The sequence below is a fragment of the Triticum dicoccoides genome, chromosome 2B (genome assembly GCF_002162155.2).
Source record: "Triticum dicoccoides isolate Atlit2015 ecotype Zavitan chromosome 2B, WEW_v2.0, whole genome shotgun sequence".
NCBI lineage: Eukaryota > Viridiplantae > Streptophyta > Magnoliopsida > Poales > Poaceae > Triticum > Triticum dicoccoides.
In genome coordinates this window covers 190381696-190453784 of record NC_041383.1, presented here as the reverse complement: position 1 = coordinate 190453784, position 72089 = coordinate 190381696, and the positions used below count along the sequence as shown (strand labels likewise).

General features: G+C 42.6%; 1 protein-coding gene across 1 annotated transcript; it reads left to right on the top strand.

The window, feature by feature from the left end:
* Positions 1-36901: 36901 nt before the first annotated feature.
* Positions 36902-41608, top strand: LOC119362988 (oligouridylate-binding protein 1-like). Its single transcript, XM_037628277.1, has 12 exons — positions 36902-37131; positions 38317-38378; positions 38698-38800; positions 38926-39002; positions 39108-39169; positions 39259-39349; positions 39556-39631; positions 39717-39747; positions 39937-40056; positions 40544-40629; positions 40802-40975; positions 41113-41608. Exons 1-12 carry the CDS (start codon positions 37009-37011, stop codon positions 41395-41397), a joined length of 1290 nt encoding a protein of 429 aa, XP_037484174.1. The 5' UTR covers positions 36902-37008; the 3' UTR covers positions 41398-41608.
* The last annotated feature ends 30481 nt before the right edge of the window (positions 41609-72089 follow it).

Below are 72089 nucleotides of genomic sequence, written 5' to 3'. Positions count from 1 at the left end.
GTATGAAAGAATTATGAACGGTGGCTTTGCCACAAATACAATGTCAACTACATGTTCATGCAAAAAGCAATATGACAAAAGTAATGTGTGTCATATGCATGGAACGGTGGAAAGTTGCATGGCAATATATCTCGGAATGGCTATGGAAATGCCATAATAGGTAGGTATGGTGGTTGTATTGAGGAAGGAGTATGGTGGGTGTATGGTACCGGCGAAAGTTGCACGATACAAGAGAAGCTAGCAATGATGGAGGGGTGAAAGGAGTGCGTATAATCCATGGACTCAACATTAATCAAAAGAACTCATATACTTGTTGTAAAAATTTAGAACTCATCAAAAACCAAAGCACTACACGCATGCTCCTAGGGGGATAGATTGGTAGGAAAAGACCATCGCTCGTCCCCGACTGCCACTCATAAGCAAGACAATCAATAAACAAAATTGTGCTCCAACTTCATCACAAAGCGGTTCACCATACGTGCATGCTACGGGAATCAAAAACTTCAACTCAAGCATTCTTTAAATCCATAATCACCCAACTAGCATGACTTTAATATTACTACCTCCATATCTCAAAACAATTATCAAGCATCAAATTGATCATAGCATCCAATTCACTTTCTATGATAGTTTTTATTATACCCAACTTGGATGCTCATCATTCTAGGACCAAATTAAAACCATAGCAAATACCATGCTGTTCTAAGAGACTCTCAAAATAATATAAGTGAAGCATGAGAGACTAGCAATTTCTATAAAATTAATCCACCACCATGCTCTAAAAGATATAAGTGAAGCACTAGAGCAAAAACTATCAAGCTCAAAAGATATAAGTGAAGCACATAGAGTATTCTAGAAAATTCTAATCAAATAGGCTTCTCCAGAAAAGGTGTGTTACAGCAAGGATGATTGTGGTAAACTAACAAGCAAAGACCAATATAATACGCGACGCTCCAAGCAAAACACATATCATGTAGCGAATAAAAATATAGCTCCAAGTAAAGTTACCAATGAACGAAGATGAAAGAGGGGATGCCTTCCCGGGGCATCACCAAGCTTAGGCTTTTGGCTATTCTTGAATATCTTGGGGTGCCATAAGCATCCCCAAGCTTAGGCTCTTGCCACTCTTTATTCCATAGTCCATAAAAGCTTTACCCCAAAACTTGAAAACTTCACAACACAAAACTCAACAGGAAATCTTATAAGCTCCGTTAGTGAAAAAAAAAACACAACATGAGGTACTGCAATGAACTCATTATTTATTTATTTTGGTGTTAAACCTACTGTATTCCAACTTCCTTATGGTTTATAAACTAATTTATTAGCCATAGATGCATTGAAATAAGCAAACAACACACGAAAAACAGAATCTGTCAAAAACAGAACGATCTGTAGCAATCTGTAACTAACGCAAACTTATGGAACTCTAAAAATCCTACCAAAATAGGAAGTACTAGAAAAATTGTTTATTGATCAGCAGCAAAAATAATCAACACAAAAGCTCATTTCTGTGATTTATTGATTTTTTTCTCGTGAGCGCAAAGTTTCTGTTTTTCAGCAGAATCAAATCAACCATCATCATAGTTTATCCTATAGGTTCTACTTGGCACAAACACTAAACAAAAGATTAAAACACATCTAAACAGAAAGTAGAAACAAAATTTAACACTAAACAGGAACAGAAACAAAGAACATAAAGAAAATTGGGTTGCCTCCCAACTAGCGCTATCGTTTAACGCCCCTGGCTAGGCATAAAAGCAAGGATAGATCTAACGAGTGCCATCTTTGGCACTTGATTCATAAGTAGCACGCATGATAGATTCATAAGGTAATTTAACTTTCTTTCTTGGAAAGTGCTCCATGCCTTTCTTTAAAGGAAATTGGAATCTAATGTTCCCTTCCTTCATATCAATAATCGCACCAATCGTTCTAAGGAAAGGTCTACCAAGAATAATAGGGCAAGAAAGATTGCAATCTATATCAAGAACGATAAAATCTACGGGCACCAAATTTCTATTAGCAACAGTAAGAACATCATTGATCCTTCCCATAGGCTTTTTAATGGTGGAATCTGCAAGGTGCAAATTTAAAGAGTAATCATCAAGATCATGGAAGTCTAGAATATCGCATAAAGTTTTCAGAATTGTGGAAACACTAGCACCCAAATCACACAAAGCAAAACACTCAAAATATTTAATTCTAACCTTTATAGTAGGTTCCCACTCATCATTAAGTTTTCTAGGTATAGAAACTTCCAAATTAAGCTTTTCATCATAAGATTGCATCAAGGCATCAACAATATGTTTGGTAAAAGCTTTGTTTTGACTATAAGCATGAGGAGAATTAACAGCGGATTGCAATAAGGAAATACAACCTTTTAAAGAGCAATTATCATAATCAAATTCCTTGAAATACGAGATAGTAGGTTCAATATTATTAGAAGTTTAGGATTCTTCAATCTCTCTTTTACCAAATTTAGCATTAAGATCTAAAGATTCCGAATTTTTGGGACGCCTTCTAGGCAAAGTTGATTCGTCATCACTCTCATAATCATCAAAATTCATATTGCAAAACATAGATCTAATAGGAGACGCATCAATAACTTTAAGATCCTCATCATTATTTTCGTGTAATTTTTCTGGTTTAGCGGCCATCTTATTGACTAACGTGGCTTGCTTGTTAGAAATTTTGGCTATAGCATTCTCAAGCCGGGTAATTTGAGCGTTAACACCATAGAATTCTTTATTCATATCATCAAGCTCTTTGTTAATAAATCCCAAAAAACTTTTTTGTTCCTTAAGCTCTTTTCTAAAAAAATATTATGCTCAAATCACAAATTCATAAAGCTTCTAATATTCGATTCAATATCATCCATCCTTCTGAGAAGGTGTTCAGGCCCCTTAGGCGTAGCCATAAGGTCAAACAGCAAAAAAAACACAAAAGGAGGCAAGTGAAAAAGAGAGGAGGAGATAGGGAAAGAGAGGGCGAATAAAACAGCAAGGGTGAAGTGGGGGAGAGGAAAACGAGAGGCAAATGGCAAATAATGTAAATGCGAGGGAGATGAGTTTGTGATGGGTACTTCGTATGTCTTGACTTGAGCGAAGACCTCCCCGGCAACGGCACCAGAAATCCTTCTTGCTACGTCTTGAGCTAGCATTGGTTTTCCCCGAAGAGGAGAGGGTGATGCAGCAAGTGTAGCGTAAGTATTTCCCTTGGTTTTTGAGAACCAAGGTATCAATCCAGTAGGAGGCTCCTCAAAAGTCCCACGCACCTACACAAACAAACTGATAACTCGCAACCAACGCAATAAAGGGGTTGTCAATCGCTTCACGGCCACTTGCGAAAGTGAGATCTAATAGAGATAGTATGATAAGATAAATATATTTTTGGTATTTCATGATATAGATGCAAGAAAAGTAAAGATGCAAATAAAAGTAGATTGAAAGCAAATATGATAAGAGGATAGACCCGGGGGCCATAGGTTTCACTAGAGGCTTCTCTCAAGAGCATAAGTATTACGGTGGGTGAACAAATTACTGTCAAGCAATTGATAGAAAAGCGAGTAATTATGACGTTATCTAGGCATGAGCATGTATATAGGCATCACATCCAAAACAAGTAGACCGACTCCTTCCTGCATCTACTACTATTACTCCACACATCGACCGCTATCCAGCATGCATCTAGAGTATTAAGTTCATAAGAACGGAGTAATGCATTAAGCAAGATGATATGATGTAGAGGGATAAACTCATGCAATATGATATAAACCCCATCTTGTTATCCTCGATGGCAACAATACAATACGTGTCTTGCAACCCTTTCTATCACTGGGTAAGAACACCGCAAGATTGAACCCAAAGCTAAGCACTTCTCCCATGGCAAGAAAGATCAATCTAGTAGGCCAAACTAAACCGATAATTCGAACAGACTTGCAAAGATAACTCAATCATACATAAAAGAATTTAGAGAAGATTCAATTAATAACCATAGATAAATCTGAACATAAACTCACAATTCATCGGATCTTGACAAACACACCACAAAAAGAGATTACATCAAATAGATCTCCACAAGAGAGGGGGAGATCATTGTATTGAGATCCAAAAAGAGAGAAGAAGCCATCTAGCTAATAACTATGGACCCGTGGGTTTGAGGTAAACTACTCAAAACTCATAGGAGGGGCAAGGATGTTGATGTAGAGGCCCTCCATGGTCGATTCCCCCTCCAGCAGAGTGTCGGCGAAGGCTCCAAGATGGGATCTCGTGGATACAGAAGGTTACGATGGTGGAAATTGTGTTTCGTGGTGCCCCTGGATGTTTTCGGGGTCCATAGGTATATATAGGAGGAAGAAGTACGTCGGTGGACGCCCGAGGGGCCCATGAGACAGGGGGCGCGCCCTATAGGGGGGGCGCCCTCCTATCTCGTGGGGCCCTCGGAGCTTTCTTGACTTGCACCCCAAGCTCCCCGGATCAGATTTGTTCCAAAAATAACGCTCCTAAAGGTTTCATTCCGTTTGGACTCCGTTTGATATTCCTTTTCTTCCAAATAAAGAAATAGGCAAAAAACAGCAATATGGGCTGGGCCTCCGGTTAGTAGGTTAGTCCCAAAAATGATATAAATATGTAGAATAAAGCCCATAAGCATCCAAAACAGGTAATATAATAGCATGGAACAATCAAAAATTATAGATACGTTGGAGACGTATCAAGAGCCATCAGAACGTGCCTACACTTCCAACATACATTTTCTGAGAGAGAACCACCTACACTTGTGTTGAGGCCAAGATATTCCATTCCTACCATATGAATCTTGATCTCTAGCCTTCCCCAAGTTCCTTTCCACTCAAATCTTATTTCCACCAAATCCAAATCCTGTGAGAGAGAGTTGAGTGTTGGGGAGACTATCATTTGAAGCACAAGAGCAAGGAGTTCATCATCAACACACCATTTGTTACTTCTTGGAGAGTGGTGTCTTCTAGATTGGCGAGGTGTCACTTGGGAGCCTCCGACAAGATTGTGGAGTTGAACCAATGAGTTTGTAAGGGCAAGGAGATCGCCTACTTCGTGAAGATCTACCCTAGTGAGGCAAGTCCTTCGTGGGCGACGGCCATGGAGGGATAGACAAGGTTGCTTCTTCGTGGACCCTTCGTGGGTGGAGCCCTCCATGGACTCGTGCAGTCGTTACCCTTCGTGGGTTGAAGTCTCCATCAACGTGGATGTACGATAGCACCACCTATCGGAACCACGACAAAAACATTTATGTCTCCTATTGCATTTGCACTCTCCAAACCCTTCACTTTACATTCTTGCAGGTTGCATGCTTTACTTTCCGCTGCTCATATACTCTTTGCATGCTTGCTTGAATCATGTTAAGATTGCTTGACTTGTGCTAAGTTGCTAAAATCTGCCAAGAACTAAAATTGGGAAAAGGCTAGATTTTTATTTGGTCAAGTAGCCTAATCACCCCCCCCTCTAGACATACTTTCGATCCTACACTCCCCCCCCTTCCTTGTCCTATTCGGACTCAAAAGGGAGGGGGCGCGTGGCCTGCCCTGGCCGCCCCTGTCTCTCTCTCCACTAAGGCCCATCGAGGCCCATTAGTTCCCCCGGGGGTTCCGATAACCCTCCGGCACTCCGGTTTTATCTGACACTTCTCCGAAACACTTCCGGTGTCAAAATACAGTCGTCCAATATATCAATCTTTATGTATCAGCCATTTAGAGACTCCTCGTCATGTCCGTGATCACATCTGGGACTCCGAACAACCTTCGGTACATCATATCACATAAACTCATAATACCAATCATCATCGAACGTTAAGCGTGCGGACCCTACGGGTTCAAGAACTATGTAGACATGACCGAGACAAGTCTCTAGTCAATAACCAATAGCAGAACCTGGATGCTCATATTGGTTCCTACATATTCTACGAAGATCTTTATCGGTCAAACCGCATAACAACATACGTTGTTCCTTTTTTCATCGGTATGTTACTTGCCGGAGATTTGATCGTTGGTATCATCATACCTAGTTCAATCTCGTTATCGGCAAGTCTCTTTACTCATTCCATAATACTTCATCCCGTAACTAACTCATTAGTAACAATGTTTGCAAGGCTTATAGTGATGAGTATTACCGAGAGGGCCCAGAGATACCTCTCCGAAACACGGAGTGACAAATCCTAATCTCGATCTATGCCAACCCAACAAACACCTTCGGAGACACCTGTAGAGCGCCTTTATAATCACCCATTTATGTTGTGATGTTTGGTAGCACACAAAGTGTTCCTCCGGTATTTAGGAGTTGCATAATCTCATAGTCTGAGGAACTTGTATAAGTCATGAAGAAAGCGGTAGCAATGAAACTGACACGGTCATAATGCTAAGCTAACGGATGGGTCATGTCCATCACATCACTCTCCTAATGATGTGATCCCATTCATCAAATGACAGCACATGTCTATGGTTAGGAAACATAACCATCTTTGATTAACGAGCTAGTCAAGTAGAGGCATACTAGGGACTATATGTTTTGTCTATGTATTCGCACATGTACTAAGTTTCTGGTTAATACAATTCTAGCATGAATAATAAACATTTATCATGAATTAAGGAAATAAATAATAACTTTATTATTGCATCTAGGGCATAATTCCTTCATCGGGGTCCCGTTCATCCAGCGGCAACGGCCTCTACACCCCCACGGGGTCCTGTTCATCCAACCCCCACTGGGAATTGTTCATCCAACCCCCAACAATGCTCACTGTTCATCAAGAGGCAGCAGGTTCGATCGGCTTCAGTTAGCAGCAGTAGCGAAGGAATCGCTCGATCGGGTTTAGTTAACAGCAAGGGATCGATCGAGGTTCAGTAATGTAGCAAGTGCAGATCGCTCGGGTTCAGTAGGCGAACGCCTCGCCCGAGTTCAGTTAGAGCCCAACACCTTGCACCCACGCGCGTACGTGTATGAGAGAAATGTGCAATCCCTCCGTGCATCGCTCGGCCCCGACCACCCATCGTAACCAGGAACTCCCCGGAATTTTCCTCCCCCTTGCTTCTACCATGATTTTTTCCATCATGGACAGCCCAAAGAATGTCATACATGTGCGTCTCCGGCCCGCCCAGGACGAAAAGCCCATTTTCTGTCATGATTTTTTGCCATAGAAGTAGGAGCCCACCACATCTATGATGATACCGGGTTTTTGTCATAATTATCGTGATAGAAGTGTCATACGTATGGCAGGAAAAAAATTCGTTCATCCGAAAATGTCATGGATGTGTCTTTTTTGTAGTGAAATAACCTCAAAGAGTGCCCCAAGATTTCTACCGGAGAAACAAAAGACGAGAATGTGCATCAACCCCTATGCATAGATTACCCCAATGTCACCGCGGGAATCTACGAGTTGAATGCCAAAACACATATCAAGTGAATCAATATGATACCCCATTGTCACCGGGATCATATGCAAGACATATATCAAGTGCTCTCTAATCCATAAAAGTATTCAATGCTATAACAACAAAATCTCAAAGGGAAAAACTCAATTCATCACAACAAGATAGAGAGGGGGAAACACCATATGATCCAACAACATTAACAAAGCCCGTGATACATCAAGATCGTGCCATCTCAAGAACACGAGAGAGAGATTAAACACATACCTACTGGTACAAACCCTCATCCCTGAGGGTGGACTACTCCCTCCTCATCGTGGTGGCCGCCGGGATGATGAAGATGGCCACCGGTGATGATCTCCCCCTCTGGTGGAGTGCCGAGATGGGGTCTAGATTGGTTTCTCGTGGCTACAGAGCCTTGCGGCGGCGGAACTTCTGATCTAGGGTTACCCCCAGGTTTTTTGGAATATTTGGGAATTTATAGGGTAAAGGAGGGTGCGGGAGGCCACCGAGGTGGGTACAACCCACCTGAGCACGCCTGGGCCCCCAGGTGCGCCCTGGTGGGTTGTGCCCCCTCGGGGCACCCCCCCCCCCCAGGTGCTTCTCTGGCCCACTAGTGGTCTTTTGGTCCATAAAAAATCGACAAAAAGTTTCATGGTGTTTAGACTCCGTTTGATATTGATTTCCTGCGATGTAAAAAACAAGCAAAAAACAACAACTGGCACTGGGCACTCGGTCAATAGGTTAGTCCCAAAAAATGATATAAATTTGCGATAAAATGATTGTAAAACATCCAAGAATGATAATATAACAACATGGAACAATCTAAAATTATATATATATTTGATACGTATCATACGGCGCCCCGTCTCCCTCTAGTTCTAGTTCCTCCTCCGTGCACATTCGTTGTGCTTGGCGAAGCACTGCGGATAGCTTCACCACCACTGTCACCACGCCGTCGTGTCGCCAGAACTCATCTACTACTTAGCCTTGATACGTCTCCAACGTATCTATAATTTTTGATTGTTCCATGATGTTATATTATCATTCTTGGATGTTCTACAATCATTTTATAGTCATTTTATATCATTTTTTGGTACTAACCTATTGACATAGTGCCCAGTGCCAGTTGTTGTTTTCTACATGTTTTTTACATTGCTGGAAATCAATATCAAATGGAGTCCAAATGCAATGCAACTCCTGGAGGATTTTTTTTTGGGCCAGAAGAAAGCCAATGGGCCAAGGAAGCACCTGGGGGGCGGCTCGAGGGGAGCAGCACCCACCAGGGCGCGCCATGAGGCCCAGGCATGCCCTGGGGGGTTGAGGCCACCTCGGGTGCCCCATGAACCGCCTCTTTGCTCTATAAATACCCAAATATTCCAGAAACCCTAGGGGAGTCGACAAAATATTGATCTAGCAGCCACAGAGTCCAGAACCTCCAAGATCCAATCTAGACACCGTCATGGAGGGGTTAACCACTTCCATTGGTGCCTCTCCTATAGTTCTTTGTATACCTACGGGTCCGTAGTTATTATCTAGATGGCTTCCTATCTCTCTCTCTTGATTCTCAATACAATGGTCTCTTGGAGGTCCATATGATGTAAGTCTTTTGGCGGTGTGTTTGTTGGGATCCGATGAACTTTGAGTTTATGATCAGATCTATGTTTTTATCTATGAAAGTTATTTGACACTTCTTTGATCTCTTATATGCATGATTGCTTATAGCCTCATATTTCTTCTCCAATATTTGGGTTTTGTTTGGCCAACTTGATCTATTTATCTTGCAATGGGAAGAGGTGCTTTGTAGTGGGTTCGATCTTACAGTGCTTGATCCCGGTGACAGAAAGGGAACTGACACGTATGTATCATTGCTACTAAGGATAACAAGATGAGATCTATATCTACCGCAATAGATAAACAGATCTCGTCTACATCATGTCATCGTTCTTGTTGCATTAGTCCGTTTTCTCATGAACTTAATACACTAGATGCATGCTGGATAGCGGTCGATGTGTGGAGTAATAGTAGTAGATGCAAGCAGGAGTCGGTCTACTAATCTTGGGCGTGATGCCTATATAATGATCATTGCCTGGATATCATCATGATTGTTTGAAGTTCTATCAGTTGCCCAATAGTAATTGTTTTCCCACCATTTGCTATTTTTCTCGAGAGAAGCCACTAGCGAAACCTACGGCCCCCGGGTCTCTTTTCATCATATTTGCCTTTGCGATCTATTTTTCCTTGCATTTATTTTCAGATCTATTAAACCAAAAACACAAAAATATCTTGCTGCAATTTATTTGTTCCGCGATCTATTTATCCTATCTACCACTTTTTACCTCACGTTTTTTCCTATCTTGAGGCACCGTACCCGAAAGGGATTGACAACCCCTTTAACACGTCGGGTTGCGAGTATTTGTTATTTGTGTGCAGGTGCTGTTTACATGGTGTGAGGAGGTTCTCGTACTGGTTCGATAACCTTGGTCTCATCACTGAGGGAAATACCTACCATCGCTATACTGCATCATCCCTTCCTCTTTGGGGAAATATCGACGTAGTTCTAGAAGACATCAAAAGGAATTTCTGGCGCCATTGCCGGGGAGGATCTTCAACATCAACCAGGTTCCTAATCACAAATCTCATCTCCTTGCAATTTACATCATTTTCCATTTTCCTCTTGTTTTCCTCTCCCCCACTTCACAAAAAAATTCCGTTTTATTCGCCCTCTTTTTCGTTCGTCGTTTTCTCGTCAGATCTGTTTTTGAGTGCAATATTGTTGCATGGTCATCATGACTCAAGAGAACACCAAGTTGTGATTTCTCAAACACCAACAACAATGATTTTATTAGCACTCCGATTGCTCCTCCCGCCGCTAGTGCGGAGTCTTGTGATATTAATACTGCTTTGTTAAATCTTGTCATGAAAGATCAATTTTCCGGTACTCCTAATGAGGATGTCACGTCCCATCTTAACACATTCGTGGAATTATGCGATATGCAAAAGAAAAAAGATGTGGACAATGATGTTGTGAAGTTGAAATTATTTCCGTTTTCTTTGTGAGATCGTGCAAAAATTTGGTTTTCTTCCTTGCCTCGCAATAGTATCGATTCTTGGAACAAGTGCAAAGATGCTTTTATCACTAAGTATTTTCCGCCCGTAAAAATTATTTCCCTTAGAAACCAAATCATGAATTTCAAGCAAATTGAACATGAGCATGTTGCACAATCTTGGGAAAGGATGAAATTGATGCTAAGGAATTGCCCAACTCATGGGTTAAATCTTTGGATGATCATACACAAATTTTGTGCGAGATTGAATTTTGTTTCTTGTAATCTTTTAGATTCCGCCACGGGGGGTACCTTTATGGAAATTACTTTGGGTGAAGCTACTAAATTGCTAGACAATATTATGGCAAATTACTCGCAATGGCATACCAAAAGAGCTCCTACTAGTAAAAAGGTCAATTCGGTACAAGAAATAATTTCTTTAAGTGAAAAAGTTGATGCTCTTATGAAGTTGGTTGCTAATAAAAGTGCTCCAATTGATTTTAATGATGTGCCTTTGTCTACTTTGATTGAGCAAAATAGTGATTCCATAGATGTGAATTTTGTCTCGCCAAATAATTTCAACAGCAATACTTATAGAGGTAATTTTAATCCTAGGCCTTTTCCTAGTAATTCCTCTAATAATTATGGTAATTCCTATGGTAATCCCACCTACAATAATAATAGAAACACCTCTGATCTTGAGAGAAATATTAAAGAATTTATCAATATGCAAAAAGCTTTCAACACTTCGATAGAAGAAAAGTTGAATAAAATTGATGATTTGTCTAGAAGTGTTGATAGAATTTCTCATGATGTAGAAACTCTGAAGATGAAAAAATTTGTGCCTAAAGTTGAAGAATCAATTAAATATCTTTATTTTTCTATGGATGAAAGTAAGAAAAGAACCGCTATGCTTAGAGATAAAAGAGATTTTTTAGGAAAAGCGTTTTCTAGTGATTACTGTCATAAAAGTGATGAAGATCTTAAAGTGATTGGTGTTTCTTCTATTGATTCTTTGTTTAGTAAATTTAAGATTGATGAAAAAGGGACTGGAGAAGAGTTAACTTTAGTTAGAAGGCGTCCCTATGATTCGGAGGGTGAAAATCTTGTTGAAAAAATTGATAAAGTGGGTTTGAAGAGGTCAAGACTTTATCTAGTGATGTGCCCACTATTTTGGATTACAAAGACTTTAATTATGATAGTTGATATTTGGTTGATTTTATTTCTTTGTTGCAATCCATTTTTATCACCCCATGCTTATGAACAAAATAAATCTTTTACTAAACATATTGTTGATGCCATGATGAAAGCTTTTGAAGAAAAGTTGGAATTAGAAGTTTCTATTCCTAGAAAATTCCATGATGAGTGGGAACCTACTATCAAAGTCAAGATTAAAAATTATGAGTGTTTTGCTTTATGTGACTTGGGTGCTAGTGTTTCTACAATTCCAAAATCTTTATGTGATGTGCTTGGTCTTACCAATATTGAAGAATGCCCTTTAAATTTGCACTTGGCGGATTCTACTATTAAAAAGCCTATGAGAAGAATTAATGTTGTTCTTATTCTTGCAAATAGGAATTATGTGCCCATAGATTTTATTGTTCTTGATATTGGTTGCAATCCGTCTTGTCCAATTACTCTTGGTAGACCGTTTTTACGTACTATTAGTGTCGTGATTGATATGAAAGAAGGCAATATTAAATTTCAATTTCCACTAAGGAAGGGAATGGAACACTTCCCTAGAACAATAATTAGGCCACCGTATGAATTAATCATGAGGGCATCTTATGGATCTAGAACCAAATATGACAAAACTTAGATCCTACGCGTTATGCCTAGCTAGGGGCGTAAAACAATAGCGCTTGTTGGGAGGCAACCCAATGAATAAAATTTATTGTTGCTTTTTGCTTTCTATGCTTGAGTGTTAGCACAATTATTCTACTGTTATGATTGCGTTTTTTGTGTTTTAGCTAGTGTGTGTGCCAAGCAATGCCTTTGGGAAGACTTGGGTGAAAGTTTATTTGATCTTGCTGAAAAAATAGAAACTTTTGCGATCACGAGATTCGTTGTCATTTTTTACAGAAGAGTTCTTTTAAGTTGGTTATTTTTGAAGAGGATTAATAGACAAATTCCTCACGTCCACCAATTTATTTCATAATTTTTGTAGTTATAGAAGTATTCGAAATTTTCAGATTGCTACAGGCGTTTCTGTTTTTGACAGATTCTGTTTTCTTTGTGTTGTGTGATTGTTTTGATGATTATATGGTTTTCTTTGATGAGTTTTTGCCATATAAAAGTTGGAATACAGTAGATATAATGAAAAAACAAAATAAGAATAGGTTTTATACAGTACTTATAGTAGTGGTTTGGTTTTTTATACTAACGGATCTCATGAAAGTTTTGTTTGAGTTTTGTGTGATTGAAGTTTTCAAGTTTTGGGTTATCTTACGATGAATGAAGGAATAAGGATAAGCAAAAGGCTAAGCTTGGGGATGCCCGAGGCACCCCAATATAATATTCAAAGAAATAGCAAGAAACTAAGCTTGGGGATGCCCCCGAGTGGCATCCACGCTTTCTTGTAACAACCATCGGTATTTTACTTGAAACTATATTTTTATTCGTCACATGATATGAGTTTTTCTTGGAGTGTCTTGTATGATATGAGTCTTTGCTTGTTTTTCTTTGTGTTTTAAGTGTTGAATCCTTGCTGGACACACCCTTTTAAGAGAGCCAAAAAGTATGCTATGCTTGCTCCTATGCTTCATTTAAATGTTTAGAGCCATGGACTTGCTCATTTATATCTTTTTGAGCATGGTGTGCTTTGTTATTTTTGAAGAAATGCTCTCATGCTTCACTTAGATTTATTTTGGAGTTAGTAAAATTTTAAGAAATTCTCTCTTGCTTCACTTAGATTATTTTGAGAGAAATAAAAAAATTATGCTCATGATCTTCACTTATATTTGTTTGAGCCTATCAAAAGCAACAAATGAAAATAGTCCCAAAGTGATAGATATCCAAGGAGGATATAATAAAAACTTTCATGAAGATCATTGGACAAAATAAACTTGTTTCTTAGTGATGGTTTTGAGATATGACAATATGATATGTGAGTCATGTTGTCGAGTAATTGTGCTTTAGTAAGAATATTGATGTTAAGGTTTGTGATTCCCTATGCAAGCACGAAAGTCAATAGTTATGCAATGAAATTTATATCCTACTTATGGTGCATTATTCGGTGTTACTTATTCTTAATGCTTGGGTACAAGATTTTTCACTTTTTGGTTGGTCGCTTCTCAATCTTTTTGCTAGCCTTCATTTTGCACTAAGTATGATCACTACTTGTGCATCCAAAACCCTTTAAACCAGTTTTGCCTTATGAGTCCACTATACCTACCTATATGCGGTATTTCCATGCCGTTCTAAGCAAATTTGCATGTGCCATCTCTAGTGTTCAAAATAAATTTCTCTTTTGTGTGCTCTACTACTCATGAGGCGGTAAAGGGTAGCCAATATTTTCCATGCTAGATGTGTTATTCTCGCGATGAGTGTTTATTCACTTGTCATTGCACGAGAGTACGCCAAAGGTACTAGGGATGCCCAGTCTCAAAATGAATAAATGAATTTACTTTATGTTGTTAAATAATAAATTCCTTGGAAAGTGTTGGTATGGAAGGCACCCGTGGATACGGCTAGCCATGGAAAGTGAAAGTTATGGTGGAAAAAGGAATAAACTTTATTTTCTGTTTGGGAACCGCCTATGATGTATCTAGCATGGAAAGTGTTGGGATGCTCCAAGTCATTTTCGTTGGTAGGAAAAGTATGCCTCTCAAAAATAATTTTATCTCTCAATTTAAGCTATGAGCTCTGGCACCTCTACAAACCCCTACTTTCCTCCGCGAAGGGCCTTTCTTTTACTTATGAAATTTTTATTTTGAATTTGAGTCTCCATCCTCTCTTATAAAGCATCAACTAAGGGGCACTATGATCGTATTTGAGCATTGGGTGTAGCTAATATTCGAGTCTGTTTCATGAATGGATCAATGATTGAGCATGATGGGCTAGGGATAACTTGCTTTTGTGTTGATATTTTGAAAGACATGGTTGCTTGTTGGTATGCTTGAGTATTAAAGTCTTCACGTCAAAACTAGATTATTGCTTTGAATCATATAAAAGTCCATATGTCCATGCTATAAATAAAAGAATGTGATGAACATGTTAGGCAGCATTCCACATCAAAAATTCTATTTTTATCATTTCCCTACTCGAGGACGAGCGGGAATTAAGCTTGGGGATGTTGATACGTCTCCAACGTATCTATAATTTTTTATTGTTTCATGCTATTATATTATCATTCTTGGATGTTTTACAATCATTTTATAGTCATTTTATATCATTTTTTGGTACTAACCTACTAACATAGTGCCCAATGTCAGTTGATGTTTTCTGCATGTTTTTTACATCGCGTGAAATCAATATCAAACGGAGTCCAAATGCAACGCAACTCCTGAAGGATTTTTTGGGCCAGAAGAAAGCCAATGGGCCAAGGAAGCACCTGAGGGGCTGCTCGAGGGGAGCAACACCCACCAGGGCGCGCCAGGAGGCCCAGGCGCGCCCTGGGGGGTTGTGCCAACCTCGGGTGCCCTCCGAACCGCCTCTTTGCTCTATAAATACCCAAATATTCCATAAACCCCTAGGGGAGTCGACGAAATATTGGTCTAGCAGCCGCAGAGTCCAGAACCACCAAGATCCAATCTAGACACCGTAATGGAGGGGTTCACCACTTTCATTGTTGCCTCTCCTATGATGCGTGAGTAGTTCTTTGTAGACCTATGGGTCCGTAGTTAGTATCTACATGGCTTCCTCTCTCTCTCTCTCTCTCTCTCTCTCTCTCTCTCTCTCTTGATTATCAATACAATGGTCCCTTGGAGATCCATATGATGTAAGTCTTTTGGCGGTGTGTTTGTTGGGATCCGATGAACTTTGAGTTTATGATCACATCTATGTTTTTATCCATGAAAGTTATTTGGGTCTTGTTTGATCTCTTATATGCATGATTGCTTATAGCCTCGTATTTCTTCTCCGATATTTGGGTTTTGTTTGGCCAACTTGATCTATTTATCTTGCAATGGGAAGAGGTGCTTTGTAGTGGGTTCGATCTTACGGTGCTTGATCCCAGTGACAGAAAGGGAACCAACACGTATGTATCGTTGCTACTAAGGATAACAAGATGAGATCTATACCTGCCGCAATAGATAAACGGATCTCGTCTACACCATGTCATCATTCTTATTGCATTAGTCCGTTTTCTCATGAACTTAATACACTAGATGCATGTTGGACAGCGGTCGATGTGTGGAGTAATAGTAGTAGATGCAGGCAGGAGTCGGTCTACTAATATTGGACGTGATGCCTATATATGATCATTGCCTGGATATTGTCATGATTATTTAAAGTTCTATCAATTGCCCAACAGTAATTGTTTTCCCACCATTTGCTATCTTTCTCGAGAGAAGCCACTAGTGAAATCTACGGCCCTCGGGTCTCTTTTCATCATATTTGCCTTTGCGATCTATTTTTTCTTGCATTTATTTTCAGATCTATTAAACCAAAAATACAAAAATAGCTTGCTGCAATTTATTTGTTCTGTGATCTATTTATCCTATCTACCACTTTTTACCTCACGTTTTTGCCTATCTTGAGGCGCCATACCCGAAAGGGATTGACAACCCCTTTAACACGTCGGGTTGCGAGTATTTGTTATTTATGTGCAGGTGTTGTTTACGTGGTGTGAGGAGGTTCTCCTACTGGTTCGATAACCTTGGTCTCATCACTGAGGGAAATACCTACCGTCGCTATACTGCATCATCCCTTCCTCTTTGGGGAAATATCGACGTAGTTCTAGCAGACATCACGCCTCTCTTGCTAGATCGAGAAGGCGAGAACGTCATCGAGCTGAACGTGTGCTAAACGCGGAGGTGCCTTACTTTCGGTACTTGATCGGGATGGATCGTGAATGTGTACAACTACATCAACCGTGTTGATAAACGCTTCCACTTAGCGATCTACAAGGTTATGTAGATGCTCTCCCCCTCTCATAGCTATGCATCTCCATGGATAGATCTTGCGTGTATGTAATTTATTTTTATTTTCCATGCAACGTTTCCCAACAAGGACCGCCTCCATTATCCAAGCAAAACCAGCAGGCCCCCACGCCACCGGTCAGAACAGCGGAGGAGAAGGCAGTCGTGTCCGCCTGCGCGGATGCGTCACTCACACCCGCCTCGCCGCTCCGGCTCGCGCCAGGCCATGGCCAGAAAAGCCACGACAACCAGCGCCCCGATCCCTTGGCGACAACCAAAGGGTAGCGATGATACCATGACCTAGGGATTCTCAAGATCCCCCAAATCCAGTCGCCTCCACCGCTAGATCGTCGCCATAAGGGATCTCCGCCGCCACACTGATGCAAGGGTGTCGCCCTGGTCGCCGTACGTCGACCACCGCCATCGCCGCCCCAGCAACTCATGTGAATGCCTCCAACGCACCAGCAACCCCAGCCACCTTCAGTGGCTGGGTCCACCGCCACCGCGGCGAGGACCAACGGTAGGAGTGGCGAAAGGGAATCGAGGAGGGGAGGACTTCTGGCGGCGCGAGGCTTCTGCCCCCGGTGTCGCCCTCGGGTGCGACACGGGGGTGCGAGAAGCCGACACTTGACTGTTTTTTCCTGAACATACAACCACTTAACCTTTTTAATTGTTGTTTTGCAGCCCGAAGGAGGGAACTTGGTGAATTTTTTATAGTCCCTCCGTTCCTAAATATAATCTCTATAAAGACTTATATTTAGAAACGGAGGGAGTATTCTTCACCGTGCAGTTAGTACGGCAGTAATGGCACACACATCATGCGTTGTACACGCATGTCTTCGCCGAAGAGTGAGGCAAGATGCTCCGGCCCATCTAACGCGTGCATGCGTTTTTCTTTTCCGGTTCTTTTTTCTATATGTTATTTGGTTTTGGTTTTCTGCTTCAGGTTTTTTTTCTTCCAGATTTTGGTTTTTCTTCTGTTTTTAATTTTCCTCATATTTTGTTAATTTTTATAGTTTCGTAATATATGATGAACAATTTTCTAATATATGCTGTTCATTTATTTCAAAGATGGTGAACATTTTTCTAATATATGATGGCGATTTTTTTGTTATATAAACTGATTTTTCTTAATATACGGTAAACTTTATTTCAGTTATATGAAGAGCATTTTATAACACACACACACACTTGCACATACTAAACAATTTTCTAAAGTAAATTTATCCACTTTTTATTGGATTTTAAAAATATCCAGCTCCTAAAAAACAACATCTGGTTTTTTGGGTGAAAAGACGACTGAAGAACTGAAAAAAAAATAGAAAACTTGTCACGGGCAGAGTGGACCTGTCCATTTGTGCTGGCCTGCAGTGAAGACTCCCTTGTTTTACGCCCACGGGCGTCATACAGGAGCTCCCTTAGCACGCCCGACCATACACAAGGTTTTCTGTATAATTGTGCTTATGCAGCTAGAAACCCATTTTATGTTTCTGTCATTTTCCCAAATGCTCGCAGCATGTAGTAACAACAACCAACTTGGTTGGTATTATATGCAGAGATTACCTCATCAGCTAGATGCCTCAGCTAGTGCTTATCAGCTAATAAGCTACTTCGAAAAGACCAGATACTGGAGAACATGCTGGAGGAAGCAGGAAGTGATTTCTTCAAGACGACGCTCTTCATTGTTGCAGCTGGATCCAATGACATATTTTGGAGTATCTTTCGCCTTCAGTACCGTTCTTTGGACGAGAGAAGCCTTATCCTTCAGACTTTCTGGACGTGTTGGTTTCCAATCTGTCATTTTATCATAAGGTTCCGCCAATTTATCACTACTGTAGTTTAGTGTCGCTTGCTCTTGTTTGCTGCAGACCTCTATTTTCTTTTCATTGATTAAGAGGCTAAATGAACAGGGTGCTCGAAAGTTTGTTGTGTCCGGCGTCGGGCAACTCGGTTGTATACCGTACGTTTGTGCTCTGGAGATACGTACGATATCGTGACGGAGATCATTCTGCACTACCGTCAATACAGTACGCTTTTCTTCCTCGCTGCTTCCCGTAAATGATGTGCTTCAGACTTCTGAACACGAAATGGCAATACTTAGAATCCAATTCTTGCTTTGTATTAACACCTCTGGACGTTACCTGAGCTGACTGTGCATATGAAGAACCCCAGTGGTAAACGAAACTTTTGTTCATTGACTACATTGCCTGGTTTTGATAATGCGCAGGACCCGTGCAGCGGCGGCTGCTTCCCTCCGTTCCTCTGCTTTGGCGCAGCCAAACTCCTGACTCTTCCTCGTCAATTTCATTGCCTTAATGGCAGTTATCCTTTCTTCGATAAATGGAGCCGTGTGACAGCGCAGGTAGTCGCATAATTTCATTCCCTAGATGGCTAATGCTTAACACTGGTCAGATACCATAAGTTATGGTAGTGCTCGCTCGGCAAATTCTATCGGTTCAGCAGCGTCCTTAGTAGGAGCGGAAGGGATGTAGCGAGGAGCCGAAACCTACCATTACGGAACCGTGGAAAAAGCCGAAACCTAGGGTATTCCCTGATCTGAACTTCAATAACAACCATTGCCTTACGTACCACTGGCTGGGAAAGGAAGGTGCCGTTTGCCGCAAGTAGATCTAGCTGATTGACTCGTTCATAGTCGGAAACTAATGCATCGAACCCTTTGCCGATCAAAAGATTAGGAACCGTCCTCCTTTTACCGGATACCCTTGCCGAAGAAGGGCCGTAAATATTTGACTGCACAGGAGCTCGTCTTAAGGAACCTCTGTTGTGGGCTGGCCCAGCAGCGGTCATTCCGTTCGGTTTTTCATTTGTTCTTTTTGCGCAACTTTTCAAAAATGTACATGACATTTAAAAATGTCACATGTTCAAAACATTCTTCATGACATTATTAAAAATGTAAAAAATGGTTTGTAAAAAGTTTTTATATCATTCAGAAAAACCTGATCAACTTTAAAAATGTTCAACCGTTATAAAAATATGCTTGTCACATTTAGAAAAAAGTTTATACCATGTAAAAGAATGCTATCAATATTAAAAGAAATAAATGTACCATTCACAAAAATGTTCATGCAATTAAAATTTTATCTACCACTTAACTAAATGTTTACACATTTTTAAAAGTATTTTTGGAATTTATGGAAAATGTTCATAATGTAATAATAAAGGTTCAATGTGCATTTCAATAATTTTCAATGTGTATTTCGGAAAAATTCTCCACATTTGTTTGAAAAATGTTCAACGTGTATCTAAAACATATTCAACCATTATAGAGAAATGTTCAACATGTATTTGAAAAAGTCCACATGTATTTATAAAATGAAGAAAAAGGATTTTTTTAAGAAATAGAAAACAAATCGATGAAAACCGATACAGAAAACACATGGAAAACAAATGAAACATGTTCAACGTGTATCTAAAAGTTGTTCAACATGTATCTGAAAAATGTTCAACACGTATACTAAAAATGTTCAATACGTATGTAAAAAAATTCTGCATGTATATAAAAAATGTGGGAATATATAAAAAAAATTAAATAAACATAAAAGAAAAATGAACAAAATGTTGAGAAAATAAACAAAAACTCACAGAAAAAATGAAGAAGAAAAACACGCAAAAAAAACAGTTCATATAAGCTTCCCAAAATTTTGAAGCCTAGAGTGTAGAACAATTTTTCTACGGTATATTATATTTAATTGTAAAAAAAACATACAAAAAGTTGTGCACAAAATAGAATATAAAACTTCTAGCCAATACCAGCTCGTGGAAACATGTAGTCAGTTACACATGGTTCTTAGGACTGAATCTTCTGTGCTTTGCTTGGCTTGGCTCTGTGTACAGCAGCAGCAAGCGTTTCTTTCATAAAATGGGACGTGTGTGGGGCAGCCTTCCTGGAGATCTTATCATTTCTAACAGACCAAATGCATCCAACAATTATAATGGCAAGTGCCATATCTTGGGGCAGGTCATTGTTCCTGAGGCATATTTCATCAAAGCTTGAGATTCCTCTCCTTCTATTAGGTAGAATCTGATTCCAACAATCTAGAGCAAAATTGCAAACCCAAAAAGGTGCATGAGTGTTTCTTCGGTTTTATCATGGCATATGGCACAGTTATAGTCCTCCAAGTACATGGATTTCTCCCTTCAAGAGATTTCTGGTGTTGATTCTGTCATGGAGTAGTAGCCAGAAAAAGAACTTATGACTCAATTGTGCAGCTGATTTCCATAGGAGCTTGGAGATCATGTGGCATGTACTAGGTGCCATTAGAGCTTTATACATCTTCATAACTGAGTAGTTATTGGAATTCCATGGATAGCCCCATTTATCTTTCTTTATCAAATGTCCTCTGCTCTGGAGTTGTGCCTGAAAGTGCTGAAATTGTTGATATGCTTGGGATGAGAGAGGGAGATGAAACATGTCCTCCATGTTGGGTAGTTCCAAGACATTCTGCAGAGTGATGTCATCATTGATGTAGAACAAAGAAAGTTGTGGATAACTGATCTGCAACACTTGATCCTTCCATTTGTCCCTCGTGAATGCAAATGCGTTGCCCAAACCAGTAACACACAGAGTCTGTTCTTTATAAAGTGGCAGTAATTTGAGCACTGCTTTCCACAGGAAAGAACCAAATGGTATGTCATTAGGGAAATGATGTTCATAATAAGTTTCCCAGATGATCTTGACCCAAGGTGTGTCCTCTTTATTCATAAACTTATGAAGGTATTTCAGCAAAAGATCTTGGTTGCGAATTTTGGCATTAATCACTCCCAATCCACCATGAGATTTAGGCATGCACGCTTTATCCCAAGAAATCATAGCCATCCCTTTATCTCGAGAGCCATATTTTCTCCATAGATAGTGCTTGAGATAAGAGTTAATTTGATTTAGCACAAATTTAAGAATCGTGAGTGATGACATATAGAAGGTAGGCATGCTAGAGAAGACAAATTTAACAAAAGTGAGCTTATCACCAGTGGATAGGAGGGTGTTAAAGGAAACATGCCCTAGAGGCAATAATAAAGTTGTTATTATATATGTCTAATTCATGATAAAGGTTTATTATTCATGCTAGAATTGTATTGATCGGAAACTTAGATGCATGTGTGAATACATAAACAAATATCGTGTCCCTAGTAAGCCTCTACTAGACTAGCTCATTGATCAAAGATGGTTAAGGTTTCCTAACCATGGACATGTGTTGTCATTTGATAACGAGATCACATCATTAGGAGAATGATGTGATGGACAAGACCCATCAGTTAGCTTAGCATATTGATCATTCATTTTATTGCTATTGCTTTCTTCATGTCAAATACATATTCCTTCGACTATGAGATTATGCAAATCCCGGATACCGGAGGAATACCTAGTGTGCTATCAAATGTCACAACGTAACTGGATGATCATAAAGATGCTCTACAGGTATCTCAGAAGGTGTTTGTTGAGTTGGCATAGATCAAGATTAGGATTTGTCATTCTGAGTATCGGAGAGGTATCTCTGGGCCCTCTCGGTAATACACATCATAAGCTTGCAAGCAAATGACTAAGGAGTTAGTAATGAGGTGATGTATTACAGAACAAGTAAAGGGACTTGCCGGTAACGAGATTGAACTTGGTATAGAGATACCGATGGTTGAATCTCGAGCAAGTAACATACCGATGGACAAAGGGAATTACGTATGTTGTCATAACGGTTCGACCGATATAGATCCTCATAGAATATGTAGGAGCCAATATGGGCATACAGGTTCCGCTATTGGTTATTGACTGGAGAGGTGTCTCGGTCATGTCTACATAGTTCTCAAACCCGTAGGGTCTGCACGCTTAACGTTCGTTGATGATATAGTGTTATATGATTTGGTGACAAAATGTTGTTCGGAGTCCCGGATGAGATCAAGGACATGACCAGGAGTCTCAAAATGGTCTAGAGGTAAAGATTGATAAATAGGACGATAGTATTCAGACACCGGAAGTGTTTCGGAGAAAATCGGATAGTCATCGGAGTACCGGAGGGGGTACAGGTCACCCCCGGGAGGGTGTTGGGCCTATTGGGCCATAAGAGGGGAGCACACCAACCCACAAGGGGTTGGCGTGCGCCCCATGGCAGCTTCCCAGGTGGGGAAAGGAAAGGGGGAGGATTCGGCCTCCCCTTCCTTCTCTCTCCCCCCTTTTCCTTTCTTCTCCGGCAAATAAGGAAAGGGGGGCGCCACTTGGGGAGGACCCCAAGTAGGATTCAACCTACTTGGGGCGCCCTCCCGGCTGCTCCCTCCTCCCCCCACCTATATATATGTGGGAGGGGCCACCTAGCACAAGCACAACAGTCTCTTAGCCGTGTGCGGCGCCCCCCTCCACCTTTTACACCTCCGGTCATATTTTCGTAGTGCTTAGGTGAAGCCCTGCGGATATAACTTCACCATCACCGTCACCATGCTGTTGTGCAGTCAGAACTCATCTGCTACCTCGCCGTCTTGATGGATCAAGAAGGCGCGGACGTCACCGAGCTGAATGTGTGCTGAACGCGGAGGTGCCATACGTTCAGTACTCGATCGGTTGGATCGCGAAGAAAGTTCGACTACATCAACCGCGTTGTGAAACGCTTCCCCTTATGGTCTACGAGGGTACATATATACACTCTTCCCCCTCATTGCTATGCATCTCCATGGATAGATCTTGCGTGTGCATAGATTCTTTTTTGTTTTCCATGCAACATTTCCCAACAGTGGCATCCGAGCAAGGTTTATGCGTAGATGATATACATGAGTAGAACACAAAGAGTCGTGGGTGGTGATAGTCATACTTCTTACCACCAACGTCTTATTTTGATTCTGAGGTATTGTGGGATGAAGCGGCCCAGACCAACCTTACATGTCCACGTACATGTGACCGGTTCCACCAATAAACATGCAACTAGTTTTGCATAAAGGTGGCTGGCGGGTGTCTGTTTCTCCTACTTTAGTTGAATCAAATTTGACTATGGTCGGTCCTTGAAGAAGGTTGAAACAGCAAACTTGATAAATCACCGTTGTGATTTTTGCCGTAGGTAAGGACGGTTCTTGCTAGAAGCCCATAAAAGCCACGTAAAACTTGCAACAACAAAGTAGAGGACGTCTAACTTGTTTTTGTAGGAAATTTTATGATGTGATATGTGAAGGAAATATGCCGTAGAGGCAATAATAAAGTTGTTATTTTATATTTCCTTATTCATGATAAAGGTTTATTATTCATGCTAGAATTATATTGATCAAAAACCTTAATACATGTGTAAATACATAAACAAACAACATGTCCCTAGTGAGCCTCTACTAGACTAGCTCGTTGATCAAAGATGGTTAAGGTTTCCCAACCATGGACATGAGTTATCATTTGATAACGGGATCACATCATTAGGAGAATGATGTGATGGACAATACCCATCCGTTAGCTTAGCATAATGATCGTTCATTTTTATTGCTATTGTTTTCTTCATGTCAAATACATATTCCTTCGACTATGAGATTGTGCAACTCCCAGATACCGGAGGAATGCCTTGTGTGCTATCAAATGTCACAACATAACTGGGTGATTATAAAGATTCTCTACAGGTATTTTTGTTGGTGTTTGTTGAGTTGGCATAGATAGATATTTGGATTTGTCACTCCGAGTATTGGAGAGGTATCTCTGGGCCCTCTCAATAATACACATCATAAGCTTGCAAGCAAACGACTAAGGAGTTAGTCATGAGGTGATGTATTACGGAACGAGTAAAGAGACTTGCCAGTATCAAGATTGAACTAGGTATGAAGATATCGACGATAGAATCTTGGGCAAGTAACATACCGATGGATAAAGGGAATTACGTATGTTGTCATAACAGTTCGACCGATAAAGATCTTCGTAGAATATGTAGGAGCCAATATGAGCATCCATGTTCCACTATTGGTTATTGACCGGAGAGGTGTCTCGGTCATGTCTACATAGTTTTCGAACCCGTATGGTCCGCACGCTTAACGTTCGATGACTATATTGTATTATATGAATTATGTGATTTGGTGACCGAATATTGTTTGGAGTGCCGGATGAGATCACAGACATGATGAGGAGTCTCCAAAATGGTCGAGAGGTAAACATTGATATATAGGATGATAGTATTCGAACATCGGAAGTGTTCCAGAGAAAACCGGATAGTCATCGGAGTACCGGAGGGGGTACCGGTCATCCCCGGGAGGGTATTGGGCCTATTGGGCCATAAGAGGGGAGCACACCAGACCACAAGAGGATGGCGCGCCTGAAGGAAATATGCCCTAGAGGAAATAATAAAGTTATTATTTATTTCCTTAATTCATGATAAATGTTTATTCTTCATGCTAGAATTGTATTAACCGGAAACTTAGTACATGTGTGAATACATAGACAAAACTTATAGTCCCTAGTATGCCTCTACTTGACTAACTCGTTAATCAAATATGGTTATGTTTCCTAACCATAGACATGTGTTGTCATTTGATGAACAAGATCACATCATTAGGAGAATGATGTGATGGACATGACCCATCTGTTAGCTTGGCATTATCATTGTGTCAGTTTCATTGCTACTGCTTTCTTCATGACTTATACAAGTTCCTCATACTATGAGATTATGCAACTCCCGAATACCAGAGGAACACTTTGTGTGCTACTAAACGTCACAACATAAAAGGGTGATTATAAAGGTGCTCTACAGGTGTCTCCGAAGGTGTTTGTTGGGTTGACATATATCGAGATTAGGATTTGTCACTCCGAGTTTCGGAGAGGTGTCTCTGGGCCCTCTCGGTAATACTCATCACTATAAGCCTTGCAAGCAAGGTTGTCAGAATCGCGATTTTGAATCGGATCGGAGCTTTGATGGTAGGATCGCAAATCGTAGAATCTTCACTATCAGGATCGTAAAGTCGTAGATTCTAAGAACTAAAATCGTAGAATCATAGGGGTTTGTTTGGATCGTAAAGTCGTAGAATCGTATAATAGAATCGCGATTCTGACAACCTTGCTTGCAAGCATTGTAACTAATGAGTTAGTTGCGGGATGAAGTATTAAGGAATGAGTAAAGAGACTTGCTGCTAACGAGATTGAGCTAGGTATAATAATACCGACGATCGAATCTCGGGCAAGTAACATACCGATGACAAAGGGAACAACGTATGTTGTTATGCAGTTTGACCGATAAAGATCTTCATAGAATATGTAGGAACCAATATGAGCATCCAGGTTGTGCTATTGGTTATTGACCGGAGACGTGTCTAGGTCATGTCTACATAGTTCTCGAACCCGTAGGGTCCGCACGCTTAACGTTCAATGACGATTGGTATTATGATTTTATGTGATATGATGTACCGAAGATTGTTTGGAGTCCCGGATGTGATCACAGACATGACGAGGAGTCTCTAAATGGTTGATACATAAAGAAGGATATATTGGACGACTATATTCGGACACCGGAAGTGTTCCGGAGAAGTTTCGGATAAAACAAGAGTGTCGGAAAGGTTATCGGAACCACCGGAGAAGTAATGGGCCTTATTGGGCCTAGGGGAGAGAGGGAGGGGCTGCCAAGGGCTGGACGCATGCCCCCCCATGGACCTAGTCCGAATTGGACTAGGGGGAGGGGCGACGCCCCCTCCTTCCTTCTCTTCCCCCTCCTTCCTTCTTCTCCTAGTAGGACTAGGAAAGGGGGAGTCCTACTACTACTAGGAGGAGGATTCCTCCCCCCTTGGTGCACCTACGAGGGTCGGCCGGCCTCCCCTCTCCTCCTTTATATATGGGGGAGGGGTAGCACCCCAAAGACACAAGTTGACAATTGGTTTAGCCATGTGCGGTGCCCCCCTCCACAGTTACACACCTCGGTCATATCGTCGTAGTGCTTAGGCAAAGCCCTGTGCCGGTAACTTCATCATCACCGTCACCATGCTGTCATGCTGGAGAAACTCTCCCTCGACCTTAGCTGGATCTAGAGTTCGTGGGACGTCACCGAGCTGAACGTGTGCAGATCGCGAGGTGTCGTACATTTGGTACTTGATTGGTTGGATCGTGAAGAAGTTCAACTACATCAACCGCTTTATTGAAACGCTTCAGCTTTCAGTCTACGAGGGTACATAGACAACACTCTCGCCTCTCGTTGCTATGCATCACCTAGTGATAGATCTTGCGTGATCGTAGGAATTTTTTGAAATTACTGTGTTCCCTAACAGTGGCATCCGAGCCAGGTCTATGCGTAGATGTTATATGCACGAGTAGAACACAAAGAGTTGTGGGCGATAATAGTCATAGTGCTTACCAAAATGTCATACTTTGATTCGGCGGTATTGTTGGATGAAGCGGCTTAGACCGACATTACGCGTACGCTTACGCGAGACTGGTTCTACCAACGTGCTTCACACATAGGTGGCTGGTGAGTGTCTGTTTCTCCAACTTTAGTTGAATCGAGTGTGGCTACGCCCGGTCCTTATTGAAGGTTAAAACGGTACACTTGACGAAAAATCATTGTGGTTTTGATGCGTAGGTAAGAACGGTTCTTGCTAGAAGCCCGTAGCAGCCACGTAAAACTTGCAACAATAAAGTAGAGGACGTCTAACTTGTTTTTGCAGGGCTTGGTATGATGTGATATGGTCAAGGCATGCTATGATATAAATTGTTGTATGAGATGATCATGTTTTGTAACAAAGTTATCAGCAACTGGCAGGAGCCATATGGTTGTCGCTTTATTGTATGCAATGCAGTCGCCATGTAATTGTTTTACTTTATCACTAAGCGGTAGCGATAGTCGTAGTAACAATAGTTGGCGAGACGACAACGATGCTACAATGGAGATCAAGGTGTCGCGCCGGTGACGATGGAGATCATGACAATGCTTCGGTGATGGAGATCATGAGCAGAAGATGATGATGGCCATATCATGTCACATATTTTGATTGCATGTGATGTTTATCTTTTATGCATCTTATTTTGCTTAGTATGGCAGTAGCATTATAAGATGATCCCTTACTAAATTTCAAGGTATAAGTGTTCTCCCTGAGTATGCACCATTGCTACAGTTCTTCGTGCCGAGACACCACGTGATGATCGGGTCTGATAAGCTCTACGTTCACATACAATGGGTGCAAGCCAGTTTTGCACACGCGGGATACTCGGGTTAAACTTGACGAGCCTAGCATATGCAGATATGGCCTCGAAACACTGAGACCGAAAGGTCGAGCGTGAATCATATAGTAGATATGATCAACATAGTGATGCTCACCATTGAAAACTACTCCATCTCACGTGATGATTGGACATGGTTTAGTTGATTTGGATCGCGTGATCATTTAGATGACTAGAGGGATGCCTATCTAAGTGGGAGTTCTTAAGTAATATGATTAATTGAACTTTAATTTATCATGAACTTAGTCCTGATAGTATTTTGCAAATTATGTTGTAGATCAATAGCTCGCGTTATAACTTCCATATGTTTTTTATATGTTCCTAGAGAAAACTAAGTTGAACGATGATAGTAGCAATGATGCGGACTAGGTCCGTGATCTGAGGTGTATCCTCATTGCTGCACAGAAGAATTATGTCCTTGATGCACCGCTAGGTGACAGACCTATTGCAGGAGCAGATGCAGACGTTATGAATGTTTGGCTAGCTCAATATGATGACTACTTGATAGTTTTGTGCACCATGCTTTACGGCTTAGAACCGGGACTTCAAAAACGTTTTTGAAATGTCACAGAGCATCTGAGATGTTCCAAGAGCTGATATTGGTATTTCAGACTCATGCCCATGTCAAGAGGTATGAGACCTCTGACAAGTACTTTGCCTAAAAGATTGAGGAGAATTGCTCAACTAGTGAGCATGTGCTCAAAATGTCTGGATACTACAATCGCTTGAATCAAGTGGGAGTTAATCTTCCAAATAAGATAGTGATTGACAAAGTTCTCTAGTCACCATCACCAACTTACTGGAACTTCGTGATGAACTATAGTATGCAAGGGATGGCGAAAATGATTCCAGAGCTCTTCGTGATGTTGAAATCGACGAAGGTAGGAACAAGAAAAAGCATCAAGTGTTGATGATTGACAAGACCACTAGTTTCAAGAAAAGGGCAAAGGAAAATAAAGGGAACTTCAAAAAGAATGGCAAGCAAGTTGTCACTCTCGTAAAGAAGCCCAAAGCTAGACATAAGCCTAAAACTGAGTGCTTCTACTACAAAGGAAATGGTCACTGGAAGCATAACAACCCCAAATATTTGGTGAAAAAGAGGGATGGCAAAGTGAACAAAGGTATATTTGATATATAGGTTATTGATGTGTACCTTGCTAGTGTTCATAGTAGCCCCTGGGTATTAGATACTTGCTCGGTTGCTAAGATTAGTAACTCGAAACAGGAGTTACGGAATAAATAAAGACTAGTTAAGGATGAAGTGACGATGTATGTTGGAAGTGGTTCCAAGATTGATATGATCAGCATCATACACTCCCTATACTTTCAGGATTAGTGTTGAACCTAAATAAATGTTATTTGGTGTTTGCGTTGAGCATGAATATGATTAGATCATGTTTATTGCAATACGACTATTCATTTAAGATAGAGAATAATTGTTATTCTGTTTAAATGAATAAAACCTTCTATGGTCATACACCCAGTGTTGATGGTTTATTGAATCTCGATCGTGGTAATACACATATTCATAATATTGATGCCAAAAGATGCAAAGTTGATAATGATAGTGCAACTTATTTGTGGCACTGTCGTTTGGGTCATATCGGTGTAAAGCGCATGAAGAAACTCCATAAAGATGGACTTTTGGAATCACTTGATTATGAATCATTTGATACTTGTGAACCGTGCCTTATGGGCAAGATGACTAAAACTCCATTCTCTGGAACAATGGAACGAGATAGTGACTTATTGGAAATAATACATACTGATGTATGTGGTCCAATGAGTGTTGATGCTCGTGGCAGGTACCGTTATTTTTTGACCTTCACAGATGATTTGAGCAAGATATGGGTATATCTTATTAATGAAACACAAGTCTGAAACATTTGAAAAGTTCAAAGAATTTCAGAGTGAAGTGGAGAATCATCGTAACAAGAAAATAAAGTTTCTACGATCTGATCATGGAGGAGAATATTTGAGTTACGAGTTTGGCCTTCATTTAAAACAATGTGGAATAGTCTCACAGCTCATGACACCTAGAACACCACAATGTAATGGTCTGTCTGAATGTTGTAAACCACACTTTATTGGATATGGTGCGATCTATGATGTCTCTTACCACTATCGTTTTGAGGTTATGCATTAGAGACAGTTGCATTCACTTTAAACAGGGCACCATCAAAATCCGTTGAGACGACGCCTTATGAACTATGGTTTGGCAAGAAACCAAAGTTGTCATTTCTTAAAGTTTGGGGCTGCGATGCTTATGTGAAAAAGCTTCAACCTGATAAGCTTGAACCCAAATTGGAGAAATGTGTCTTCATAGGATACCCACAGGAAACTGTTGGGTACACCTTCTATCATAGATCTGAAGGCAAGATATTCGTTGCTAAGAATGGATCCTTTCTAGAGAAGGAGTTTCTCTCGAAAGAAGTGAGTGGGAGGAAAGTAGAACTTGATGAGGTAATTGTACCTTCTCCCGAATTGGAAATTAGTTTTACAGAAACCAGTTCAAGTGATTCCTACGCCAATTAGTGAGGAAGCTAATGATGATGATCATGAAACTTCAGATCAAGTTACTACCGAACACCCTAGGTCTTCCAGAGTACGATCCGCATCAGAGTGGTACGGTAATCCTATTCTGGAAGTCATGTTACTAGACCATGATGAACTTACAGATTATGCGGAAGCGATGATGAGCCTAGATTCCGCGAAATGGCTTGAGGCCATGAAATCTCAGATGGGATCCATGTATGAGAACAAAGTATGGACTTTGGTGGACTTGCCCGGTGATCGGCAAGCCATATTAAATAAATGGATCTTCAAGAGGAAGACAGACACTGATAGTAGTGTTACTATCTACAAAGCTCGACTTGTCGTAAAAAGGTTTTTGACAAGTTCAAGGTGTTGACTACAATGAGATTTTCTCAACTGTAGCGATGCTTAAATCCGTCAGAATCATGTTAGCAGTTGCCATATTTTATGAAATCTGGCAAATGGATGTCAAAACTGCATTCCTTAAATGGGTATTCTTAAAGAAGAGTTGTATATGATGCAATCAGAAGGTTTTGTCAATCCTAAATGTACTAACAAGGTGTGCAAGCTCCAATGATCCATCTATGGACTGGTGCAAGCATCTCGAAGTTGGAATATACGCTTTGATGAGTTGATCAAAGCATATAGTTTTATACAGACTTGCGGTGAAGCCTGTATTTACAAGAAAGTGAGTGGGAGCTCTGTAGCATTTCTAATATTATATGTGGATGCCATATTGTTGATTGGAAATAATATAGAATTTTTGGATAGCATAAAGGGATACTTAAATAAGAGTTTTTCAATGAAAGACCTCGGTGAAGCTGCTTACATATTGGGCATCAAGATCTATAGAGATAGAGCAAGACGCTTAATTGGACTTTCACAAAGCACATACCTTGGTAAAGTTTTGAAGAAGTTCAAAATGGATCAGTCAAAGAAAGGGTTCTTGCCTATATTACAAGGTGTAAAGTTGAGTAAGACTCAAAGCCCGACCACGACAGAAAATAGAAAAAGAATGAAAGTCATTCCCTATGCCACAGTCATAGGTTCTATAAAGTATGTTGTGTTGTGTACTAGACCTATTGTGTACCCTGCCCTGAGTTTGGCAAGGGAGTACAATTTTGATCTAGGAGTAGATCACTGGACAACGGTCAAGATTATCCTTAGTGAGGACTAAGGAAATATTTCTTGATTATGGAGGTGATAAAAGAGCTCGTCGTAAAGAGTTACATCGATGCAAGCTTTTACACCGATCCAGATGACTCTAAGTCTCAATTTGGATACATATTGAAAGTGGGAGCAATTAGCTAGAGTAGCTCCGTGCAGAGCATTGTAGACATAGAATATTTGCAAAATAGAGACGACTCCGAATGTGACAGATCTGTTGACTAAACTTCTCTCACGAGAAAAACATGATCACACCTTAGTACTCTTTGGGTGTTAATCACATAGCGATGTGAACTAGATTATTGACTCTAGTAAACCCTTTGGGTGTTGTCACATGACGATGTGAACTATGGGTGTTAATCACATACATATGTGAATATTGGTGTTAAATCACATGGTGATGTGAACTAGATTATTGACTCTAGTGCAAGTGGGAGACTAAAGGAAATATGCCCTAGAGGCAATAATAAAGTTATTATTTATTTCCTTAATTCATGATAAATGTTTATTATTCATGCTAGAATTGTATTAACCGGAAACTTAATACATGTGTGAATACATATAGACAAAACTTATAGTCCCTAGTATGCCTCTACTTGACTAGCTCGTTAATCAAAGATGGTTATGTTTCCTAACCATAGACATGTGTTGTCATTTGATGAACGGGATCACATCATTAGGAGAATGACGTGATGGACATGATCCATCCGTTAGCTTAGCATTATGAGCATGTCAGTTTCATTGCTACTGCTTTCTTCATGACTTATACAAGTTCCTCATACTATGAGATTATGCAACTCCCGAATACCGGAGGAACACTTTGTGTGCTACCAAACGTCACAACATAAAAGTGTGATTATAAAGGTGCTCTACAGGTGTCTCCGAAGGTGTTTGTTGGGTTGACATATATCGAGATTAGGATTTGTCACTCCGTGTTTCGGAGAGGTATCTCTGGGCCCTCTTGGTAATACTCATCACTATAAGCCTTGCAAGAATTGTAACTAATGAGTTAGTTGCGGGATGAAGTATTACGGAATGAGTAAATAGACTTGCCGGTAACGAGATTGAACTAGGTATAATGATACCGACGATTGAATCTCGGGTAAGTAACATACCGATGATAAAGGGAACAACGTATGTTGTTATGCGGTTTAACCGATAAAGATCTTCGTAGGATATGTAGGAAGCAATATGAGCATTTAGGTTCCACTATTGGTTATTGACCGGAGACGTGTCTCAGTCATGTCTACATAGTTCTCGAACCCGTAGGGTCCGCACGCTTAACGTTTGATGATGATTGGTATTATGAGTTTATGTGATATGATGTACCGAAGATTGTTTGAGTCCCGGATGTGATCACGGACATGACAAGGAGTCTCGAAATGGTCGAGACATAAAGATTGATATATTGGACGACTATATTTGGACACCGGAAGTGTTCCGGAGAAGTTTCGGATAAAACTAGAGTGCCGGAAAGGTTATCGGAACCATCGGAGAAGTAATGGGCCTTATTGGGCCTAGGGGAGAGAGAGAGGGGCTGCCAAGGGCTGGCCGCACGCCCCATCATGGGCCTAGTTTGAATTGGACTAGGGGGAGGGGCGGCGCCCCCTCCTTCCTTCTCTTCCCCCCTCCTTCCTTCTTCTCCTAGTAGGATTAGGAAAGGGGGGAGTCCTACTCCTACTAGGAGGAGGATTCCTCCCCCTTGGCGCGCCTATGAGGGCAGGCCGGCCTCCCCTCTCCTCCTTTATATACGGGGGAGGGGGGCACCCCAAAGACACAAGTTGATAATTGTTTTAGCCGTGTGTGGTGCCCCCTACACACCTCGGTCATATCTCCGTAGTGCTTAGGCGAAGCCCTGCACCGATAACTTCATCATCGCCATCACCACGTCGTCGTGCTGGCGAAACTCTTCCTCAACCTCAGCTGGATCTAGAGTTCGTGGGACGTCACCGAGCTGAGCATGTGTAGATCGCGGAGGTGTCATATGTTCGGTACTTGATCAGTTGGATCGTGAAGAAGTTCGACTACATCAACTGCGTTATTGAAATGCTTCCGCTTTTGACCTACGAGGGTATGTAGGCAACACTCTCCCCTCTCCTTGCTATACATCACCTAGTGATAGATCTTGTGTGATCGTAAGATTTTTTTTGAAATTACTGCGTTCCCTAACAGCGCCCCCCATGGAAGCCGCCCAAGTGGGGAAAGGAAAGGGGGGGGGGGAGGATTTGGCCTCCCCTTCCTTCTCTCTTCCCCCCTTTCCTTTCTTCTCTGGCAAATAAGGAAGGGGGGCACCACTTGTGGAGGACCCCAAGTAGGATTCAGCCTACTTGGGGCGCCCTCCTGGCTGCTCCCTCCTCCCCACCTATATATATGTGGGAGGGGGGCGCCTAGCACAAGCACAAAATTTTCTTAGCCGTGTGCAGCGCACCCCTCCACCGTTTACACCCCCGGTCATATTTTCATAGTGCTTAGGTGAAGCCCTGCGGAGATCACTTCACCATCACCGTCACCATGTTGTCGTGCTATCAGAACTCATTCACTACCTCACCGTCTTGCTGGATCAAGAAGTTGTGGACGTCACCGAGCTGAACGTGTGCTGAACGCGGAGGTGTCGTACGTTTGATACTTGATCGGTTGGATTGCGAAAAAAGTTTGACTACATCAACCGCATTGTGAAACACTTCCGCTTACGGTCTACGAGGGTACGTAGATACACTCTCCCCCCTTGTTGATATGCATCTCCATGGATAGATCTTGCGTGTGCGTAGAATTTTTTGTTTTCCATGCAACGTTTCCTAACAGGTGTTGCAACCAGACAACCTAGAAGAGATTCCTTTGAGCATAGGGGAGAAATCCTCAACTTTGGGATTCAAATGGCACAATGGTAGACCCAGGTATGAGATGGGCAACTTGCCAATGTGACAACCAAGCATGGTAGACAAATCTTGCATCAATGGAGTATTGATGGATATTAGGGTGGGCTTGGAGTAGTTAACTTTAAGTCCAGTGTATGCATCATAATGAAGTAGAGGTTCTTGACATGCTCTAATTGGATAGGGGAAGCAGGTCTACTTCAATCTGCATATTGAATGACAGGAAATGCAGGACATGACTGGTGCTACAGAGGTGCTTCAATAATATGATTTGTCATTGCTTCATTCAACATGGATTGAAGTAGATCAGAAGCCAGTACAAAAATAAGTGGTGACAAAGGGTCACCCTGTCTCACCCCTTGTTTGCAAAGAAACTGCTTCCCTGGCACTCCATCGAGGAGGACTGCTGAAAAACTAGTGCTATAAATCTGTTTGATCCAACTGATCCATCTGTTACCAAAACCTCTAGCAGGTAATATATCAAGGATTGTATTATGATTAAGAAGATTAAAGGCCTTCTCAAAATCCAATTTTATGAGTACAATTTCTTTTTTGGATTGGTAACACTCGTGGATGTACTCATATGACCATGCCAAACAATCTTGGATACACCTGTTGTTCAGGAAGCCATACTGATTTTCATGAACAAGTTTTAAGATCAGCTTCTATAAATCCATTAGCTAGCAACTTGGTGATAATCTTCAAGCTACAATTGAGAAGGGATATTGCTCTAAAATCTCTTGGGGCCACAACAACCTCTTTCTTTGGGATTAGAGTGATGAAGGAGTAGTTTATACTCTGAATATTAGCTCTACCCTCAAAGAAGTCAAAAATCAACTTATAGAAATCAGGTGCAATAATATCCCAACAATGTTGTAAGAAAGCTGCATTGAAACCATCAGGCCCTAGTTATTTACCGGATGACAGGTTCTTGACAACATCATCAATTTATGGGAGTGAAAATGGGGTTCCCATTCCTGCAAATGTTCTGAATGTGGCAAAAGGTGGTGGAGTTGCAAATGGTTTTCAGATTTTGTGGTTTGTCCCAGTCTATTTTTAAAAGCTCTGTAGAGGATAGCAGCCTTGGCATGGTGATCTTGTACTTCAACTCCCGTCTCATCTTGGAGGACAGCAATAAAAATGTTTTTGTGTTTGATAGTTGCTTTTGCCTGAAATAATTTAGTGTTCGCTTCTCCAAACTTGGTATTCCTTATGGTACGCACATTGTGGACCAGCCCATTAGCGGAAGCGTTAGAGGCGAGACGAGCTTAGGTCTCACGGTTAGCGAGGCATAGTTCTCGTGGCATATAAAGACCCCACGTTTTCTCCATGCCTGGACGATTCGTTGGCCATTGCACATGGGCTGAGGCCGCTGATAACCAGGCTAGCTCAGCCATGGGAGTGCCATGTTATCGCCTATGTCTATAGGTGGGAGACGATTGAAGGAGACGAACTAGGCCTCCATGACCCTTAGTTGTTGCACCTATTTGTGCTCTATGGCGGATTCTTTAACTTTTCATGATCTGTTGACATGAACTTATCTATAGTAGGTACATGCAAGGAACATGACAAAAGAACAATGCTCCTTTGAACAAGGCTAATATGTTGTCTTTACGTACCAGCTCCAGACAACACACACACACTGTAAAAAAGAGTGAATCTAATATGTATCCTTTGCAGATTTTGACAACACGTGGTGAAAGAAGACATGGTAGCACTCAGAGTGTGCGAATTACAAATGAAGGTGTCATGGTGGATTAACAAAATAAGATGTTGAAAGGGTGAGGCATCATGCACAATAAAAAATACAAAGGACTAGCCGTTGCCTCGTTGATATTTTTAGGATTATCCAAATTTTTCTTACTATCATTGAAATGCAGTGATCAACAATGTGCATAGTCGAAACATGGTTTCCAACAATGCAGAAGGTTCACTGCAAAAGAGAACCATACGTCTTTAAAGTAAGTCTTATATATATATATATATATATATATATATATATATATATATATATATATGTATGTATGTATATATATAAATTAATACTCTCCGTCTTTAAATATAAGTTCTTTTAAATATTTCAATGCAGGCCCTCCGTTTTAAAATAGATGATTAAACTTTGTACTAATTTTAGTATAAAGTTTTTCTTTTGCGGAAAACTTTAGTACTCCCTCGGTCCGGAAATACTTGTCCAAGAAATGGATGTATCTAGATGTATTTTAGTTCTAGATACATCCATTTTTATTCATTTCTACGACAAGTATTTCCGGACAGAGGGAGTACAAAGTTGAGTCATCTATTTTGAAACAGAGGGAGTACATATGAATGTATATAAACACATTTTAGAGTATAGATTCACACATTATACTCCGTATGTAGTTCATATTAAAATCTTTTATATTTAGGAACGGAGGGAGTAAAAAGTAAAGAGTAGAGATCAACACTGGTTTTTTAGGCAGGATTAAACACTGGATAAAGATCCTAAGTTCGCGTAAAAAAGACAAATACAGGGGTCGCCGGTGGGTCGCCGGGACGATTCTCTCTGCAAACCGAAACAAGCGAGCGAGATTCCAGGCCCACGTATCCAGGGACTGACCCAAGGCACGAAGCAAAACAAACAAACTCTACCCTTTACTCCCCTTCATCTCTCTTTCTCTCTCTTCTCCACCCCGACCTTCTCGACCCTTCCATCCCCTCTCCCACCCCACCAATCTACCGTCGCCGGACCGGGCGCGGGCCGGGGCGCGCGATGCTGCCGCAGCAGAGCCAGGCCGCGGCGATGATGCAGCAGGCGGCCGCGATGCAGTCCATGTACGCGATGCCGCCGCCGCCTCACCACCACCACCTCCTCGGCGCCGCGCCGCCGCAGCAGGTCCGTACGTTACCACTCACCTACTCACCCACCCACCGCGCCCGCCCGCACGGCAGCGCCCCGCGAAAGTTTGGTCCGCCAGAAGGCTGATTGTGGGTGAGCTTAGTTTTCGAACATCGGGGAGGGCTGTAGGCGTGTTTGGGTTTGTCACTTTGTCCCCTGTTTTCGCTTTCTCTTAAGTTGTTTCGGAGGCGCTTCTAGCCCGCGGCGGTGTATGGTAAATTGAGCGGTTGTTTATCGAGCCCGAGGATTCGTGGAATTCTGCTGTCCTGTGTGTCTCCAGTGTCCGGGTGGACTGGATTCTGTCGGCGCCCAAGTAGAAACTGAGGACAGCAGTATTTCTGACTGACTGTGAATGATCAAGCTCACTCTGTTTGTTTCGGGTAAAAGGAGCAGGGCAAGTGACCTTAAGGCGCTTAGTGTTCAAATCGTGGCGATTTTAGATTTTGATGTTCAGCTAAGTGAGGGAACAGTCTCCAGGTTATATGGACATTTTTATATATTATGTTGTAGTGAACGATTAGCGAGTAATTGGTAAGTGTCCGGTGCTAGGAGTTCTCATTTGTTTTACTTTGTAAAACTAATAGGATGATTTCAGCTTGTTTGGTTAAATTTCTCAACGGGATTGAGGACTTATTGGTCTGGAGTGCTAGTATTCAAACTTTGATGTTTAGTTAGTGGTTTGCTTTTGATGCTTATTCGGTGGAAGACTGCTAATGCTTCAAATTATAGTGTTCTGGACATTTTGGTTGATTGATTAAATTTTATTCAGCCAAATCTAGCTGGGAATCGTGTTAACCTTGCCGTTCTGTTATATAATTTTTTACCCAGATGATTTGACATTGTGGGTTAGTTTTAAAGTCTCTTTCACTCAAATCATGAGTTTTTGCACTTGCCTTGTCATGCACCTGATGTAAAATGCTTACATTGTTATTACATGACAATTTCCAATATTTTGCATTTGCACATACATTTTTTCCTGACCGATTAGGTTTTGATCGCAAAGCATGTAGATTCTTTTATTCTTGATGTTGCACTTAACATATTGGAACGTCCTGGTGATATCTTATAGGGTGTGCTGTGCTGTATAGCTTGCACACATTTTACTTCTTCTCCTTAGGTTCTTGCTTATCAATAGATATTTCTTTTCTTTCTTTCATTATTTTTACATTTTTATTTTTGCAGATAGAGCCAATTCTCACTGGAAATCTGCCACCTGGTTTTGATACAAGTACATGCCGCAGTGTGTGAGTCCCATTAGTGATTTTTTCTTTATTTATTTTTGCATGCTTTGAATTGCATGTCACATTTTGAATTTTTACTTCCTTTTGCTTGCACACTTGTAGATTTATAATACTCCCTCTGATCCAAAATAATTGTCGCAGTTTTGAACTAATGTTGAACTAACTTTAGTTCAAAACTGCGACTCTTATTTTGGATCGGAGGGAGTACCTAGTTTCACTCTGATGCTCTTGCATGGATATCGTCTATTTTTGTCTGGCAAATACTTAATTACAAGCAATTTTCACACTGTTTTCTGATTTGCCAAGTTTCTATAAATTTTAGATATGTCGGCAATATTCATGTTCAAGTGACTGAGGCACTTCTCCGAGAGGTTTTTCAGAGTGCTGGTTCAGTTGACGGATGCAAGCTTATAAGAAAAGAGAAGGTAGTTCTCTTTTTCTGTTTTCCTTTTTTTGGGTGCAGTTATGTTTGCTTTAGAAGGTGAATACGAATATATGATTCAAGTTTAGAGGATGGCAAAATTGACCTTTAACTATATCTTTTGTGCAGTCCTCATATGGTTTTGTTGACTATTACGAACGCGGATCAGCTGCCCTAGCAATTTTGACACTTAACGGGAAGCAAATGTAAGAAAAAAGAATAGCCAGGAGCAGCTACTTGTTCTATTCTTCTGCAACTTAGTTTTGTCACTTGCTTCCAATACTATATCTTACTGAAGAACATTATTGCAGTTTTGGGCAGCCTATCAGAGTTAATTGGGCATACGCTAGCGGTCAGAGGGAGGATACAACAGGTTAGTACTACCGTTTCTTGTGAATCAGTATTCCAGCATCTTGTGCAGTAGCTTTTGACCAATTATCTTAATCCTTATTCATTTTACAGACCATTTCCATATTTTTGTTGGTGATCTTAGCCCTGAGGTCACGGATTCTGCATTATTTGCATTCTTCTCAGCATATTCCCCTAACTGCTCGTAAGTATTCGTGCTTCCTTGTATTCATTAGTTTCTTTTGCTATTGGGCTTAGTTAGCCTTTTGAGAATTTGTGCTTTCCTAAACTATAATCTTGTAATGGTGCTGTTATACCTAATATGTTATACCTAATATTCGTTGATTGGCAGTGGTGCTTGTGTTGCCTAGTGTTGAATCGTTTTAAAATGGTGTAATTTGTGTTATCTAGTGATGCTCGAGTAATGTGGGACCAAAAGACCGGAAGATCAAGAGGTTATGGCTTTGTTTCCTTCAGGAATCAACAGGTGTGCTGATTCTCAGTCCCAACCATCTGAATCTGTGCTTTATCCGTTCCTGGTTTTTGCTGAAATTAATTTATTTGATCTGCAGGATGCGCAGAGTGCCATAAATGACTTAAATGGTATGCCCTCAAAACTTTTCTTGTTCAGACCTGTTTTGTGTGTGGTGAGGATTTTGATTTGCTTTGCCTGTAGGCCTATGCATTTGATATTTTCCACGATTGAAACAGTTACACAAATGACATTGTGAGTGCCAGCTTCTTAGTTTTAAAATGCCGGTGATGACAAAATTAAAAAAATAACCTTTCTAGGTCAGTGGCTTGGAAATCGGCAGATTCGTTGCAACTGGGCAACAAAAGGTGCCAACAGTGGCGAGGACCAGCTAACATCAGATTCGAAAAGTATAGCTGATGTAAATAACAATTTCACAGGTATAATTCTATGGACCTGTTGTATTTTATACCATTTGGATTATTACCTCCTTAAATTTGCTAAGATGTGTTTCAAAAGATGGGTTATGTAGAATATTAGTTCTTTGATATGTGCTATTATAATTGTCAAATAATCTTTTAATTGACAATACTTTTCATAAAGGTTTATTGGTTCGTGTTGATGCTGAAGTTTGATTAGTAAAGCATACCCACTTAAAGCAGCACCCACTTAAAGCAGCACTTTTCTAAATTTAGCAGTAATTAGCTGGTTTGGCCAGAATATTTCAATGGGTATGTGATTCTAGGCTGTTTGATTGTATTTATTTGGTTTCTGTGATATCTGTTTCTGTTGCGACGCTTTATGTTTACATGATGTTCTTGGGCTTTGACTCCTAGGAACTTAAGTATTGCAATTCTTCATATGTCATATAAAGTCTTTCCATCATCCATATGCTGAGATGTGCTGTCTACTATTTGTCTTGTCCAGAAAATGCAAAGCAGAAATCAAACGAAGATGCTCCCGAGAATAATCCACTGTACAGAACTGTTTATGTTGGGAACCTTGCTCACGAGGTATTCTCTTCAAGCATGCTTCTATGGATGCATCTCTTATGCTTTGCCATTCACTTGCATGGCTCATATAGACTATAAGCTCTGTTGTTACACGAATCACTTTGCATGTGGATGAATTATCCCACCTGTCCCATTTGCTGCGTTAATGATTTCGTGATGTTCTTAATACCAGGTTACTCAAGACGTGCTTCACCGTTTCTTCCATGCACTTGGTGCTGGAGCCATCGAGGAGGTGCGTGTCCAGCATGGCAAAGGCTTTGGTTTTGTCAAGTACAGCAATCATGCCGAAACTGCCCTTGCAATTCAGACGGGTAATGGTCGTATTTTGGGTGGTAAACCAGTCAAGGTTAGCAGCACCTTTCCTGCTCAAGTATTTTGCCAATGTGTCATCTTAACCGCCTTTTCTTTTCTCCACTCCGCTGGTATTTTTTTGACTGATGTCCTGATTGGAGCTTCATGTCGGTCTTTTCTCTTGTTTTGCAGTGTTCCTGGGGCAACAAGCCTACACCCCCTGGTACCACCTCTGCGCCACTGCCCCCTCCTGCTGCTCCTAGCCACCCCGCTGCCGCCGATCTCGTAGCGTATCAACGTGCTATTGCGATGAGCAAGATGGCTTCAACCCAGGCATTGATGCAGGCTCAGCATCTCAGGCACGCAGCCATGGGGATGGGTGTAGGTGCGAGTCAGGCGATGTACGATGGTACTTTCCAGAACGTCGGTGCCTCGCAGCAGCAACAGCAGCAGCAGCAGCAGCTCATGTACTATTAATTCCAGCCTTGGAGGGAGCTCACCTTTGTAATTTGACCCGGATTTTATTTTTTCTTTTCTATCTTCGTCGTGTCTATATGCAGTGTGACACTATATGTCGGTGTTGCCGTCTGGCTGTGTTGGTAGTGCACCGAATCTGTGTCTGTAGTGATGCAAGTTGACCGGTTAATATCGAATTTTATGTTATTTTCTCGTGTATATAGGCCACCCCCGTTCTGTTTATTGATAATGTGATCCATGAGGCTAATTCGAGGAGTTTATCTCCATGATGAGGCAGCACCGCAGCCTCGATCACAAACTGAAAGAAAAATCATTAGGTAAGATGACATGACTCATTTGTGAAGCTAGAAGGGAAGGAAAATGATATTGATGATTAATGGAAGGCTAAAAATCAATCTAGGTTGCACCTCATGTCAGTGGATGAAATGATAGCACTACCACACAATAGTTGAAATGATAGCTAGGAAACAAAACAGAGAAAATATATTGTTGTGGTAACAACCCCATTCATGAGAGAAGGTAGCATGCAACAAGTGGACATTTTTTTTACAACATTCTATACTCTAGAGGATGACACCTTCTGGTCTTTCACAGAATTCAACTAAGAATTTTATGCAGTGGAATATCATTTCTGTAAGTAACAAAAACATTTTGAGGAAAAATCTTAGTATTATAATAGATTAAATTGCAAAAAGAATAAGAACAGAGATAAACAAACCATTCATATGTTTCCTTCACTGTTTCAAGAACAAATGAAAAACTTGATATATCAACATCATGCACTTAAAATATCACAGCTAAAAATATCACACTGACCAGGGATGCGGGGACAATAACACTGGTTATGCGCCTCTGTTTCCATTTTATTAACAATACTAGTTTCAAACAAAGTACTCATATAAGCATTTAGGAGGAATCTCGAATATAATTACTATTCGAGCATTGCTAAAATGATGAATACTTGAAATGTAAAATACAAACTGAATAAGGTATCAGCACGGGATTTCTTTTTAATTAAAGCGTAGTCACAATTACTTATTTAAGGTTCCAAAGCAGAACATTAAGCATATGCACTTGGCCAACTTTCATGTTAGATAGTACTCCCCCGTTCCTAAATATAAGTCTTTGTAGAGATTCCACTATGGACTACATACGGAGCAAAATGAGTAAATCTACACCCTAAAATGCATCTATATACATCTATATGTGGTTCATAGTGAAATTTCTACAAAGACTTATATTTAGAAACAGAGGGAGTATCAGCCATTTATACCTCCAAGCAAGTGTAAACAATTATCAAATGTGTCTACCATGCTTAGGGGAACCGCACCGTAGATGAGACTTGAAGTTGAAATGGAGAGACATACGCTAAGGTAGTTCTTATTTGACTTGAAATCATGCTTGGTATGCTAATGTAGTACTAGTTTTGGAAACAAGCTGACTAATAATGGTTATGTTAAAATTGTCAAGCTAGATGATAATCATGTTGATTCCCATGACAACAAAATATTCAGAAGCTCAATTACTCAAATGGCTAATTTGGCTCATAAAAATTGTGTTGTCTAGGGCATCAGTTGGACTGTTGGAATAACAAGGCAAGCTTGAAGAGAAAATTAAGTTTTATCATTAAACCGCTTTACAAAATTGGGTATGTTTTCTACACGTGTGGCAACCCTTTTCCAACTCCTCTTCTTGTTGTTTTGCAGCAACGACACCAGGCCCGATGTACATATCTATCAGCTCTTTAACAAGGGGTGCTCTTTCCATGACATCTTTCATGACTTCATAAGAATGATACAATAGATTACGGTGGGTCAGTTGATAAAACAAAAAAGAACTCAAATAGCAGCAAAGTGAATGCAAGTACACAATGTGGACTGCTAATGTATACATGTAATTTGACATTTTGGGGTACACTAAAAGCTGAATCTTAAAACCGGAGATGTTTAATTCTATAAGTTTGGTATAAATATCTTGAAACCATAACCATCTTACCCTATAAATGATTTAACTATCGAGACATTCACGCCTTTCTGGAAAATTAATCTACAAATCTTAAGTCCATTGTATTGAGCAAACTACCTTTATTTAGAAACTCATAGATAGTTGAGACAACATGTACTATACTTTATGAGTGCAGCGTTTTGGTGCCCGGGTTCGGATGATCCCGGGCATGAACAGTAAAAAAAGGGTAGCCCGGTGCACGTAGCTCCCACCTGCACAGGGTCCGAGGAAGGGTCTCGGTGCATGAACAGTGAGGCCTAAAAAATAGATTTTTTAAAAAAATATTCAAATTTTTTTGTGCTGCAAGATGCTCAAATATGTGACATTTGTGCAAAATTTCATGAAGTTCTGACATTCGAGGAACTTGTGGCAGAAAAAAAATTGAATACGTGAGAAACATTTGAAAACAACACTGTTCACGCACGATTTTGTCTTTTTTGCCGCGCGCTCTTCGAATGTCCAAACTTCATGAAATTTTGCACGAACATCACGCACATGCACATATTGCTTGTAATTTTTTTTGGATTTTTTGTCTATTTGTAATCATGTTACTGTTCAGCAGGCTCATCTGAGCCCGGGCACCGAAGTGGATTGTCGTATACTTTATATCTTAATCTTCTTGTGGCATCAAACTTGCAGGAGAAAGCATAACCGGATGTAATTGGTATCTTTGCGCTATTAATATATTCTCTTTTGTCAAAAAAATAAGAAAAGAGGAGAAGGCAACTTAACAGATGAACGACATTTTGAGCACTCCGTTTCCTGAGGAGGAAGTGTCCAACGCTCTGTTTCAAATTGGTCCACTGAAAACTCCTGGCACGGATGGTTTCCTGGCAAGGTTCTACCAATGGAACTGGACAGCTCTAAAATCCGAAATTACTGCAGCAGTGTTGGATTTTTTTTTGTCTCTGGTGCTATGTCGGAAGGTGTGAATGATACAACGATTGGCCTCATCCCAAAAGTTCCTCACCCCAAGGAGCTCAAGGATTTCAGGCCGATCAGCTTATGCAATGTTATCTACAAACTTGTGTCTAAATGTTTGGTTAATCGTCTCCGTCCCTTGCTTTTGGAGTTGATATCTGAGAACCAAAGTGCTTTTATCCCGGGCCGGCTCATTTCGGATAATTCTACCATCGCTTTTGAGTGCATTCATCACCTACAATCTCTGAAGAGCAATAGTCATGCAGCTTGTGCGTACAAACTGGACCTCTCGAAGGCGTATGATCGGGTCGACTGGGATTTCTTGGAGAAGGCCCTTAGCAAATGGGGGTTTTCCAGTCAGTGGATTGCATGGATTATGACGTGTGTTAAATCAGTCTGATATTCAGTCAAGTTTAATGGGAAGCTGTTGGAAGTTTTTTCACCATCTAGAGGTCTTTGGCATGTTGGAAATATGCCCTAGAGGCAATAATAAAAGGATTATTATTATATTTCCTTGTTCATGATAATTATCTTTTATTCATGCCATAATTGTATTATCCGGAAATCGTAATACATGTGTGAATACATAGACCACAATATGTCCCTAGTGAGCCTCTAGTTGACTAGCCCGTTGATCAACAGATAGTCATGGTTTCCTGACTATGGACATTGGATGTCATTGATAACGGGATCACATCGTTAGGAGAATGATGTGATGGACAAGACCCAATCCTAAGCATAACACAAGATCATGTAGTTCGTTTGCTAGAGCTTTTCCAATGTCAAGTATCTTTTCCTTAGACCATGAGATCGTGTAACTCTCGGATACCGTAGGAGTGCTTTGGGTGTACCAAACGTCACAACGTAACTGGGTGACTATAAAGGTATACTAAGGGTATCTCCGAAAGTGTCTGTTGGGTTGACACGGATCGAGACTGGGATTTGTCACTCTGTATGACGGAGAGGTATCTCTGGGTCCACTCGGTAATGCATCATCATAATGAGCTCAAAGTGACCAAGTGTCTGGTCACGGGATCATGCATTACAGTACGAGTAAAGTGACTTGCCGGCAACGAGATTGAACGAGGTATTGGGATACCGACGATCGAATCTCGGGCAAGTAACATACCGTCCGCCAAAGGGAATAGTATACGGGGTTGCTTGAATCCTCGACATCGTGGTTCATCCGATGAGATCATCGAGGAGTATGTGAGAGCCAACATGGGTATCCAGATCCCGCTGTTGGTTATTGACCGGAGAGCCGTCTCGGTCATGTCTGCACGTCTCCCGAACCCATAGGGTCTATACACTTAAGGTTCGGTGACACTAGGGTTGTATGAATATGAGTATGCAGCAAACCGAATGTTGTTTGGAGTCCCAGATGAGATCCCGGACGTCACAAGGAGTTCCGGAATGGTCCGGAGGTAAAGAATTATATATAAGAAGTGCTGTTTCGGCCATCGGGAAAGTTTTGGGGTCACCCGGTATTGTACCGGGACCATCGGAAGGGTCCCGGGGGTCCACCAGGTGGGGCCACCTATCCCGGAGGGCCCCGTGGTCTGAAGTGGGAGGGGAACCAGCCCCTAGTGGGCTGGTGCGCCCCCCCTTGGGCCCCCCTTGCGCCTAGGGTTGGAAACCCTAGGGTGGGGGGGGGGGGCGCACCACTTGCCTTGGGGGGCACTCCACCCCCCTGGCCGCCGCCCCCTTGGGAGATTCCCATCTCCAGGGCCGGAGCCCCCCCTGGGGGCCTATATAAAGGAGGGGGGAGGGAGGGCAGCCACACCCCTGAGTCTTGGCGCCTCCCTCCCCTGCTACACCTCTTCCTCCTCCCGCAGTTGCTTGGCGAAGCCCTACCGGAGTCCTGCTGCATCCACCACCACGCCGTCGTGCTACTGGATCTTCATCAACCTCTCCTTCCCCCTTGCTGGATCAAGACGGAGGAGACGTCACGCTGACCGTACGTGTGTTGAACGCGGAGGTGCCGTCCGTTCGGCGCTAGGATCTCCGGTGATAGGATCACGACAAGAACGACTACCTCAACCCCGTTCTCTTGAACGCTTCCGCACGCGATCTACAAGTGGTATGTAGATGCATCTCTCTCTCTATCGTTGCTAGATGAACTCATAGATTGATCTTGGTGAACGTAGGAAAATTTTATTTTATGCAACGTTCCCCAACAGTGGCATCATGAGCTAGGTCTATGCGTAGTTCTCTATTGCACGAGTAGAACACAAATCTGTTGTGGGCGTAGATCTTGTCAACTTGCTTGCCACTACTAGTCTTTTCTTGCTTCAGCGGTATTGTGGGATGAAGCGGCCCGGACCGACCTTACACATACGCTTACGTGAGACAGGTTCCACCGACTGACATGCACTAGTTGCATAAGGTGGCTAGCGGGTGTCTGTCTCTCCCACTTTAGTTGGAGCGGATTCAATGAAAAGGGTCCTTATGAAGGGTAAATAGAAGTTGACAAAATCACGTTGTGGTTATTCATAGGTAAGAAAACGTTCTTGCTAGAACCCAATTGCAGCCACGTAAAAGATGCAACAACAATTAGAGGACGTCTAACTTGTTTTTTGCAGCAATTGTCATGTGATGTGATATGGCCAGAAGTTGTGATGAATGATGAATGATATATTGTGATGTATGAGATCATGTTCTTGTAATAGGAATCACGACTTGCATGTCGATGAGTATGACAACCGGCAGGAGCCATAGGAGTTGTCTTAATTATTGTATGACCTGCGTGTCAATGATTTAACGCCATGTAATTACTTTACTTTATTGCTAAACCGTTAGCTATAGTAGTAGAAGTAATAGTTGGCGAGCAACTTCATGGAGGCACGATGATGGAGATCATGATGATGGAGATCATGGTGTCATGCCGGTGACGATGATGATCATGGAGCCCCGAAGATGGAGATCGAAGGAGCTATATGATATTGACCATATCATGTCACTACTTTATATAATTGCATGTGATGTTTATTATGTTTTATGCATCTTGTTTACTTAGAACGGCGGTAGTAAATAAGATGATCCCTTATAATAATTTCAAGAAAGTGTTCCCCCTAACTGTGCACCGTTGCTAAAGTTCGTCGTTTCGAAGCACCACGTGATGATCGGGTGTGATAGATCCTTACGTTCACATACAACGGGTGTAAGACAGTTTTACACATGCAAAACACTTAGGGTTAACTTGACGAGCCTAGCATGTACAGACATGGCCTCGGAACATAAGAGACCGAAAGGTCGAACATGAGTCATATGGAAGATACGATCAACATGGAGATGTTCACCGATGATGAGTAGTCCGTCTCACGTGATGATCGGACACGGCCTAGTCGACTCCGATCGTGTAACACTTAGATGACTAGAGGGATGTCAATCTGAGTGGGAGTTCATTAAATAATTTGATTAGATGAACTTAATTATCATGAACTTAGTCTAAAATCTTTGCAAAATATGTCTTGTAGATCAAATGGCCAACGCTCATGTCAACATGAACTTCAACACGTTCCTAGAGAAAACCAAGCTGAAAGATGATGGCAGCAACTATTCGGACTGGGTCCGGAACCTGAGGATCATCCTCATAGCAGCCAAGAAAGCATATGTCCTAGAAGAACCGCTAGGTGAAGCACCCATCCCAGAGAACCAAGACGTTATGAACGCTTGGCAGTCACGTGCTAATGATTACTCCCTCGTTCAGTGCGGCATGCTTTACAGCTTAGAACCGGGGCCCCAAAAGCGTTTTGAGCAACATGGAGCATATGAGATGTTCGAGGAGCTGAAAATGGTTTTTCAAGCTCATGCCCGGGTCGAGAGATATGAAATCTCCGACAAGTTCTATAGTTGTAAGATGGAGGAAAACAGTTCTGTCAGTGAGCACATACTCAAAATGTGTGGGTTGCACAACCGCCTGTCCCAGCTGGAGATCAACCTCCCGGACGAGGCGGTCATTGACAGAATCCTTCAGTCGCTCCCACCGAGCTACAAGAGCTTTGTGATGAACTACAATATGCAGGGGATGGTGAAGACCATTTCTGAAGTATTTTTAATGCTGAAGTCAGCAGAGGTTGAAATCAAGAAAGAACATCAAGTGTTGATGGTCAATAAGACCACTAAGTTCAAGAAGGGCAAGGGTAAGAAGAACTTCAAGAAGGACGGCAAAGATGTTGCCGCGCCCGGTAAGCCAGTTGCCGGGAAGAAGTCAAAGAATGGACCCAAGCCTGAGACTGAGTGCTTTTATTGCAAAGGGAAGGGTCACTGGAAGCGGAATTGCCCGAAATACTTAGCGGATAAGAAGGCCGGCAACACTAAAGGTATATGTGATATACATGTAATTGATGTGTACCTTACCAGTACTCGTAGTAACTCCTGGGTATTTGATACCGGTGCTGTTGCTCACATTTATAACTCACAGCAGGAGCTGCGAAATAAGCGGAGACTGGGAAAGGACGAGGTGACGATGCGCGTCGGGAATGGTTCCAAGGTCGATGTGATCGTCGTCGGCACGCTACCTCTGCATTTACCCACGGGATTAGTTATGAACCTCAATAAGTGTTATTTAGTGCCAAGTTTGAGCATGAACATTGTATCTGGATCTCGTTTAATACGAGATGGCTACTCATTTAAATCCGAGAATAATGGTTGTTCTATTTATATGAGAGATATGTTTTATGGTCATGCCCCGATGGTCAATGGTTTATTCTTAATGAATCTTGAACGTAATGTTACACATATTCATAGTGTGAATACCAAAAGATGTAAATGTGATAACGATAGTCCCACATACTTGTGGCACTGCCGCCTTGGTCACATTGGTGTCAAGCGCATGAAGAAGCTCCATGCTGATGGACTTTTAGAGTCTCTCGATTATGAATCATTTGACACGTGCGAACCATGCCTCATGGGCAAAATGACCAAGACTTTGTTCTCCGGAACAATGGAGCGAGCAACCAACTTATTGGAAATCATACATACTGATGTGTGTGGTCCAATGAGCATTGAAGCTCGCGAAGGATATCGTTATGTTCTCACTCTCACTTATGACTTAAGTAGATATGGGTATGTCTACTTGATGAAACACAAGTCTGAGACCTTTGAAAAGTTCAAGGAATTTCAGAATGAAGTAGAGAATCAACATGACCGAAAGATAAAATTCTTACGATCGGATCGTGGGGGAGAATATTTAAGTCACGAATTTGGTACGCACTTAAGGAAATGTGGAATCGTTTCACAACTCACGTCGCCTGGAACACCTCAGCGTAACGGTGTGTCCGAACGTCGTAATCGCACTCTATTAGATATGGTGCGATCTATGATGTCTCTTACCGACTTACCACTATCATTTTGGGGATATGCTCTAGAGACAGCTACATTCACTTTAAATAGGGCACCGTCTAAATCCATTGAGACGACACCGTATGAATTATGGTTTGGGAAGAAACCTAAGCTGTCATTTCTAAAAGTTTGGGGATGCGATGCTTATGTCAAGAAACTTCAACCTGAAAAGCTCGAACCCAAGTCGAAAAAATGCGTCTTCATAGGATACCCTAAGGAAACCATTGGGTATACCTTCTACCTTAGATCCAAAGGCAAGATCTTTGTTGCCAAGAACGGATCCTTTCTGGAAAAAGAGTTTCTCCCGAAAGGGGTAAGTGGGAGGAAAGTAGAACTCGATGAAGTACTACCTCTTGAACCGGAAAGTAGTGCAGCTCAGGAAAATGTTCCTGTGGTGCCTACATCGACTGGAGAGGAAATTAATGATGATGATCAAGGTACTTCGGATCAAGTTGCTACTGAACTTCGTAGGTCCACAAGGACACGTTCCACACCAGAGTGGTATGGCAACCCTGTCCTGGAAATCATGTTGTTAGACAACGGTGAACCTTCGAACTATGAAGAAGCGATGGCGGGCCCAGATTCCAACAAATGGCTTGAAGCCATGCAATCCGAGATAGAATCCATGTATCAAAACAAAGTATGGACTTTGATAGACTTGCCCGATGATCGGCGAGTGATAGAAAACAAATGGATCTTTAAGAAGAAGACGACGCGGATGGTAATGTCACCATCTATAAAGCTTGACTTGTCGCTAAGGGTTATCGGCAAGTTCAAGGGGTTGACTATGATGAGACTTTCTCTCCCGTAGCGAAGCTGAAGTCCGTTTGAATCATGTTAGCAATTGCCGCATACTATGATTATGACATATGGCAGATGGACGTCAAACCGGCATTCCTTAACGACTATCTTAAGGAAGAACTGTATATGATGCAGCCAGAGGGTTTTGTCGATCCTAAGAATGCTAACAAGGTATGCAAGCTCCAGCGATCCATTTATGGGCTGGTGCAAGCATCTCGGAGTTGGAACATTCGCTTTAATGAGATGATCAAAGCGTTTGGGTTTATGCAGACTTATGGAGAAGCCTGCGTTTACAAGAAAGTGAGTGGGAGCTCTATAGCATTTCTCATATTATATGTATATGACATACTTTTGATGGGAAATGATATAGAATTCTTGGACAGCATTAAGGCCTACTTGAATAAGTGTTTTTCAATGAAGGACCTTGGAGAAGCTGCTTACATATTAGGCATCAAGATCTATAGGGATAGATCGAGACGCCTCATAGGTCTTTCACAAAGCACATACCTTGATAAGATTTTGAAGAAGTTCAAAATGGATCAGTCCAAGAAAGGGTTCTTGCCTGTATTGCAAGGTGTGAGATTGAGCTCAGCTCAATGTCCGACCACGGCAGAAGATAAAGAAGAGATGAGTGTCATCCCCTATGCCTCAGCCATAGGATCTATTATGTATGACATATTGTGTACCAGACCAGATGTAAACCTTGCCGTAAGTTTGGTAGGTAGGTACCAAAGTAATCCCGGCAAGGAACACTGGACAGCGGTCAAGAATATCCTAAAGTACCCGAAAAGGACAAAGGACATGTTTCTCATTTATGGAGGTGACGAAGAGCTCGTCGTAAAGGGTTACGTCGATGCTAGCTTCGACACAAATCTGGATGACTCTAAGTCACAAACCGGATACGTGTATATGTTGAATCGTGGAGCAGTAAGCTGGTGCAGTTGCAAGCAGAGCGTCGTGGCAGGATCTACATGTGAAGCAGAGTAAATGGCAGCCTCGGAGGCAGCACATGAAGCAATATGGGTGAAGGAGTTCATCACCGACCTATGAGTCATACCCAATGCGTCGGGGCCGATCAAACTCTTCTGTGACAACACTGGAGCTATTGCACTTGCCAAGGAGCCCAGGTTTCACAAGAAGACCAGGCACATCAAGCGTCGCTTCAACTCCATTCGTGAAAATGTTCAAGATGGAGACATAGAAATTTGCAAAGTACATACGGATCTGAATGTCGTAGATCCGTTGACTAAACCTCTTCCGCGAGCAAAACATGATCAACACCAGAACTCTATGGGTGTTCGATACATCACAATGTAACTAGATTATTGACTCTAGTGCAAGTGGGAGACTATTGGAAATATGCCCTAGAGGCAATAATAAAAGGATTATTATTATATTTCTTTGTTCACGATAGTTGTCTTTTATTCATGCTATAATTGTATTATCCAGAAATCGTAATGCACGTGTGAATACTTAGACCACAATATGTCCCTAGTAAGCCTCTAGTTAACTAGCTCGTTGATCAACAGATAGTCATGGTTTCCTGACTATGGACATTGGATGTCATTGATAACGGGATCACATCATTAGGAGAATGATGTGATGGACAAGACCCAATCCTAAGCATAGCACAAGATCGTGTAGTTTGTTTTGCTAGAGCTTTTCCAATGTCAAGTATCTCTTCCTTAGACCATGAGATCGTCTAACTCCCGGATACCGTAGTAGTGCTTTGGGTGTACCAAACGTCACAACGTAACTGGGTGACCATAAAGGTGCACTACAGGTATCTCCGAAAGTGTCTGTTGGGTTGACACGAATCAAGACTGGGATTTGTCACTCCGTATTACGGAGAGGTATCACTGGGCCCACTCGGTAGTGCATCATCATAATGAGCTCAAAGTGACCAAGTGTCTGGTCACGGGATCATGCATTATGGTACGAGTAAAGTGACTTGCCGGCAACGAGATTGAACGAGGTATTGGGATACCGACGATCGAATCTCGGGCAAGTAACATACCGTCTGACAAAGGGAATAGTATACGGGGTTGCTTGAATCCTCGACATTGTGGTTCATACGATGAGATCATCGAGGAGTATGTGGGAGCCAACATGGGTATCCAGATCCCGCTGTTGGTTATTGGCCGGAGAGCCGTCTCGGTCATGTCTGCATGTCTCCCGAACCCGTAGGGTCTACACACTTAAGGTTTGGTGACACTAGGGTTGTATGAATATGAGTATGCAGCAAACAGAATGTTGTTCGGAGTCCCGGATGAGATCCCGGACATCATGAGGAGTTCCGGAATGGTCCGGAGGTAAAGAATTATATATAGGAAGTGCTGTTTCGGCCATCGAGAAAGTTTCGGGGTCACCCGGTATTGTACCGGGACCACCGGAAGGGTCCCGGGGGTCCATCGGGTGGGGCCACCTATCCCGGAGGGCCCCGTGGGCTGAATTGGGAGGGGAACCATCCCCTAGTGGGCTGGTGCGCCCCCCCTTGGGCCCCCCTTAACCCTAGGGTGGGGGGGGCACCACTTGCCTTGGGGGGCACTCCACCCCCCTGGCCGCCGCCCCCTTGGGAGATTCCCATCTCCAGGGCCGCCCCCCTGGGGGCCTATATAAAGGAGGGGGGAAGGGAGGGCAACCGCACCCCTGAGTCTTGGCGCCTCCCTCCCCTGCTACACCTCTTCCTGCTCCCACGGTTGCTTGGCGAAGCCCTGTCGGAGTCCTGCTGCATCCACCACCACGCCATCGTGCTGCTGGATCTTCATCAACCTCTCCTTCCCCCTTGCTGGATCAAGACGAAGGAGACGTCACGCTGACCGTACGTGTGTTGAACGCGGAGGTGCCATCCGTTCGGTGCTAGGATCTCCGGTGATAGGATCACGACGAGAACGACTACCTCAACCCCGTTCTCTTGAACGCTTCCGCACGCGATCTACAAGTGGTATGTAGATGCATCTCTCTCTCTCTCTCTCGTTGCTAGATGAACTCATAGATTGATCTTGGTGAAGGTAGGAAATTTTTTATTTTATGCAACGTTCCCCAACACCAACATGGGTATCCAGATCCCGTTGTTGGTTATTAACCGGAGAGCCGTCTCGGTCATATCTACGTGTCTCCCGAAGCCGTAGGGTCTACACACTTAAGGTTCGGTGACGCTAGGGTTGTAGAGATATGAGTATGCAGTAAACCGAAAGTTGTTCGGAGTCCCGGATGAGATCCCGGACGTCACGAGGAGTTCGGAATGGTCCGGCGGTAAAGAATTATATATAGGAAGTGAAGTTTCGGCCATCGGGAAAGTTTCGGGGGTTACCGGTATTGTACCGGGACCATCGGAAGGGTCCCGGGGGTCCACCGGGTGGGGCCACCCATCCCGGAGGGTCCCATGGGCTGAAGTAGGAGGGGAACCAGCCCCTGGTGGGCTGGTGCGCCTCCCCCTTGGTCCCCCCCTGCGCCTAGGGTTGGAAACCCTAGGGTGGGGGGGCGCCTCCACTTGCCTTGGGGGACAAGGCACCCCCTTTGGCCGCCGCCCCCCTTGGAGATTCAATCTCCTAGGGACGACGCCCCCTCCCAAGGGTCCCTATATAAAGAGGGGGGGAGGGCAGCCGCACCCTTGAACTTGGCGCCTCCCTTCCCCCCTTGCTACACCTCTCCCTCCCACAAACGCTTGGCGAAGCCCTGCTGGGATCCCTGCTGCATCCACCACCACGCCGTCGTGATGCTGGATCTTCATCAACCTCTCCTTCCCCCTTGCTGGATCAAGAAGGAGGAGACGTCTCGCTGAACGTACGTTTGTTGAACGCGGAGGTGTCGTCTGTTCGGCGCTAGGATCTCCGGTGATTTGGATCACGACGAGTACGACTCCCTCAACCCCGTTCCCTTGAACACTTCCGCTCGATCTACAAGGGTATGTAGATGCACTCCTCTCTCTCGTTGCTAGATGAACTCATAGATTGATCTTGGTGAAACCGTAGGAATTTTTTTATTTTCTGCAATGTTCCCCAATAGTGGCATCAGAGCCAGGTCTATGCGTAGTTCTCTTTGCACGAGTAGAACACAAATTTGTTGTGGGCGTAGATGTTGTCAACTTTCTTGCCACTACTAGTATTATTTTGCTTCAGCGGTATTGTGGGATGAAGCGGCCCGGACCGACCTTACACGTACGCTTACGTGAGACAAGTTCCACCGACTGACATGCACTAGTTGCATAAGGTGGCTAGCGGGTGTCTGTCTCTCCCACTTTAGTTGGAGCAGATTCGATGAAAAGGGTCCTTATGAAGGGTAAATAGAAGTTGACAAATCACGTTGTGGCTTTTTCGTAGGTAAGAAAACGTTCTTGCTAGAACCCTATTGCATCCACGTAAAAGATGCAACAACAATTAGAGGACGTCTAACTTGTTTTTGCAGCAATTGCTTTGTGATGTGATATGGCCAAAAGTTGTGATGAATGATATATATGTGATGTATGAGATCATGTTCTTGTAATAGGAATCACGACTTGCATGTCGATGAGTATGACAACCGGCAGGAGCCATAGGAGTTGTCTTAATTATTGTATGACCTGCGTGTCAATGACTAAACGCCATGTAATTACTTTACTTTATTGCTAAAACTTAGCCATAGTAGTAGAAGTAATAGTTGGCGAGCAACTTCATGGAGACACGATGATGGAGATCATGATGATGGAGATCATGGTGTCATGCCGGTGATGAAGATGATCATGGAGCCCCGAAGATGGAGATCAAAGGAGCTATATGATATTGGCCATATCATGTCACTACTATTTGATTTCATGTGATGTTTATCATGTTTTTGCATCTTGTTTACTTAGAATGACGGTAGTAAATAAGATGACCCCTCATGATAATTTCAAGAAAGTGTTCCCCCTAACTGTGCGCCATTGCGACAGTTCGTTGTTTTGAAGCACCACGTGATGATCGGGTGTGATAGATTCTTACGTTCACATACAACGGGATGAACATGAGTCGTATGGAAGATACGATCAACATGGAGATGTTCATCGATGATGACTAGTCCGTCTCACGTGATGATCGGACACGGCCTAGTCGACTCGGATCATGTAATACTTAGATGACTAGAGGGATGTCCAATCTGAGTGGGAGTTCATTAAATAATTTGATTAGATGAACTTAATTATCATGAACTTAGTCTAAAAACCTTTGCAAATATGTCTTGTAGATCATATGGTCAACACTCATGTCAACATGAACTTCAACGCGTTCCTAGAGAAAACCAAGCTGAAAGATGATGGCAGCAACTATACGGACTGGGTCCAAAACCTGAGGATCATCCTCATAGATGCCAAGAAAGCATATGTCCTAGAAGGACCGCTAGGTGAAGCACCCATCCCAGAGAACCAAGACGTTATGAACGCTTGGCAGTCACGTGCTGATGATTACTCCCTCATTTAGTGTGGCATGCTTTACAGCTTAGAACCGGGGATCCAAAAGCGTTTTGAGCAACACAGAGCATATGAGATGTTCGAGGAGCTGAAAATGGTTTTCCAAGCTCATGCCCGGGTCGAGAGATATGAAGTCTCCGACAAGTTCTATAGTTGTAAGATGGAGGAAAATAGTTCTGTCAGTGAGCACATACTCAAAATGTCTGGGTTGCACAACCACCTGTCCCAGCTGGACATTAACCTCCCGGACGAGGCGGTCATTGACAGAATCCTTCAGTCGCTCCCACCAAGCTACAAGAGCTTTGTGATGAACTACAATATGCAGGGGATGGTGAAAAATATTCCTGAAGTATTTTCAATGTTGAAGTCAGCAGAGGTAGAAATCAAAAAGGAACATCAAGTGTTGATGGTCAATAAAACCACTAAGTTCAAGAAAGGCAAGGGTAAGAATAACTTCAAGAAGGACGACAATGATGTTGCCGCGCCCGGTAAGCCAGTTGCCGGGAAGAAGTCAAAGAATGGACCCAAGCCTGAGACTAAGTGCTTTTATTGTAAAGGGAAGGGTCACTGGAAGCGGAACTGCCCCAAATACTTAGCAGACAAGAAGGCCGACAACACTAAAGGTATATGGGATATACATGTAATTGATGTGTACCTTACCAGTGCTCGTAGTAGCTCCTGGGTATTTGATACCGGTGCCGTTGCTCATATTTGTAACTCAAAGCAGGAGCTGCGGAATAAGCGGAGACTGGCGAAGGACGAGGTGACAATGCGCGTCGGGAATGGTTCCAAGGTCGATGTGATCGCCGTCGGCACGCTACCTCTACATTTACCCACGGGATTAGTTTTAAACCTCAATAATTGTTATTTACTGCCAGCTTTGAGCATGAACATTGTATCTGGATCTCGTTTAATGCGAGATGGCTACTCATTTAAATCCGAGAATAATGGTTGTTCTATCTATATGAGAGATATGTTTTATGGTCATGCCCCGCTGGTCAATGGTTTATTCTTAGTGAATCTCGAACGTAATATTACACATATTCATAATGTGAATACCAAAAGATGTAAGGTTGATAGTGATAGTCCCACATACTTGTGGCACTGTCGCCTTGGTCACATTGGTGTCAAGCGCATGAAGAAGCTCCATGCTGATGGGCTTTTAGAGTCTCTCAATTATGAATCTTTGGACACATGCGAACCATGCCTCATGGGCTTTTAGATGACTCCTTTCTCTGGAACAATGGAGCGAGCAACCAACTTATTGGAAATCATACATACTGATGTGTGCGGTCCAATGAGCGTTGAGGCTCGTGGAGGATATCGTTATGTTCTCACTCTCACTGATGACTTAAGTAGATATGGGTATGTATACTTGATGAAACACAAGTCTGAGACCTTTGAAAAGTTCAAGGAATTTCAGAATGAGGTAAAGAATCAACGTGACCGAAAGATAAAGTTCTTACGATCAGATCGTGGAGGAGAATATTTAAGTCACGAATTTGGTACGCACTTAAGGAAATGTGGAATCGTTTCACAACTCACGCCGCCTGGAACACCTCAGTGTAACGGTGTGTCCGAACATCGTAATCGCACTCTATTGGTTATGGTGCAATCATGATGTCTCTTACCGATTTACCGCTATCATTTTGGGGATACGCTCTAGAGACAGGTACATTCACTTTAAATAGGGCTCCGTCTAAATCCGTTGAGACGACACCGTATGAATTATGGTTTGGGAAGAAACCTAAGCTGTCATTTCTAAAAGTTTGGGGATGCGATGCTTATGTCAAGAAACTTCAACCTGAAAAGCTCAAACCCAAGTCGGAAAAATGTGTCTTCATAGGATACCCTAAGGAAACCATTGGGTATACCTTCTACCTTAGATCCAAAGGCAAGATCTTTGTTGCCAAGAACAGATCCTTTCTGGAGAAAGAATTTCTCTTGAAAGGAGTAAGTGGGAGGAAAGTAGAACTCGATGAAGTACTACCTCTTGAACCGGAAAGTAGTGTAACTTAGGAAAATGTTCCTGTGGTGCCTACATCGACTGGAGAGGAAATTAATGATGATGATCAAGGTACTTCGGATCAAGTTGCTACTGAACTTCGTAGGTCCACAAGGACACGTTCCACGCCAGAGTGGTATGGCAACCCTGTCCTGGAAATCATGTTGTTAGACAACGGTGAACCTTCGAACTATGAAGAAGCAATGGCGGGCCCAGATTCCAACAAATGGCTTGAAGCCATGCAGTCCAAGATAGAATCCATGTATGAAAACAAAGTATGGACTTTGACAGACTTGTCCGATGATCGGCGAGCGATAGAAACAAATGGATCTTTAAGAAGAAGACGGACGCGGATGGTAATGTTACCATCTATAAAGCTCGACTTGTCGCTAAGGGTTATCAGCAAGTTCAAGGGGTTGACTATGATGAGACTTTCTCTCCCATAGCGAAGCTGAAGTCCGTCCGGATCATGTTAGCAATTGCCGCATACTATGATTATGAGATATGGCAGATGGACGTCAAAACGGCATTCCTTAACGGCTATCTTAAGGAAGAACTGTATATGATGCAGCCGGAAGGTTTTGTTGATCCTAAGAATGCTAACAAGGTATGCAAGCTCCAGCGATCCATTTATGGGCTGGTGCAAGAATCTCGGAGTTGGAACATTCGCTTTGATGAGATGATCAAAGCGTTTGGGTTTATGCAGACTTATGGAGAAGCCTGCGTTTACAAGAAAGTGAGTGGGAGCTCTGTAGCATTTCTCATATTATATGTAGATGACATACTTCTGATGGGAAATGATATAGAACTTTTGGACAACATTAAGGCCTACTTGAATAAGTGTTTTTCAATGAAGGACCTTGGAGAAGCTGCTTACATATTAGGCATTAAGATCTATAGGGATAGATCGAGACGCCTCATAGGTCTTTCACAAATCACATACCTTGATAAGATATTGAAGAAGTTCAATATGGATCAGTCCAAGAAAGGGTTCTTGCCTGTATTGCAAGGTGTGAGATTAAGCTGGACTCAATGCCCAACCACGGCAGAAGATAAAGAAGAGATGAGTGTCATCCCCTATGCCTCAGCCATAGGATCTATTATGTATGCCATGCTGTGTACCAGACCTGATGTAAACCTTGCCGTAAGTTTCGTACGAAGGTACCAAAGTAATCCCGGCAAGGAACACTAGACAGCGGTCAAGAATATCCTGAAGTACCTAAAAAGGACAAAGGACATGTTTCTTGTTTATGGAGGTGACGAAGAACTCGTCGTAAAGGGTTACATCGATGCTAGCTTCAACACAGATCTGGATGACTCTAAGTCACAAACCGGATACGTGTATATGTTGAATTGTGGAGCAGTAAGCTGGTGCAGTTGCAAGCAGAGCGTGTGGCGGGATCTACATGTGAAGCGGAGTACATGGCAGCCTCGGAGGCAGCGCATGAAGCAATATGGATGAAGGAGTTCATCACCGACCTAGGAGTCATACCCAATGCATCGGGGCCGATCACTCTCTTCTGTCACAACACTGGAGCTATTGCCCTTGCCAAGGAGCCCAGGTTTCAAGAAGACCAGGCACATCAAGCGTCATTTCAACTCCATCCGTGAAAATGTTCAAGATGGAGACATAGATATTTGCAAAGTACATACGGATCTGAATGTCGCAGATCCGTTGACTAAACCTCTTCCGCGAGCAAAGATTGATCAACACCAGTACTCTATGGGTGTTCGATTCATCACAATGTAACTAGATTATTGACTCTAGTGCAAGTGGGAGACTGTTGGAAATATGCCCTAGAGGCAATAATAAAAGGATTATTATTATATTTCCTTGTTCATGATAATTATCTTTTATTCATGCTATAATTGTGTTATCCCGAAATCGTAATACATGTGTGAATACATAGACAACAATATGTCCCTAGTGAGCCTCTAGTTGACTAGCCCGTTCATCAACAGATAGTCATGGTTTCCTGACTATGTACATTGGATGTCATTGATAAAGGGATCACATCGTTAGGAGAATGATGTGATGGACAAGACCCAATCCTAAGCATAGCACAAGATCGTGTAGTTCGTTTGCTAGAGCTTTTCCAATGTCAAGTATCTTTTCCTTAGACCATGAGATCGTGTAACTCCCAGATATCGTAGGAGTGCTTTGGGTGTACCAAACGTCACAACGTAACTAGGTGACTATAAAGGTATACTACGGGTATCTCCGAAAGTGTCTGTTGGGTTGACACGGATCGAGACTGGGATTTGTCACTCCGTATGACGGGGAGGTATCTCCGGGCCCACTCGATAGTGCATCATCATAATGAGCTCAAAGTGACCAAGTGTCTAGTCACGGGATCATGCATTACGGTACGAGTAAAGTGACTTGCCGATAACAAGATTGAACGAGGTATTGGGATACCGACGATCGAATCTCGGGCAAGTAATATACCAATTGACAAAGGGAATTGTATATGGTGTTGCTTGAATCCTCGACATCGTGGTTCATCCGATGAGATCATCGAGGAGCATGTGGGAGCCAACATGGGTATCCAGATCCCACTGTTGGTTATTGACCGGAGAGCCGTCTCGGTCATGTCTACGTGTCTCCCGAACCCGTAGGGTCTACACACTTAAGGTTCGGTGACGCTAGGGTTGTAGAGATATGAGTATGCAGTAAACCAAAAGTTGTTCGGAGTCCCGGAAGAGATCCAGGACGTCAGGAGGAGTTCCGGAATGGTCCGGAGGTAAAGAATTATATATAAGAAGTGAAGTTTCGGCCATCGGGAAAGTTTTGGGGGTTACCGGTATTGTACCGGGACCACCGGAAGGGTCCCAGGGGTCCACCGGGTGGGGCCACCCATCCCGGAGGGTCCCATGGGCTGAAGTGGGAGGAGAACCAGCCCCTGGTGGGCTGGTGCGCCCCCCTGCGCCTAGGGTTGGAAACCCTAGGGTGGGGGGGCGCCTCCACTTTTCTTGGGGGGCAAGGCACCCCTTTGGCCGCCGCCCCCCCTTGGAGATTCAATCTCCTAGGGCCGGCGCCCCCCAAGGGTCCCTATATAAAGAGGGGGGGAGGGAGGGCAACCGCACCCTTGAACTTGGCGCCTCCCTTCCCCCCTTGCTACACCTCTCCCTCCCGCAGACGCTTGGCAAAGCCCTGCCGAGATCCCTGCTGCATCCACCACCACGTCGTCGTGCTGCTGGATCTTCATCAACCTCTCCTTCCCCCTTGCTGGATCAAGAAGGAGGAGACGTATCGCTGACCGTACATGTGTTGAACGTGGAGGTACCGGCCGTTCGGTGCTAGGATCTCCGGTGATTTGGATCATGACGAGTACGACTCCCTTAACCCCGTTCCCTTGAACGCTTCTGCTCGATCTACAAGGATATGTAGATGCACTCCTCTCTCTCTCGTTGCTAGATGAACTCATAGATTGATCTTGGTGAAAGCGTAGAATTTTTTTTATTTTCTACAACGTTCCCCAACATGGCAAGGTGACCCTTTGTCTCCGTTCCTATTTCTCTTTGTGGCCGATGCTTTATCTGCTCTTCTGTCTAAGTCAGTTAATGATGGAGCTTGAACGGGGTGAGCATATGCCGTGGAGCACCGGAGATATCTCACCTCTTGTTTGCAGATGACACCATGTTGTTTTTTGAAGCTTCTGGCCAGCAAGTGGATGTTGTTAAAGGCTTGTTGAACACTTATTCCTCGGCGACGGGTCAACTCATAAACCCCGAGAAGTGTTCCATCCTTTTCTCTGAAAATTGCAAAGAGTCAGTAGCGGAGGAGATCAAGAATATATTGGAGGTAACGCAACAGGTCTTCGAACCAAAATACCTTGGCCTCCCGGTTCCTGAATGAAGAGTCCACAAGGGGCAATTTGAGACCTTGCAAGATAGGCTGAGGAAAAGACTAATCGACTAGAGTGAACAATATGTGTTGGTTGGAAATAAAGAGATTCTCATTACACTACAAAAATATACACTTCCGTGATGATACGTGTTTGTCACAGTAGGTCATGTTTTCTGTCATGCATGTACATCCATGAAGACTTTATGACAGAATCAAGATAGTCATACATGTGCTGTCATAGAAGTGTTCCATGACATTACCAAAATTATCATCACGGAAGTGTCCACTTCCATGACGATAAATCGCGTGTCACATAAGTGATTTCATCAAGGGTGACCGACACGTGGCATCCATAGTAACGGAACACCGTTAAGCTATCGGGTCCGGTTTTGGATCCGATAACCCGTTAACAGCCCCAACCAATGGGGATTTTCCATGTGTAAAATCATCATTGGCTAGAGGAAACACATGTTGGCTCGCCGTTGGGATAGATGTCATCCACTCATTGGACCGAAGGCGCCTATGATATGTAGACACGTGGCACGTCCCAACAGAGGCCCATTCCTGTGAAAAGGCCGGCCCATTTGACTTGGGAAAAAGGTGGCGGGCCGGCCTCCACGGAAAGCCTATTAACAGCCTATTCACATATAGCCCATTTACAGCCCGCTAACCCAGGGCCCGTTATGACCTATCCGAATTAGGCCCAATAGCATCGTCTGGGCCGTCCAATATGATTTCGGTCCGTTTTAACTTCCGGCCCATGTATGGCCCATGACGTCTTTCGGCCCACATGAGGCCCTTTGTAACTCTTGGGCCATTAACGACCCGTAATGAACAGTTTATCACTTTATACCCATTCACGGCCCATTATTCCATTGGGCCATTTCCAGCCCACATAATCTTTCGGCCTTCTCAGGGCCCATTTATTCTTGGGCTCATTTCCAGCATTCGGTTACTTATGGCCCGTTACTGTAATTTTCTACTTGTGGGCCAAATTCAGCCCGTGGTTACAGTCGGCCCGTTTGTGGCCTGTTAATACGTTGGCCCCTTTTCATAGCGTCATCAAATACGGCCGATTAATGACGGCCCGTTATGGTCGGCCCATGAACGGGCGATTCCAACTCTGGCCCGTTTGCAGCCATAATGCGGTCTGTTATTGGCCAATGTTTGGTCAATCGATCATACGGCCCGTAGAAGGCCCATTGATGATACGGCCCGTAGAAGGCCCATTGTGTCTATGGCCAGTAGAAGGCCCATTGTGTCCACGGCCCGTAGAAGGCCCATTGTTTCTATGACCTGTAGGAGGCCCATTGTTTCTACGGCTCGTAGAAGGCCCATTGTTTCTACGGCCCGTAGGAGGCCCAGTGTCACTACAGTAAATATGTAGCCCATGGTTATTGTGCCCTAGTTTTAAAAAATAGGTTATTGCGGCCACTAGCAAACCATGAAAAAAGAAGTGCACTCACTAGAAGCAAACAAATAAACAAGACAACAAGGAAATAAATAAGCAAGCAACTTACGCTAGGCTATCGCGGCTATTACACATATTACATCCACTGGGCATCAAAGTTTGCCACCAGTGCAAATATAGGGAACAAAGCAACATATCATATACACTAGTTGTCAAAGTTGGTGACCAACACAAATAAACGCCACATCAAAACAAGTCGAGAACTGAAACCACTTCAGAAGATCTCAAAAAACAATATCCTGGGTACCCATAATGCTGGCAAGATGCTTAGCAAGCTTATTAACTTTCTCTTGTTTGGTGCTTAAATCCTCCAGCGCTTGTTGTTGCACCAGAAAGTATGTATCTGAATTCTGCAGGGCCTTCCTCGGTCCTTCAGCTTCCTGTCGTAGCACATGATTGATGTCTTTCAACTTGAAGTTGAGACTCAAGAAGACGAACTGATTCAGGCAACGAGTTCAAAGAGCTTGTGCCAGCAGTAGTGGCTAGTAACTCAAACACTACATCAGGACAGGACTTTTGGGTTCTCTCACTATCGTCAAGATAGTTTTTATCAGCTTTCTTGGAGACCAACAGGGATGTCTCACTATCTTGAACCTTATCTGCATTACTTCCTTTACCATTGCATAATAGGGTACTGTTCTCTAATATTTTGTCCGCATTCTAAAAGAGAAACAAGCACACACATCACAGGTTTACCATGTTGTATATGAAACTCATTTTGGCAAATCAGTTTAGCAGTAAAGTGGACAGGATAACAGCATGAAACAAACATATATCTATGTACCATGGTCACTTTATGGTCTATATCATTCTAGTTTTTGTTGCCAAATCAAGATAGAGACACAGTTCAAATAATATTTGTTCAATACAAAGCAGAATAGACAGAATATTGAAGGAAATATGCCCTAGAGGCAATAATAAAGTTATTATTTATTTCCTCATATCATGATAAATGTTTATTATTCATGCTAGAATTGTATTAACCGGAAACATGATACATGTGTGAATACATAGACAAACATAATGTCACTAGTGTGCCTCTACTTGACTAGCTCATTAATCAAAGATGGTTATGTTTCCTAACCATAGACATGTGTTGTCATTTGATTAACAAGATCACATCATTAGGAGAATGATGTGATTGACTTGACCCATTCCGTTAGCCTAGCACTTGATCGTTTAGTATGTTCTATTGCTTTCTTCATGACTTATACAAAGTTCCTACAACTATGAGATTATGCAACTCCCGTTTTACCGGAGGAACACTTTGTGTGCTACCAAACGTCACAACATAACTGGATGATTATAAAGGAGCTCTACAGGTGTCTCCAAAGGTACATGTTGAGTTGGCGTATTTCGAGATTAGGTTTTGTCACTCCGATTGTCGGAGAGGTATCTCTGGGCCCTCTCGGTAATGCACATCACTATAAGCCTTGCAAGCAATGTATCTAATGAGTTAGTTACGGAATGATGCATTATGTAACGAGTAAAGAGACTTGCCGGTAACGAGATTGAACTAGGTATTGGATACCGACGATCGAATCTCGGGCAAGTAACATACCGATGACAAAGGCAACAACGTATGTTGTTATGTGGTTTGACCGATAAAGATCTTCGTAGAATATGTAGGAGCCAATATGAGCATCCAGGTTCCGCTATTGGTTATTGACCGGAAACAGTTCTAGGTCATGTCTACATAGTTCTCGAACCCGTAGGGTCCGCACGCTTAACGTTACGATGACAGTTTTATTATGAGTTTATAAGTTTTGATGTACCGAAGGTTGTTCGGAGTTCTGGATGTGATCACGGACATGACGAGGAGTCTCGAAATGGTCAAGACATAAAGATTGATATATTGGACGACTATATTCGGACAGCGGAAGTGTTCCGGGTGATTTCGGAGAAAACCGGAGTACAGGAGGGGTTACCGGAACCCCCCGGGGAAGTATTGGGCCTTAGTGGGCCTGAGGGGAGAGAGAGGGGAACAGCCCAGGAGGTGGCGCGCCCCCTCCCATGGTGAGTCCGAATTGGACTAGGGGGGCCTCTTTCCCTCTCCCTCTCCCTCTCTTTCCTTCCCCCTTCCTACTTCCTAGTTGGACTAGGAAAGGGGAGTCCTACTCCCACTAGGAGGAGGACTCCCCCCTCCTTGGCGCTCCCCTAGGGCCGGCCGGCCTCCCCCCTTGCTCCTTTATATACGGGGGCAGGGGGCACCTCTAGACACACAAGTTGATCTTCGTGATCGTTCCTTACCCGTGTGCGGTGCCCCCCTCCACCATATTCCACCTCGGTCATATCGTAGCGGTGCTTAGGCGAAGCCCTGCATCGGTAGAACATCATCATCGTCACCATGCCGTCGTGCTGACGGAACTCATCCCCGACACCCTGCTGGATCGGAGTTCGGGGATCATCATCGAGCTGAACGTGTGCTGAACTTGAAGGTGTCGTACGTTCGATACTTGGATCGGTCGAATCGTGAAGACGTACGACTACATCAACCGCGTTGTCATAACACTTTCGCTTTCGGTCTACGAGGGTACATGGACAACACTCTCCCCTCTTGTTATTTACTTTTGATATAAGCCATTTCTGCGATGTCGCTCAGACGTCCGACTGTGGCACGCTTGTTATTTACTTTTGATATAAGCCCTTTCTGCGATGTCGCTCAGACGTCCGACTGTGGCACGCATGTTATTTACTTTCAATATAAGCCCTTCCTGCGATGTCGCTTCGACGTCCGACTGTGGCACGCATGTCATTTACTTTTCAATATAAGCCCTTTATGTGGTGTCGCTTAGACGCCCGACTGCGGTATGATTATTTATTTGTTTACCCTTCGAGGCGTCGCTCCAGACACCCGATCGGTTTTGAATTGTTTGTTGGGATTTCGGGAGGATTACCGCCCGACTTCCTTTTTTACTTATCATGTCGTGCAAATATTTATTAATTGAGTGTGCATTGCTATTTGCTCATAACGCATTCGTGCATGCATTTGTTATATCTTATGTCTGAACTGTCTTGCGAGTACTTTCAAAGTACTCACCTGGCTTGTTGATTTGGCCAGATGTTGATGAAGGCGATCTCATGGATGAAGAGTTCGATAGCAAGTCCGATGCCTAAAGAGTCCCAGTCAGTCCCGTGCGACCCTGGATTTGGTCACTGTATTATATCCGCTTCCGCTACCCGAATAAATTCATCGAGCCTCACCTCGACGCTCGATGAGCCGCCAGTTTAGGAGTCATGTTATCCACTCCACTGTGATATATCCACCACCACTTTTATCTCGAGTCAGTAGTATGCCACCACACCCCTGTATCATAACTGCCCTTATGTACAATATTGGCGTGTTTGTAATAAATTGTTAAGCAGCCTCAGCTCAACCCTGTAATATTTTTAATGCTACTGGCCTTCTGTATCAAGTATTTGTCTACCAGTAAGGATAACTCTTCCTATACTGGAATCAAAAGATCGATTTCTCAATGAGTATTTTATTGAAAAACCAGTCGTGACACGCGGCCCCTCTTTCCCTCTCCCTCTCCCTCTCCCTCTCTTTCCTTCTCCCTTCCTCCTTCCTAGTTGGACTAGGAAAGGGGAGTCCTACTCCCACTAGGAGGAGGACTCCCCCCTCCTTGGCCGCCCCCTAGGGCCGGCCGGCCTCCCCCCTTGCTCCTTTATATACGGGGGCAGGGGGCACCTCTAGACACACAAGTTGATCTTCGTGATCGTTCCTTAGCTGTGTGCGGTGCCCCCCTCCACCATATTCCACCTCGGTCATATCGTAGCGGTGCTTAGGCGAAGCCCTGCGTCGGTAGAACATCATCATCATCACCATGCCGTCGTGCTGACGGAACTCATCCCCAACACCCTACTGGATCGGAGTCCGGGGATCGTCATCGAGCTGAACGTGTGCTGAACTCGGAGGTGCCGTACGTTCGGTACTTGGATCGGTCGAATCGTGAAGACGTACGACTACATCAACCGCGTTGTCATAACGCTTCCGCTTTCGGTCTACGAGGGTACGTGGACAACACTCTCCCCTCTCGTTGCTATGCATCACCATGATCTTGCGTGTGCGTAGGAATTTTTTTGAAATTACTATGTTCCCCAACAAATATAAGTGTGGGAAACTATAGAGCAATAACAACACTTGTAATGTGCATGACATGAGAACATAACTGTTTATTCAATTGAAACTGAAATCAACATAGAGCAAGTTACAACAGCAAACCAGTTAAAGAAATAGCTTTAAAACATACCTGTTGCACCATTGGAATTTCAATTCCGTCCTTCAAATTTGAAAATAGTTGGTATGAGTAAATACAGTGATGCAAGAGCAAAGGAGTATGAACCATAGCTACAGAACCTGACCTGAGAACAAATCTTCTTCTCCTTTAAGCGTTGAGTTGGGATACGGAGTGGTGGTCCTCGTGCTTTGGGCACTGCAGTTCCCTTACTAACTGCTCGTGTTTGGGTGCTCTGTGGTGGAGACGGTGTTGTGTCAACTGAAATTGGATTACTATCTGTCGGGGTTGGGGTTAGAAGGGGTGTAGCTGGTTCTCTATCCAACTGGGTAGGGGTACAATCTGCGAGAGTCTGGGTTGTGTGTGGTGGGGCTGGTTCTTGGGCAAGTACAACCATGGTTCTATCTGCATCAATTGGTAGCACTATCTTTTCTGAAGATCGTGTTGTTACTCCCTTAGATACTGTCATCACCCTATCCAATTTAAATGGCTGATAAACAAGAAAAGTAATTGAAAGTACAGACATTGTATGATAGACAGGTGCAATGGATAGTGGGGAATAAAAGAGGGCATGAAATAATTCACATTTATGTTGTCTAACCAAACAGGATAGCATGACACAATTTCACATATATGATGGCTAACTAAACAAGATAGCATGACACAATTTCACATTATGATGGCTAACTAAAAAAGATGGAAAGACATAGTTCAAAATATGATGACTATGTAAACAGGATGACAAGATATAACTATATAATGTGTTTATTAAATAGGTTGACATGCCATAATTCATAGACATGCCGCCTATGGAAACATGATAGCATGATATAATTCATGGATAGAATGGCATAATTCAAAATATGATGACTGTAAACACTAAAGAGGATGAGATGATATAACTATAGGATGTCTTTATGAAATGGGTTGCCATGCCATAATTCAGATAGATGCTATGTATGTAAACATGATGGAATGATATAATTCAAATATATGATTTATATAGTAAGCAAGTAAGCAGATGGCAATCCATATATGATGTGAAAACTAAGCAATGCAAGACAACATGCATGACATGGGTAATATAACCCTGCCAAGTTTGAGCATAGACCTCGGGGGAAAATAGGACCGGTCATCAGTCTCTGAATCCTCCTCTGAGGAGCTCTCTGTAACCAGCAAGATGTCTACTTCAGCAGGTAGCATTGTCTCCTCTGAATACCTTGTTTTCACTCTAGATACTTCCATCACCGCTTCAAATGGCTGATGCACAGGAAGAGTAGTTGAATATACAAACGTTTTCGACAAATGGAACACATAATACAAAAAAATGGTAGCATGATATAATTCACATACATGATGATTGGTTAAACAACATGGCATTGCATAATTCACATATATAATGCCTTTGCAACAAGATAGCATTGCATAATTCACATATATAATGTCTTGCAACAAGATGGCAATGCATAATTCACATATATGGTAATTAGACACTAAACAGATGGCATTCACATAAAGCATGTCTAAACTAATCAAATGACATAGCAATGCAAGACACCATACGCATGATATGAGCAACATAACCCTGCCAAGTTAGAGCATACACCTCGGGGGGGGGGGAATAGGACTGGTCATCCGTCTCTGAATCCTCCTCTGAGGAGCTATCCGTAACCAGCGAGATATGCACTTCGTCAGATAGCATAGTCTACTCTGAAGACCTTGTTTTCACTCCAGAATTTTCCATCACCGTGTCAAATGGTTGATGCACACGAATAGTAGTTGGATGTACTAACATTGTTGACAAATGTAATACGTAACAAAAAAAGGATGGCCTGATATAATTCACATATAAGATGACTGGCTAAGCAGGATGGCATTACAAAATTCACATATATGATGTCTGGCTAAACAAGATGGTGTTGCATAATTCACATAAACGATGAATAAACTAAACAGATGGCATTCATACAAAGGATGTCTAAACTAAGCAGATGACATATTTGATGTATAAATTAAGCAATGCAAGGCACCATATGCATGATATAACCAACATCAGCATGCCAAGTTAGAGCGAAGACCTCAAGGGGTAAATAGGAGCGGTCTTCTCCTTCTGAATCCCCCTCAGAACAGATATCTTCCTCTCGATTACAATCCGAAATGAGTGGAGGGGGGCTGCCTTTGCGCCTACCATGGAGCGACGTCTGCATGAATTTTTATTGCGACGCAAGGCTCGTCTCTTTTGCTCAACATGTTTAGTTCCATTGTTTACAATAACTGACATGCATAGGAATAAAACATAGTGAGATTATGTAAGGAGTGCATGCAGAAATCCAGAGTGATGGTAGCAACCTGTGGATAGACCCAAAACCAATGATAGCAGGCAGATATTGGCTTCAGTTAAAAAATACAGATAATGGCTTCTTTACTGTTTGTTGCCCACCCAACATGAAACTCATAGTAGACACCAGAGATTAACCAGATAGTATATAGATACTATTGATTGCGGCCCCGATATGTACCCCACAACCATTTAAAAACTCAAGTTTGACCATTAGTTTGGAGCTGACTCAGAGTCTAATCGGTGAACAGGACGATAAAGTAGCATGTAATATTAAGCGATGCATAACGTAAGCAGACACGAAAGAGTGTGACCTCTCTTACGGACCTGTGTAGTCCTCAAGGTCATTTGCTCGGTTGATGATGGTAATGCGGTTTTCATGGTTGCCAGCGGCGGGGAAGAAGATCTGAGGCAGCGAAAGACAGTCTAGAGGCCGGATCCCTATTGTGCTAGGCCCTTCTGTCGTTGGAGCAGCTGAGCTGGGGTGGACGACGGCGCAGCAGGAGCGGGACAAACCACGCAAGATTTTCTTTGACAACATCTGTAAGAGAAGTAATTCTGTAAGGGATCGTTTGAATTGGAGGATTGTAACAATGCAAGGATAGGAAATACACAGTAATAGGATAGGAATGCATGTGCAAAACAGAGAATTTGAAAACACAGGATTTCTGCCAATCTGGGTGTTTGGTTCACAAGAATTGGAAGATCACAGGATGCAAAGAAGCATGGTGAGATTAAGTCAAACCACAAGAAAATGTACGGTTATAATGCTATTATGCTGCTATCTCTTAGTCTTGTGCTTCGTGAATAGGAATTTGAAAAGGAGGACAAGTGGATATTAAAATTCCTACAGTTTTTCTTTCAAGGAGACACTAAAGGAATAAATCCTACAGTTTTCCTTTGCTCCATTCCTTTGAACCAAATGCATGAATAGTAGTACCATAGGAAACTTTCCAATTCCTATGTTTTTCCTTCACTTTTCCTTTCAATCACTGACGATTCTAGTAGGCAGTCTTGAGCAAGGAAAAGCCCTACACTCAAAAAATGTTTTTGTGCTGCTTCTACTACTTTGGACCCAGGCCACTGCCCTACTAGCTCAACTCCCAGGCCCATCGAAAAATGTGCAGCTCAAACACTCAGAGATAAATAATGACAGCGTTCAAGAGAGTCCATCACGGATAGCTAAGTTGCCTGGTACCTCACTGCTTGTCATATAGTAGATAAATTTAACTGTAGTGGTTGGTGGGAAATGAAAAAACAATTGGTTCAATCGAGTACTTATAAGCCGAACGGGACCTGAGCTCCTCTCTTAAACCAAGGCATACTTCACGTTACTGCATGTGCTCAGTGGATAATATATATAACATGTAGAGTAAAAAAGAGATGCAACAAGTGTACAACCTCTTTGGCGAAGCCATGTCGATCTCAGCGTGATTGGGTTGGTCGGTGAGGATGATCCGGCTGACTTGGCTGTCAGAGGAGGGGAAGAAGATCTTAAGCATCTTGAGATGGAGCCCGGTGTACTGCTCCGCTGTGATGGAGGGTTTCATCGTGGGAGCAGCTCCGGTGAGTTGTACGATGCCGAGGTTGAAGCAGGACAGGAGAGACAACGTTAACCTGAGTGGAATTCTAATAGCATCTCCAATAGATGATGTAAAATACATAACCAAAAAGTGCTAGATGTAAAATACATCAACCGCTCATCTCTGAACATAACTGTCGAAACTGAATTTAACTATCGAAACTGAACTTAACTGCCGAAACTAAATATTGCTGTCGAAACTGAATTTTACTGTCGAAACTAAACGCACTAGAGGTGAGGCTACACGTCAGTCGACTGAATTTTTCATCTCTGGTCAGTCGATTTTCCAGCCGTTGGATACAAAATCAAGGGCCTGCAGTTCATCTTCAACCTCCACCCCCCTGAGCCGCCAGCCACCACCGGCCAAACAGCTGCCCCCCACCGCCCGCGGCCAGCGGTGCACCGCCCCGTGATGACCCACAAGTATAGGGGATCTATCATAGTCCTTTAGATAAGTAAGAGTGTCGAACCCAACGAGGAGCAGAAGGAAATGACAAGCGGTTTTCAGTAAGGTATTCTCTGCAAGCACTGAAATTGTAGGTAACAGATAGTTTTGTGATAAGATAATTCGTAACAGGTAACAAGCAATGAAAGTAAACAAGGTGCAGCAAGGTGGCACAGTCCTTTTTGTAGCAAAGGACAAGCCTGGACAATTTCTTATAATGAGAAAAGTGAAGGAAATATGCCCTAGAGGCAATAATAAAGTTATTATTTATT

Coding starts and splice junctions, on each gene's coding strand:
- LOC119362988 (XM_037628277.1), top strand. CDS start 37,009: ATGCTGCCGCAGCAGAGCCAGGCCGCGGCGATGATGCAGCAGGCGGCC. Junction 39,748..39,936: donor TGCCATAAATGACTTAAATG/GTATGCCCTCAA, acceptor TAACCTTTCTAG/GTCAGTGGCTTGGAAATCGG. Junction 40,976..41,112: donor TGGGTGGTAAACCAGTCAAG/GTTAGCAGCACC, acceptor CTTGTTTTGCAG/TGTTCCTGGGGCAACAAGCC.